Here is a 72,089-nt window from a genome sequence, read left to right on the forward strand (position 1 = left end):
TGTATATATTTAACATGGTTGTTGGCATTGGGAGTGACTACTTTGCAAGATGACAAGAATTGTGGAGACTTGGGTTAATTTGAAGAAAAATGGTTTGGGCCGTGAAGAAAATAAATGGCAGTACTGAGCAAGGCGTGCCCACACCACGATCCGTATTCGATTTCCAAAAAAATCGACAGCCTCCACCATGTTCTTGAAAAATAACACATTAAATGGATTAAATAATAATCTTGTTACTATTCATTTTATTTTCAACCTAAATTTTACTTAAAATCAAAATTAAATAAATTAAAATAAATTTGGATTGCCTCTCAAAAGGCGCTTTTGTTTAACGTCGTTAGCTCGATGACTTTAAATGTTATCCGTTTAACTCATTGAAAATTAATTTTTCCATCTCGTGCACTTGGACATTTTTGTAGAAAAGTTTTGACCTTTGCCCACTGTCCTTAAAGCACTTCCCAAATTCCCCCATCATTAGTGGATTGAGATGTCTTTGAACTTCTCCGTTCAAGTTTGAATTTTCCTCTATCAGAATCCTTATATATTCTGGAAATGGTTTGAGCTCTAATTTCGAGGCCTTCATGCGAATGACAGCTTCACGTATTGGTTTTTTATCATTGATAATTCCTTTTCCTTAACATCGAGATCTACACTCTTGCAAGGCACGGTTTGTAACTTATCCTGTAAGTATTTCAATGGTTACATTCCATTGACATTAGAGACATTTGTTATTACATCGGGATGTCTCATATCCTCATAAACATTAAACCTAACCACTTCACCGTCAAATTTCATGGTGAGTGTTCCACTCCAAACATCAATTCCCCTCGAGTAGAATATCAGAAAAATTGGCCGAGTTATCATCCTCCATGTCGATAATGTAGAAATTTGCAGGAAAAATTGACCTAGTTATCATTCTCCATGTCGATAGATGAAAGAGGCAGGGCTTGGGAAATAATTAAGCCAAAAACTGAAATGGAAACAAAATTTGGCAGAATGCCTGCACTCTTTCACACAAAATAAGAAAGAAAATAAATTGATTTCTATTCAATTGTGAGGCAAATCAATGTGTGTTTTTTCAAGTCCACCATGCCATTTATTTATACATAAACTATATGCTAAAATTAAGCTAGTCCCACCTACCCACTAATTACATGAAATAAATATCATATTTCTTTTCTATTACAAAGTCAAAATAAAAAATCTGATTATCCCCTAAATATCTCTAAATTTTTAATTCGACCCCTCTTCAATTACTCTTTCTTCAATTTAATCCTTTTTCTGCTTGTTTTCAAATTAAAGCATCCGAATTTCGTTCCTGACAAGATTTAAACATAAAATCCACCAATTAGTAGAAATTAATTTAAGAACAAGTTGATTTAAGTACGTAAAATTTTCAAAATAAATATGCTATCATTACCCAATAAAAGTTCTCACCAAGTAGCATCCATTTTGATTACTCAATTTAAGAGGAAACAAATTTTGAAATTTCTGATGTGCGAGTTTTTAACAGTTTCAAGCAGCTGACTTACGCACTAGAAATCTATCTATATGGGTTCATTTGTTTCGAATCTTACACGTTTTGCATAGTATAAAATTTTTAATTTCATTTGGTATTGATGAGGCCCCAAAGTAGGTTAGTCGAAACGGTTAACCTAGAAATTTTGGGTAGTTTATGATAATTCCTTATGTTTTAGCTTTTGGAACTTAAGATTTTTGTAATTGATTTTGACTAAAAAAATTTCTAAGTTTTATTATTGCCGAAATACCAAGTAAAATTTGAGTTTGAATGACTTCAAATAAACCAAACAACCATGATGTCCAGAATCTCAAAAATTTTAAAATTTTATTTTTAATTGTTTTTAAAAATATTTTTGGTTCGAGTATATATTATTTTGTTGAAAAAACATACTAAACAAATTCTTATCAATTTATTGAATTTTCTTAAAATATGTATGTGTTTTAATAAATTTGATTTTGCTTACTTTTGATTTAAAATGCAATTAAATTGTACAATTGTGTCTTAGCTAGAGGGATTGCCACACAACAGAAATGTCTTAGGATTATCATAGAAGGCCATGCCGTTTTAAGCCTTTGATTTTTGATTGAATTCTGATATTCAAGTTTCATTCTTAAATTTTAGGCTATTAAGAGACTTGTGAAAATCATTGCTCATTTGTTGGTTCAGTAGATCAAGTTCCATTCTTATAATCGCTGCTCCTTTGATTTGTTGATTGAATTCCTTTTGTGTTTAATTCCCAAAAAATCAACTTCAAATGTTTTATGTTATTTATGAGCTCTATGATATTTTGACCATGTTTTATGAAAATTAAGTTAAACATGTTGTATGTTTTAAATTTAAAATGTCTAATTTTGAATTATTTAAGTGTTATATTTTTCTATACTTAAATTGGATTATGTTATTATTGTTGAGAAATATATTTTAACTGTGCTTTTGGGTATATTTATGCTACTCAAATTATGTTTGTTATATATTTATATAAAACATGATTTGAGATAATATAATACTAACTTGTCTTCGTATATGTGAAGTTTGTTTTGTATATGTATTTGAGATAATGTGAGTAACCCAATTCTCTGATTTTGAACTTGCTCCTCAAATGATATGTTCCAACCTTACCAACGGGGGATAAACATTGGTCATGTCGACATGTAACTTGTGTTAGAAATCGGTTTCAACCATGCTACTAGTTTAGAATAGTGATTTTTGACCCATTGTCACTAGGGTTAATTGTGGTTTTTATTTCAACCCATTGCCACTAGGGTAAAGAGTGACTATAAAGATAAAAGGGGAGTTGATTTTTATCTGCAATCATTCTAGAAATTATTTAGTTTATCTTTATTACGGTTTTGACATAGAATATGCTTTGAATTATTTATTATGGATTACCCATAAATTCGCAATTATATATTCTACTAAATATTTGGCCTAAGTATTTTTTCACCCTTAACTTTGAATTATTTATAATGACATTGTATCGCAAAGAAAATAAAAAGAAAAAATAAAGAACACATATATTTTGATGTGGAAAACCTTTCTGGAAAAAACCACTGGCAGAGGAGAAGATAATTTACTATGTCGAATTCGAATGATTACAAGAGGAGTAGACTATATCTGTTTATAGGCTTGTAAAACCATATTCTAATAGAAGAAGTGTAGTAAGATTAAAACACCTTATTCTAATCAATATCAAATTGATGAAGTGTAATAAGGTTTAAAAACCTTATTCTAAAATAAAATAAAAGAAGTGTAGTTCTATATGGATTTTACTTTTATTTTATTTTACCACTATATTTTATTTTAATAAGGATTCAGATCACTCAATTCTAACAATCTCCACCTTGACACGATTCTCAATGAACAAATTCTTCATCGCGAACTCTCAACGAACAAGTTCTTCATCGCGAACTCTCAACGAACAAGTTTTCCACCTCTTCTATGAAACTCCTTAGAGGTTTAACTTCAACAATGAACACTAACCAAGTCTAAGCAATGCTTAAACTTGGTTATGGGAAGTGACTTAGTCATCATATATGCAGGATTTTCATTAGTACTAATTTTGCTCAGAACAATATCACCACGAGCAGTAATATCATGAACAAAATGATACCGAACATCAATGTGCTTTATTCTCTCATGAAACATTTGATATTTTGTAAGGAATATGACACTCTAACTGTGACAAAATACTGTACTAATTTGAAGGTCTTCATTAAGTTCACTAAAGAGTCATTTTAACCAAATGACTTCTTTACAAGCCTCAATAATTGCCATGTACTTAGCTTCAGTGGTAGACAAAGCGACTGTGGTTTGCAAAGTGGCTTTCCAACTGATTGCACAACCTCCGATTGTAAAGACATAACCTGTGAGAGATCTTCTTCTATCAAGGTCTCTAGAAAAATCATCATCAACATACCCAATTACTCCATCTCTAGCTCTTCCAAACTATAAGCAAACATCAGTAGTACCTCGTAAGTATCTTATAATCCACTGACTACTTTCCAGTATTCTTTATCAGGATTCGTCATGTATTCTTTATCGGGATTTTAATTTTATTTTACCACTGCATTTTATTTTAATAAGGATTCATGTCACTCAATTGTAACATAACCCAATCAAGGAAAATACCATTTACTTACTGAGTAATTAAACTCACTTTGAGCTCTTTAAATATTTTTACTTTTTGTGAACGTTGGTAATATGGGCAGTGATGATTTTATATATAATTATGATTCTTTAGTTTATAAATTTTAGAATTTCGATACTATTTTACTATTTATTTTGAAAGTTATAAATTTATAAAAGTTTTATAAAATTATGATACTATGATTTTCATATTAAAAATTTTGGTTTACTTTAATTTCTATTAGTTAATGATAATTTTGCATACTGATGATATTGAATGTGCAATGTCTGTCATGGGCAGAGGCGAATCTAGAGGGGCTAGCATGGGCCCCGGCCCCCCTTAAAATGGAAAATTAGTATTTAAGGCTTCTAATTTTTTTAAAATTTTAAATTGGTAAAGGTAAAATTGCATTGTGGCTCCCCTAACATTATAAAAATATAAACTATAAAAAATTAAAATTTCATTTGGCCGCTAAAAACTTGTTCTGGCTTCGCAGCTGGTCATGAGACGTGAAAATCTATGTAATAAGAAGTCATTGAGAAACCAAAGCATTCGAAAAATGATATTGTAGATTACAGTATTAGTAGGAGCTTTATTTTATGCAGTTGAAGTGATTTTTTGCTATTGCTGTGTGGTTTTCTATGCATGACAGCACACCAAGTCGCTGATATACATAGACTTTATACAAGTACATATGTATATATATATTTCTCTGAGGATTAAAACTCACACATTTTTATTCATGCTTTTTGAGGAGCATTGTAACTTAAATAGAAGTAGGAATACTTTCTTATCATGGTGAGCTGAAAACAATGCCTACTTAGCTTTGCCAACCTAGATTGGTCCTTCTAGCTTTTTCTTTTTAATTTAATCGTCCCGATCTTTGCAAATCAGTTAATCTTGCTCATCTTCCATTCAAAAACTGTTAGAATTAAGTAACCAGAATCCTTATTTAAATAAAATACAGTGGTAAAATAAAATAAAAATAAAATCTCTATAGAACTACACTTCTTTTATTTTATTTTAGAATAAGGTTTTTTAAACCTTATTAAACTCCATCTATTTGATATTGATTATAATGAGGTGTTTTAATCTTATTACACTCCTATTAAAATATGATTTTACAAGCCTATAAATAGACATAGTCTACTCCTCTTGTAATCATTTGTATTTGACATAGTGAATTCTTTTCTCCTTTGCCCATGATTTTTTTCCCGAAAGGGTTCCCACGTAAAATCTGTGTGCTCTTTATTTTCTTTTTTTATTTTTTCTTTACGATAAATTGTCATTACTGACATTCTATTTTTTACAAATTGGTATCCGAGCTTCCGGGTTGTTCATCTCAATCACGGTAATGGCGTCTTTGAGGTATGAAATTCCGCTATTGGATCGCAACTCCAGATTCATGTTGTGGTAGATAAAGATGCAAGCAGTTCTTCCACAGATAGACTTAGAGGAAGCCCTGCTAGGGGTACATAAGATGACTTCAACATTGATGGAGGAAGAGAAGAAGCGCAATGATCGAAATGCGTTAACACAGTTACATTTACATTTGTCTAACGAAATTTTGCAGGATGTGATGAAAGAGAAGATCGCCGCTGGATTATGGAAAAGGTTGGAACAAATATGTATGTCAAAAACTCTAACTAGTAAGCTGCATATGAAGCAGCGTATCTATGCTCATCGTTTGGAGGAAGGTGCATCTGTGAACGAACACTTAATAGTGTTTAAAGAAATTCTCTCAAACTTGTAGGCCATAGAGGTTCAGTATGATAAGGAAGATCTAGGGTTGATTCTACTTTATTCGTTACCCCTGTCTTATTCAACCTTTAGAGATACGATTTTATATGGTCGTGAGTCTCTCACAGTTGATGAGGTTTATAATTCTTTAACCTCGTATGATAAGATGAAACATCTTGTGGTTAAAATTGACTCTTAGGGAGAGGGTCTTATTGTTCGTGGAAGACAAGATTGGAATGCTGATGATGATTGTGGAACGACATAGGAATAGAATCCTCGCGATAAATCTAAGGGTAGATCGAAGTCTTCAAACAGAGGTAAAACTTGTAACTTCTGCAAGAAGAAAGGGTGCATTAAATCTAAGTGTTATAAGCTATAGAACAAGATCAAAAGGGAGGTTGCAAATCACAATGGAAAACAACCAGAAAATTCTGGTAAAGCTGATGTTATAGAAGACTACAACGATAGTGAACTTCTAGTTGCTTTTGTCAACAATTTTAAAGTGAACGAGGAGTGGATCCTTAATACGGGCTACATCTTCCACATGAGTCCCAATCGAGATTGGTTTACAACTTACGAAACAGTGTCTGAATGTGTTGTTTTGATGAGAAATAATGCTTCATGTAAAATTGCAGGTGTTGGAATAATTAAAGTTAAGATGTTTGATGGAGTTGTCAGAACACTTAGTGGCGTACGACATGTTCCAGAATTGAAGAGAAATTTAATTTCTTTGAGTACTCTTGATTCAAAAGGGTACAAATACATAGTTAAAAATAAGGTTTTAAAGATTTCCAAAGTTTCCCTCGTTGTGATGAAATGGCAGAGAAAGACTGCCAAGTTATATGTTTTGCAGGGTTCTACTGTTACTGGTGATACAGCCGTCTCATCCTCTTCCTTGTCAGATGAGGATATTACTAAACTTTGGCATATGTGCGTAGGGCATATGAGTGAGAATGGCATGGTAGAATTGAGCAAAAAAGGACTTCTTGATGGGCAAGGAATTTGCAAACTGAAGTTATGTGAGCACTGCATTTTTGGGAAGCAAAAGAGAGTTTGATTCACCAAAGGAATCCATAACACGAAGGGAACGTTGGAGTATATTCATTCTGATTTGTGGGGGGTCATCCAGAGTGCCTTCGAGAGGTGGAGCTAATTCTATGCCAACTTTTATTGATGATTTTTCCAGAAAAGCGTAGGTGTTCTTCCTAAAGCAGAAAAGCGATGTGTTTTCCGTATTTAAGTCTTAGAAAACTATGATTGAAAAACAGACGAGAAAACAAATAAAATACCTCCGCACAGACAACGGCTTAGAGTTCTATTCTGATGAGTTTAATAAACTGTGCAAGTCAGAAGGGATCGTGAGACACTTGAAAGTTCGTCATACTCCACAGCAAAACGATGTTGCAGAACGAATGAATAGAACGATCATGGAGAAGGTTCGATGTATGTTGTCAAATACCAACTTACCAAAGTCATTTTGGGTCGAAGCAGCCTCTACTGCATATTTTTTGATCAACCAATCTCCATCCGTTGCCATTGAGTCTGGTAATCCTGCTGACTATTATGATTTAAAGATCTTTGGGTGTCTTGTGTATGCTCATGTTAATAATGGAAAATTGGAACCGAGATCCATTAAATGTGTTTTTCTTGGTTATAAAGCTGGTGTAAAAGGGTATAAGTTATGGTGTCCTGAAAATAGAAAAGTTATGATTAGCAGAGATGTTGTTTTTGATGAAACTACTATGCTACCTAACTTATCTCTTAAAGGCTCTTCCAATAAAGAAAATCAAAAGCAGATGGAACATCAGATTAATCCAGAGTCTAGAACAGAATCGACTCTTCAAGCCAGTACAAAAATTCAGAATAGAGTTGATTTTTCACCACAATACTCTATCGCCAAAAATAGAACTAGAAGAGAAATTAAACCTTCAAAGAACTATGCCGAGGCTGATCTAGTTGCTTATGTTTTAAATGTGGGTGAAAATATAGATGCAAACCAAGAGCCATCCAATTATTCTGAGGCAGTTAGTTGTGAAGACTCAAAAAAGTGGATGTTTGCTATGCAGGAGGAGATGAAATCACTCCATAAAAACAAAACATGAGATCTTGTGAAACTTCCTAAAAGTAAAAAGGTTGTTTGTTGTAAATGGGTGTTTAAAAGGAAAGAGGGGACTCTAGGAGTTGAAGAACCCAGATATAAAGTAAGGCTTGTTGCAAAGGGTTACAATCAAATTCCAAGAGTGGACTTCACAGATGTGTTCTCCCTAGTTGTGAAGCATAGTTTGATTCGAGCTTTGCTTAGTATTATGGTCATGCATGATTTAGAGCTTGAGCAGTTAGATGTAAAAACTGTGTTTTTGCATGAAGAACTTGAGGAGGATATTTACATACAACAACCAGAGGGTTTTACAGTCTCAGGAAAAGAGGACTATGTTTGCTTGTTGAAAAAGTCTCTTTACGGTTTGAAACAGTCACCAAGACAGTGGTACAGGAGGTTTGATTCCTTTATGACTTCTCCTTATTTTAAAAGAAGTAGCTTTGACATTTGTGTTTACTTTAAGAAAAATAGTGATGGTTTTTTTGTGTATCTACTCTTTTATGTTGATGACATGTTGATAGCAGCGAAAGATAAATGAGAGATAAGAAAGGTCAAAGCCCAACTATGTGAAGAATTTGACATGAAAGATTTGGGACCAACAAAGAAGATACTTGGTATGGAGATTCTCAGAGATAGAAAAGCAAGTAAATTGTACCTGAGTCAGAAGGGGTACATTGAGAAAGTTCCTTGCAGATTCAATACGCAGAATGCTAAGCCTGTTAGTACTCCTTTAACAGCCCATTTCAGACTTTCGTCGGCTTTGTCTTCACAATCAGATGATGAGATTGAGTACATGTCACATGTTCCATACTCTAGTGTAGTAAGATCTCTCATGTATGCTATAGTTTGTTCACGTCCAGATTTATCATATGCAGTCAGTGTAGTTAGCAGATACATGGCGAATCCCGATAAAGAACATTGGAAAGTAGTTCAGTGGATTTTAAAATACTTATGAGGTACTACTGATGTTTGCTTACAGTTTGGAAGAACTAGAGATGGAGTCATTGGGTATGTTGGTGCTGATATTGCTAGAGACCTGGATAGAAGAAGATCTCTCATAGGTTATGTCTTTACACTCGGAGGTTGTGCAATTAGTTGGAAAGCTACTTTGCAAACTACAGTTGCTTTGTCTACCACTGAAGCTGAATACATGGCGATTACTGAGGCTTGTAAAGAAGCTATTTGATTGAAGGGACTCTTTATTGAACTCAATGAAGACCTTCAAATCAATACAGTATTTTGTGATAGTCAGAGTGTCATCTTCCTTACGAAAGATCAAATGTTTCATGAGAGAACAAAACACATTGATGTTTAGTATCATTTTATTCGTGATATTATCGCTCGTAGTGATATTGTTGTGAGCAAAATTAGTACTAATGAAAATCCTGCAAATATGATGACTAAGTCACTTCCTATAACCAAGTTTGAGCATTGCTTAGACTTAATTGGTGTTCATTGTTGAAGTTAAACCCTTAAGGGGTTTTATGGAAGAGGTAGAGAACTTGTTTGTTGAGAGTTCGCGATAAAGAACTTGTTCATTGAGAATTCGTGTCAAGGTGGAGATTGTTAGAATTAAGTGACCCGAATCCTTATTTAAATAAAATATAGTGGTAAAATAAAATAAAAGTAAAATCCCAATAGAACTACACTTCTTTTATTTTCTTTTAGAATAAGGTTTTTTAAACCTTATTAAACTTCATCTATTTGATATTGATTAGAATAAGGTATTTCAATCTTACTACACTCCTATTAGAATATGGTTTTACAAGCCTATAAATAGACATAGTCTACTCCTCTTGTAATCATTCGAATTCGACACAGTGAATTATTTTCTCCTTTGCCCATGGTTTTTTCCCAAAAAGGTTTCCACGTAAAATTTGTTTCTTCGCTTGATCTATTTTATTTGTGTTGATTTCAATTAATCTGAAATAATTGAAAGGCAAGTCTTACGATTTTATAATTCTTTCATTTCATGGGTTTGATTTTTTTGGTGCACTACACCAAAACGAGCTTTTAGCGGCATTTTTAGTGGCGTTTGGACAAAAAACGCCGCTAAAAATCGAGCATTAGCGGCGTTTTAAGGAAAGCACCGCTAAAAATGAGTATTAGCGGCGTTTTATGAAATGCGCCGCAAAAAACCTAAGCCCAACGTTTTTTTGACCTTTCGGGGCTTTAGCGGCGTTTTTGAGATAGCGCCGCTAATGCTCCTGGCTTTAGCGGCGTTTTTGAGAAAGCACCGCTAATGCTCATGGCTTTAGCGGCGTTTTTGAGAAAGCGACGCTAATACTCATGGCTTTAGCGGCGTTTTTGGAAAAGCGCCGCTAATGCTCAGGGCTTTAGCGGCGTTTTTGAAAAAGCGACGCAAAAACATTTTATCTGTCTAATTACTATTTAATTTGTTTATTTATATTAATTAAAATTCAATTTATTTTTAATTGAATATTTGTTAAAAATGGATTAATTTGAAATAATGACACATTGAAATAAATACTATTATTAAGCCATAATTTTAAAATTTTTTGGGTACATGACTGATTGATTTTTAATTTATATATTAAATAATTTCATATATAATTGTAAAAGATACGATAGTATTGATTTTAAAATATTTAATTAATTATCATTATAGCTTAGGGTTTAATATATATTGTTAGGGTATATGGTTTAGGGTATATGGTTAATTTAAGATTTAAGGCCGGTTTAGGAGTTATACAATTTTAAGGTTTATAGATTATGGAATTGGGAATTATGGATTAGGGGTTCCGGTTTAAGTGTTGTGATTTAGGGGTTAGGGGTTAGGAGGTTAGAGATTAAGAGTTAGGGTTTAGGGTTTATAGATTCAATGTCAGTTAGGGGTTTAGCGTTTAGATTAATTAGTGTGTTTTAATTTATATTAAATAAGGTTTAGGGGTTAGGGATTCGGGTTAGGGTTTAGATTAATTAGTGTTTTTTAATTTATATATTAACTAAGGTTTACGGGTTAGTAGTTATGGGTTAGGGGTTAGAGGTTAGATATTAAGAGTTAGTGATTTAGGGTTTAGAGATTCAGGGCCGGGTTAAGGTTTAATATTTAGATTAATTAGTATTTTTTAATTTATATATTAATTAAGTTCTTATGTAATTGTAAAAGAGGGGTTAGGGGTTTAGGGTTTATGTTTTATGATTAGGGTTTAGAAGATAGAGGTTAAGGGTTTAGGGTTTAAATTAATCGGTATTTTTTAATTTATATATTAAATAATTTCTTATATAATTGTAAAGAGATAATATTAATTTTAATATATTAAAATTATGATTATAGTTTAAATTATTTATAAATAAAAGTAATGATTGATATGGATAAGTAACTATCTATTTTGGATAGGACCAAATTATAACAAATAAAAATGAAATACAAAAACTAAAAATTATAATTCTATCTAATTCTTTTAAATATTACTTAAAATTTAAAAATTATTTATTTAAAATTTATATGAAAGATACAATAATTTAATTTAAAAATTGAAAAAAAAATAGAGCGTTAGCGGCGTTTATTAAAAACGCCGCAAAAGGTAGGAATTAGCAGGGTTTTTGATGAAAACGCCGCAAAAAAAGAGAAGTAGTGGCGTTTTTCTGTCAAACGCCACTAATATTTTTACAAAACGACATATTCTTTTTTTTCCCCCTTCTTTTTCCCAAAATCGATTCCCCCCATCCCCAAAAATCTCTTCTTCTTTTTCCACAATTTTATTTTTCCCAAGCCATTTCTCCCCTACCCCGACTCCCTTTATTTTTCACCCTAATTTCCCCAAATCGGCAGCCCTCTGCATCCTTGTCGACACACTTTCCCCTTCCACCCTTCCCTCCAAAACCCAAATTCCTTCAAGCAAAACCCAAACCCTCCTTCAAATTATCCTTAAGTTTTCCTTTTTTTCTCATTTTTGGTATTGCGCAAGTTCCAAATATTGTTGGTGTTTTGCCTATGAATCCCGGATAGATTTATAAATTTTAGAGGTAAATGTTTAGCGATTTTTAGCATTGAAGATGGTGGTTGTCGGGCAGCAGTTTATGTTTACATCCGTATTCCGTAAACGGTTAAAGCGTCCACTCCTTCCTCTCTTGTCTATCTTCAATTTTCTCTGAACCTAAACCAACTTTCTTATTTGGGATTTAAATTGAACATTGCCTTTTTCGCATGTATCTTAGAAGTAGGGATCTAAGGTTAGAGGGTTTGTGTTTATTCTTACAATGTGCTAAGTAGTTATATGATTGCTCAATTTTCATCTCTCTGCTGTTATTTTAGGGTTAAAGGTCGAGTTGTGCAGGTTGCTGGAAGAGAAAAAATTAGGGGTCTGATTCTTACTAGCTTCCGTTCTCCATCTGGTACACTTTTATCTCCTCTTTATTATGTTTCTTAAATTTGTGGTTGCAAGTTCTAGGTCTTACTGTTATAACTAGAGAGTTGCTCTCAAAAGTTGCTCTCTAAGATTATATTGTTTAAACCAAAACGATTCCTATATTTTCGGTCTTGCATTAAGTTCTGAAACTGTTTCTTTCTCCCATGTTTTGAGACACAGAATACGAGCTGATAGGTAGGTATCATAATTGAAAGGCTTGTTATGATTAATCTGGGTTATCAGACAGATTTAGTTGAATCTAAAATAGGTTATTAATTATCATTAATTAAAGAAAATCTTTAACTACAATAATGAATTGAGATTGAATCGTAATTACATGGTATTATTATCTTGACTATTGCATTTTCACTCTTCTTAATCATTATTCATATTTTCTTTATTTATTTTTTTCTCATTTATATCAGTAGCTTAGTAAATACTTTATTTATTTTGTTTTCTCATTTATATCAGTAGCTTAGTAAATTAGCGAGTTAAGTAATTTAATTGAAGTTATTTGTAATATTTTCTCATTATAATTGAAAGGCTTGTTATGATAGGTAGGTATCATAATTTACAAACTAACCCTGACTGCCTATGAGTCAAAATCAAAGATTATATGCTCCCTTTGCAATTCCCAACAAAGGTGCTCCCGGTTAATGGCTTTTATTAAGCTCCACCAATTTCCTTCTTTCGGGTAGCAGAAGATATTGCATCAAGTCTTTCCTGGAGAAATGCAAAGGAACCCACCACCGGATGGTTGTGAGGGTATTTGTGTCGATAGGTTTATTCAACGATGGATTTAGGATTTGTTTCAAAGCCTTCGATCTGGCTATTAATTCAAAATTGTTTAGTTATATTTTTCTCTATGCCATTCAAAAGAAAATCATCTTTCATATTATTCCGAAACTTTGTCATTTTCATGCTTGAAAATGTTTACCCTATTATTACAATAGACACTTGAAGAGGTAGCATTATGTTTTGAGACACTGAATACGAGCTGATAGGTAGGTATCATAATTGAAAGGCTTGTTATGATTAACATGATACAATTCAGAATTCCTGTTACTGAAATTATCTATTTGGAGTTTGTTATAAGTTATGTTGTTTACATTTGTTTGTTTGCAGGAATTATATCATGAGTTGCATGCCTTGGACAGATTTGAACAAGATTATTGACGTAAGCTTCAAGAAGAGGATAATTCAAATACTGCTCAAAAGGGTAACCTACTGTTTGTATCTCTATTGTAACATTCTAGCTTAAACTTATTGGTTAACTGGGTGTTTCTAATTTGTGTTTCTAGATTAAAATGGTGAATCATACTGAACACCCCGAAAAAGCAAAACTTGCTGATATGTAGAAGTAATAACTAGTTTTTATGTGTTTCTAGTCAAAACCCTCTGTGGCCAATTCCATTTTGGTTATAAGGAACTTGTAAGCTTTATCATGGCCCTTCTTAGGCATGTTAGTGCTCATTCTGATGACATTTTGTTTGCAAAGTTGCTGTGAAGTTTTCTGTGTATCCCATTGTTGTTTCCTTTGAATTTATATGTAATACAGTTGATGTCATCTAAGCCCTTCCTATTGAGATTGTTTTGATTTTGTCATGTAGGAGACAGCCTTGCAATATTGAGAGCAGAGTTAAAGAGTCAAAATAAGCATGTGAAAAATTTGAAAAAAAATCTCTTTGGTCTAGAATTTTGGAAGAGGTACTAGTAAAGCTCTATGAAATTTTCTTTTTTGTTAAATAATTTTTCATATACTTATGTTGAACTCTAAAAAAAAATGTGGTGTTCTTTTTATCTTTTGCGGTGAACTCCAAGTCTAAACGTATGCGAGCTTTTGTACGTAATGTTACAAGTGTCTTTTGCTGCTTGATTTTGAAGTTTGTTGATATATATCAGTGGAAGTTTTATGCCTTGTATTCATAGGTCATGGAGAAGCTTGTAGATATCATTCATTTCTTGCACTTGGAGATTCATGAGGCATTTGGCGCTGCTGGTAAGAATTTAAATCATCAAACTCAAATCATTTGGAAATGGAATTATTTTATCAAGGAAGTTATGAAGATAAAATTAAAATATTTATGCTACATTTGGTGGGATTATTATTTTTTATGCATGTTTTAGTATATAAGTTAGCAATAAACTAATTCAATTGGTAATATTTAACCATTCCCATGACTTATTTTAGCAAAGAGAAGGAAAAATATTTGCTTATTTTGAAGAGGTCTTACTTTTTACAGGAGTTTTATTCATCTTTCTAATTTCAAGTTTAAAATTGTACTAACTATTCTTTATGTTACGTCTAAGCATTCTTGTATTTCCCTTAGTTTAAAATTGTACTAATTTCAAGTTTAAAATTGTACTAACTATTTCCCCGAAAATTTACCTTTCAAATCCGTCAGTTAAATAAAATTATTTGTGAGATTAAATAAATAAATGTGCTATAGTCTCTGTAATTTGCCATCTAAGCATTCTTGTATTTCATCTAATTTGTATGCTGTTTATGCTAAAGAACTGTGGCCTTTTTTATCATTTATTTTGTGCAGGAATTAGTGGTGCACCTCAAGATAACAACATTATGCTTTGGAATGCTGTTATATTTGGGTATATTACGAAATAAGACTAGAGAATCTTTATGTACTTACTTTTTAGATTAAAGTTCTATTAAATTGTGCTAATGTCTTTACTTGATGGATTTGCAGACTTGATGACACCCCATGGGATGGAGGTAAAGTAAATTCTGGTGTTTTGGTTTGAAGCATAAATTTTTCTATGTTCGTTTAGTTGATTTTTTTGATTTTCTCCTTAGAAGGTTGCTATGCTCAATATATGTTGATTATTACTTTGATTATTTATGGTGCGAAAATTATAAGTATCTCAAGGTGATCTTTTCTGATTGTCGTGAAACTTCTGCATCTCAGCCGAGGTTAGTCTCAATTGATCTCAATTGTCTCCTTGTTCCACTATTAGCTAAAACAATAAGCTCGTTGATTTTCTGACTTGCTTAATAGATTAGTTGTTTCATGTTTGGAAACTTTTGATGCTCTTGGTGTAGTCATTGAAAAAAAATTGGTTCTCATTCTTCACTTAACAAGTCCAGTGGCACATACATATGTAAACTAGGAATTCATTGGTTTCATTGCTGTAATCTCTCTTATTCAATATCTAATTCATTTCCATGGTTGAGATAGCTAACTTGTCAATTTCCTCGAGTATTAATTTTTGCATTCATGTTATTTCCCATTCATATTTAACTTGTCAATATCAATTTTTGTTTTAATGCACTATAATTATTTTCCCAATTCTGCAGGGTACATGAAGATTGGATAACCAGGAATGTAGCAGATGTAGTTTGCATTGTATTTTTATTACCAAGATTTACTTGATTAAGAAAATGCATTGTATTTTTATTACCTTGCAATGTGTATAGTCATAGGCAAGTTCAACTAGTCGATCTATTTCTCATATGTATTATTTTTAGTTTTGATTCTAAATTTTATTTTTACTTTAATATTTACGATAATTTTATTAACTTTTGAATTTTAATTGTGTTATTAATTTATTATTTTAAATTCTAAAACTAAATTCATTAATTTTTATATTTAGTTTTAAAATAAAAATTTTCATAGAAAATTTAATTTAAATAATATTTTTATCCTTAAAAGTATATTTAAAGTTCAAATTTAAAAATAAAACATAATATAATATTTATCATAAAAATAAATATTATTTGATTAAATTAATTTTTTAAATGTATTTTTAGTGGCGTTTTTGTGAAAAGCGTCGCTAAAAGTTTGTTCTATAAGATATCGAGCTATAGCGGCGCTTGTGGGAAAAGCGCCACCAAAGCTCTTGAGCTATAGCGGCGTTTCTGGGAAAAGCGCCGCTAAATGTCTTGATCTATAGCGGCGTTTGTGGAAAAAGCGCCACTAAAGGTCAATGTCTTTAGCGGCGTTTGTTAGAAAAGCGCCGTTAAAGTTAGCGACGCTGTCATTAGCGGCGTTTTTTGCGGTGCTTCTCAAAGCGCCGCTAAAGGCTTAAAAAAGCGCCGCTAAAAGCCTGTTTTGGTATAGTGGTGGATACTGAGATTTCTATTAAAATAATCAAAAATAAAGGAAAAATAGAATGAAGTAGACATATATTAATTAAATTAATAAAAAAAAGAAAACCAAGTAATCTTTTTTTTGAAGATTCCAAAGAAGTGATTTGTTCAGCAACTGACAGATGATCCAAAGAGTTCTATGGTAACTTCTCTTCGTATTTTGTTTCGAAAAAAGGGTATACCCTGCCAATTTTGAATTTAACTTCATTGATCAATGATATGAAATGAGTCAATAAAACATTTCATAAAATCGGTGTGTTGTTTATTTTTTTCTCTCGTTTTTTTCTTTGCGATAAATTGTTATTATCGATGTTCTATTTTTTACAAAAACAGTTTCCAAATTTATCATTATCATCCTAAACCTGGCCTGAGCTTTATTACAAAATTTCTTGGCCCTGCAGAAGCTATCCAATAGAGGTCATTAAGGATCATCTAAGAAGGAAATAATGAAAGTTATCTATATACCATTAGTGTCTGCAATTAGCATATTACTTTGAGCCTGCTATTGTAATCCAAATATTTCGCAAGCATTTCAGTTTCATTGGTTTCTGACCCTTTTCTGTAGTTTCTTCATCCTGATTTCAATTCCAATGATGGCTAAATTTCATGCACGTGTTTAGCTCAGTGTAACATAAGATGCTGGTTTATTTTCTTGTTTGAAGCACAAAGTAGAGATGCTGCTTTTAATTTCTTTCCTTTCCCAAAGTGGAATCAATTCAGTTTCCCAGCTGGAGAATAAACAAAGCAACTCTCGACACTTTTTTCCCTAATAAGCAAGGTACGAATTACTTTAAATGGGAATATCTTCTAAGAATGAAAAGAAACGAACCTTCAATTTTCAGTATATATAGATTAGCCAGCGTTTATTGTCAACACATATTCATCTAGTTTCACATTCTCAGAAAAGAAATAAAAGAGAGATGAGTTCTTTTGAACATTTCCTCCATAAACATACATTGTCGTTCATCCAGGAGGGATATCAAATATTTATCTGTGCTGGATGCAAGAAACCCATATCCGGGCCTTTCTATTCTTGCCCGCACTGTATTTTCTATCTTCATTATGAGTGTGCTAGGCTTCAACGGCAGATTCAACATTTCTTTCACCCATGCCCTCTTTTTCTCATTCTTGATTCCGATACATGTAATGCTTGTTTCATGGAAGTGTCCGGTTTCAGCTATTGCTGCTTCACTTGCTATTTCACTATGCATGTTGAGTGTGCTTTAAAGCCCACCATTTCATCTGAAAGTGATGAAGGGCTTATTCTGCATTTCACTCATTGGCATCCTTTATCACTTATTGATCTCAACATCTTTCATGATAAACCTTGTTGTGCCATATGTGAAAAGCCCTGCTCCACTAATTCTACCTATGGCTGCTCCTCATGTAATTTCTTCCTCCATAATTCTTGCAAGGCCACCATTCCACGAAGTATTAATCATTCTTTCCATCCGTGCGCTCTCAATTTGCTCACTTATCCGAACTATACGTGCAATGGTTGCAATCGAGACTGCTCGGGCTTGACCTATAGTTGTGGGAAGTGCCGTTTCAAGCTCGATATCAGATGCGGCTTACTTCCTACTGTGGAGACCAGAGGCGCTGATATGATTCAAAATATCATGCATCCACACCCATTAGCACGCCTTGGAAACAAGAATGTTGACAATACTAGATTTGGAGTAGGACACCGATGTAGAGCTTGTGGAGAAAATGATTTGGATCATGGTTTCAGTTGTAGCATATCGTGTGACTTCTTTATACACACATCATGCGCTGAATTGCCAAAAGATATTCATCATCCTTTTCATCTCCAGCACCCTCTAAGTCTCACGTATCTTCCATTGCAGCTGCATGGTGCTGATTGTTCTTCATGCAACAAACCGCTCGATGGATTTCTGTTGGCCTACCGCTGCGACGGGTGCAATTTTAACCTTCATAAAGATTGCGCTGAGTTCAAACCCTCATTCAAGCATGGAAATTACTTACACGCTCTTACCCTTTGTGACAAAAGACCATCACTATTTCACTGCACCGTCTGTCATAAAAGAGTCAACAAAATTTTCCTTCGATGTTTTGTGTGTGGGATTGACATCCATGTGTTCTGCCTACCTTCAGCACCGAAAACAATAACACATAAATGGCACATAGATTGCTTAAGTCTTACCCAATCACCTCTTGAGTTCGAACTGAATCGATTAGAAGACGCAGATAACTCAGATGATGAATTCTATTGCGATGTATGCGAGGAAAAAAGAGAGAAGAAAGACTCGGTTTATTATTGTGCAGAATGCAAATTCATTGCGGAGGTTGGCTGTGTCATCTCTGAGGTACGTTGGTATACAATTTTACATTTCAATCTTGCTGAGATTATATCAAAACCTTGATTAATATTTGGTAAGAGAAACCAAGTTTCCTTATTCATATAAAGTACAAGCCTCTAAAAACTAGTCTACGGGTTTTTTTTGTGTAGTTGGTTCCATCCTATAATACGCCCGAGGAGCAGAATGCGGTGACCAGCCGAGCCATTTCCAAGGATGAAGACTATTCTGCAAAAGAAATCAGACTGGCAGAGCTGAATAACGAGATTATAGAGCTTAGTGCAAAGTCAAAGCCTTTAATACAAGAACGAGAGCCTTTAAACATAGAAATTATGCTTTTGAACGAAAAACATTTACAATTGCAAGGAAGGTTACAAGAAATTGAAACGGAGCTATTGCAAATAATCCGGATCACAGATAACCTTGAGGTAAAACGTTTTCTGTGCAAGCATCAACCCAAGCATCGCATAACAGAAGATATGTTTTCGACTGAAGCTTCAACTTCAGGAGGGCTGAGCCTGAGTGCTGAGCAGGCAAGACATATGGAAGACGAGTCAAAGGTGCAGAATTCTTAATTGAGTATTAGACATGAGTTTTGGAAATATTCTTCCTGCATCTTCAACTTTTTCTTCCCAAAATTTTCTTTAGAAAATCTAGATTTTTCCGTAGAACTTGTATCACAAAGGTGCCCCGTTGTTATACGCAATGGTCATAATTATTGTTTTCTTCTCTTTCAGCTGTTACCAGCATCAAATATTTCCAGAAACAAGGAGACTGCAATAGAAGTTGCAAAGCTCAAGGCAGAGGAAATGGTTTTCAAATTAGAAACTAAGAAGCATCGGTCAGAATTAGAGAAAGGTGAGGAGAAACTAGAGCGAATAAATTTGAGGCTAAAAGAACTTGAGGTTGATGGTTTTTTGAACAATGATATGGTCGGTCGCAACATGAAGAAAAATAAGTACGCAACTGAAGCTTCAACTTCACAAGAGCCGACTGCTGATCTGCCTTGAGTTTGGAATGACATGTATCAACTGTCTTGCTAAATGCTACTATTTTATAATAAGCTATATGGATTATTAATTTTTCACCTTTGTTTATTGTACAAGAATCTCCACACCGGTGCCAGATTCTTGCAGCAGTTCCATTTCTATTGAGTTGCATATATAGTATCTCTTTAGCAGTATCTCTTCCTTGTATCAAGACACATAGACACGATACGATACCGACATAGTTATACGATAATTTTTAAAAATTGACATAGGAAGTAAAATTGAGTTAGGGTTTATGTTAAAATCTTAACATCGATAATGGTAATGTAGAAAGATCGCAAAGAAAAATAAAGAAAAAATAGAATACACAAATTTTACGTAGAAACATTTTTAGGAAAAATCATGGGTGGAGGAAAAGTCATGGGTAGAGAAGAAGAAAATTCACTAATGTCGAATTCGAATTATTATACAAGAGGAGTTTCAACCACGTCTATATGAGGTTGAAAAAGCCTAATTCTAATCCATACAAAATATATTATTCTACTAAATCTGCTAGAAAAAATATATATTTTGGTTAACTTGATTTGCAAGTAATCTCTTAGATTTTGTTTAACTTGACTTGCAAGTAATATCTTAGAATTTAGGTCACACAACTCTAATAGTTTAGTTTAATTTTGTTAGTTCATGAACAGATGATGAAGCAAATTTTGTTTATTTAATTTAACTTTTGTAATTTAAAAAAAGTTAATATTTATTTATTTATGATTTTCATATATTTTATATTTAAAAAAATTGAAAATTAAATTATGACATCATGGTCTAGCTATCTAAGAAAGCTATATGTTTTGGACTTAATATCTACAAGAAAGCACCAAAATTTTAGACAGAACTTAAAAAGAAGCATAAATAATTGAAAAAAAGATAAATTTAAAAACTAAATTTATTTGATAATTTGGGGGCGGTAGGTTTAATTATATGTCGGGAGTTTGGAGCGGCAACCACTGTTACTTTATGATTTTTAGACTTTTATTTCTTATATTTTGAAGATGACATTGCGAGATAAGAAAAAGTATCTTAAATTAGGTTATTTTTGGATGCTTTAATAATGCTTTTGAACTTGAGTCGTACTTAGATATTTTAATTCATTTTGAACTAGTATAGTATAGGCTCAAATTAGAGTTCTATAACCCAAATAATAACTAAAATACTAAACTTAGATTTTGTTGAAAGTTGAATATACAAAAGCTTATTAAAAATAATTTTTTCATAAATAACATAATTAATATTTTTCATCTCATTTCAATTCCAATGATGAGTAAATTTTATGACATGTTTAGCTGAGTGTAGCATAAGAAACTTTAGCAAAGATGCTTATTTATTTTCTTGAGGGAAGCAAAAAGTAGAGATGCCTTAACCAATGTGGCAAGGTACGAATTGGGAATACCTTCAATTTTAAGTATATAATGATTATCCAGCGTTTATTGTCAACACTTACTCATCTAGTTCCATATTTTCAAAAAAGAAACAAAGAGAGATGAGTTTTGAACATTTCCTGGATGACCATACTTTGTCGTTCATCCAGGAAGGAAATCAAATGTTTATCTGTGATGGATGCGTGAAACCCATATCTGGGCCTTGCTATGGTTGCGAGGAATGTATTTTCTATCTTCATTATGAGTGCGCCAAGCTTCCAGAGTCGATTGAACATTTCCTTCACCCATGCCCTCTTTCTCTCTCGCTTTATTCATATACATGTAATGCTTGTTTCATGAAAGGGTCGGGTTTCAGCTATCGCTGCAATATTTGCCATTTCAATATGCATGTTGAATGTGTCTCAAAGCCCACCATTTCATCTGAAAATGATGAGGGGCTTATTCAGCATTTCACTCATTGGCATCCTTTATCACTTATTGATCTCAACACCTTTGATGAGAAACCTTGTTGTGCCATATGTGAAAAGCCCTGCTCCCCTAATTCTACCTATGGCTGCTCCTCTTGCAATTTCTTCCTCCATAATTCTTGCATGGCCACCATTCCACGAAGGACCTACCATTCCTTCCATCCTTGCCCTCTCATTTTGCTCCCTTATCCAGAATATGAGTGCTTTGGTTGCCAACGAGAACGCTCAGGCTTGACCTATAGCTGCGGGAAGTGCCGTTTCAAGCTCGATGTCAAATGCGGCTTACTTCCCACCGTGGAGGCCAAAGGTGCTGATGTGATTCAAAGTTTCACACATTCGCACCCTTTAGCACTCCTTGGAAACAAGGATGCCGAAAGTACCGGACTTGGTGCCCGACACCGATGTAGAGCATGTGGAGAAGATTGCCTGGATCATGGTTTTAGTTGTAGCATATCATGCGACTTCTTCATACACACATCATGCATTGAATTACCATTAGAGATTCATCATCCCCTTCATCTCCTGCACCCCCTCTATCTCATGTATCTTCCATTGCTGCTGCATGGTACTGATTGCTCTTCATGCAACCAACCCCTCGACGGATTTCTGTTGGCTTATCGCTGCGACGGGTGCAATTTCAACCTTCATAAACATTGCGCTGAGTTCAGACCCTCATTCAAGTTTGGAATTTCCTTACACGTTCTCACCCTTTGGGACAAAAGACCCTCACCATTTGATTGCTACGTTTGTGGTAAAAAAGCCAGCCAGAACTTCCTTCGATGCGTTCTGTGTAGGTTTACCATCCATTTATTTTGCCTACCTTCAGCATCGAAAACAATAACACATAAATGCCATATAGATTGCTTAAGTCTTACCCAATCACCTCTTGACTTCGAACTGAATAGGTTAGAAGACGCATATAACTTGGATGATGAATTTTATTGCGACGTTTGTGAGGAGAAAAGAGAGAAAAAAGACCCAGTTTATTATTGTGCAGAATGCAAATTCATTGCCGAGGTTGGTTGTGTCATCTCTGAGGTACGTTGGTTTATAACTTTACATTTCAATCCTGCATTGATTAATATTTGGTAAGAGAAAACAAATTTTCAAAAAAGCCTCTAAAAACTAGTCTTTGAGTTTGTTATAGTTGGTTCCATCCTATATTATGCCTGAGGAGCAAAATGGGGTGACCAGTCGAGCCATTGCCAAGGATGAAGACAATTCTACAATAGAAACCAGACTGGCAAAGCTAAATAACGAGATTGCAGAGCTTAGTGCCAAGTTAAAGCTTTTAATACAAGAACGAGAGCCTTTGAAAGAAGAAATTGAGCGTTTGAACCTAAAACGTGTTCAAATGCAAGAAAGGTTGCGAAATATTGAAACGGAGCTATGGCAAATAGCACGGAACATAGATAACCTTGAGGTAGAAAGTTTACCGGTCAAGCATCCACCGAAGCACCACATAACAGAAAATAAGTTACTGACTAAAGCTTCAACTTCAAGAGGGCTCAGTGCAGAGAAGGCAAGACATATGGAAGACGGGTCAAAGGTGCACAATTCTTAATTTGAGTATTTCATTTACTTACAAATTCTAAAACTAACAAATTCTTAATTTTCTACCTGCATATTCAACATTTTCTTCACACAACTTTACTTAGAAATAGAGATATTTCCATGAAACCTAATTTTCCCTAAAATTAAATCACAAAGCTGCACCATTGTTATATGCAATAGTCATAATTTTTTTTTTCTCTTTCAGCTATTACCAGCATTAAATATTCCCAGAGACAAGGAGAGTGCAACAGGAGCTGAGATTAAGAAAGTAAATATCGAGATTTTAAAGCTCAAGGTAAAGGAAAAGGCTTTGAAAGTACAAAATGAGAAATATCGGTCAACAATAAAGCAACTTGAGGAGAAACTAGAGCTAATAAATTTGAGACTAAAAGAACTTCAGGTTGATGGTTTTCTGCACAATGATTTGCTCAGTCGCAGCATGAAGGAAAATGTGTACGCAACTGAAGCTTCAACTTCAGAGTAGCAGACTGTTGATCTGCCTCGAGTTTGCAATGACATATGTACCAATTGTCTTGCTAAATGCTACTATTTTGTAATAAGCTATACCAACTTTTATTTTCACCTTTGTTTCTCGTACTAGAATGCCCACTCCCTGTGCCAGATTCTTGCAGTTCCATTTGTATTGAGTTCCTTAGTATCATTTTAGTGGGGCCCTATATTGATATTGCTTCCGTTCCTCTTTGCAGTGTAAGTCATGTCGAGACTTCTCCATCTACTCTTCGATAAATTTTAGATTTCGAGATAGATAATTAATAAAACTTGACAATCTATGAAAGCTGCTTGTAAGATGATTATACGTACGATAGATGCTCTTCTTATCCTATACCTGGCAAATCCTACACGTTCAACATCATTTTCATATTCTCACATATCTTCGGCAATAGTTTGGTGTTCGGATTTACTAAAGGATTAACAAATGAAAGTTACCCTCCATTTACTTTTGCTTTTGTTCTCAGTACTGGGTTTCCAGATTGCAAGATTCAACAATATAATCCCCAGTTGGTCACCAAATCACTAATGTGAAAATAAAAACACCCAAAAATTTAATATAGTTGGGTGACTATTTTATACTTTTTCATATTTTGGTGACTATTAGAGTTACTCGTAAGCCAGACTAGGTAGGGTTTGGGTCAATACCATGCAAGGTATCTAAATCAATTTTTCAAATCTAAGTTCGGCCCGAAAAATTGATTTACTTTTTGCCCAAGCCAAGCTCAATTTAAGAAAAGTAAACCCAGACTTGACCCAATGCATATTTGATTTTTTTTAGGTTAGCTTTTATTTGAAAATATTTAAAAATATATATAATACACTAAATACATTAAAAAACACTAAAATAAAAGTTTACTAACATATTAAAAAGTATTTATATTAAAAAACACTACCATAAATATAATAAATGTTTTGTTATATTAAACAACACAAATAAATATAATAAATATTTTATTATATTAAACATAATTTTTAGAATTTTATAATTTAGGTTGGGTTATCTAGTTGGGTAAGTTTTTTTTAGGTTTTGGATAATTGATTTAATTATTATTGGGTTAGTCATTTAATATAAATATGTATAATAATTATTTAACGTATATAATTAATATAATTTTTTTATAATATAATATATTTGTGGCCGGTCGAGCCAAGCTCAGGCCAAAAAAATCTTGTCAAGCCAGACTCATATAAAAAACATGCCTTAAATTTTTCTCAAGCCTATTTTTTGAGCCTTTTATTTTGTCTAAACTCTCTTATTTTTTAGGCAGGCTTTTAGGCCTAGACGAATGGTTCGGCCCATAAGCAAGTCTAGTAATTAGTAATGTAGTTCACCCCATAATTTTTCATGGTTTTATACTTTATTATATCTTATAATCATTGATAATTATTGTATTTTTTATTTTTCTAATATTTTTTATAATTTACTATTTTTACTATTTTAATAAATTTTATAGTTTTTTAACAACTTTTAATAATTTTATCTTTTTTTTTTGTTCGAGCCACATTGAGTAAACTTAGACATATAGTGGTTTAGATTCAAATAAACTTAGACTCATTTGTCTAGATTCATTCTAGATTGTATCTTTCATACTTTTTTTATAATTTTTTATGATTTTTTAATATATGTTATGTGACATGCCAAATCAACATACTTGTACATGTGGTATGCCACATGTCAACTCTTTATTTATTTCATCAGTCACATAAGTATTCATTGACACACAAATTGGTCAACAATGGTTTTCATTATCAAAAGACTTAATTGATTTTTTTGTCACTAAAAGCTCAATTGAGTGCAATTTTAAGGGCTTAATTATTTTCACTAAAATTTTTTAACTTTAAGCTTAAATATAATAAAATATTTTTTAATATTCAAATTCAATACTAAAATAAAAATTATTCAAATTTCAATTTATTAATATAATAAATAATAAAGATTTTTTTTAATTTAAAAGTTTCTTTCCAAAATTGTTCCTTATATATTTTTTAGGTAATAATTCAAGTAATCAAAATTTATATACATATCATATAACCATAAATATTATATACAAAATTCATAAGTATATCATATAATAATATTAATTATGTTTCTAAAATTCATATATTATATAATCATAAATTTCTTGATAAGTGTTAAAGGTATCATGTTTTAACCTCATTCTTAACGCGTTTTTGGGTGATTATCCGGTGCTAATTGTGGATTTTATACTCCTAATCCTTTAAATTCATGTTTTTTTTATGCTTTATAAAGCACTTGAGAGCAAAAGGAGTGAAAAACAAGAGAAAATTAGAGTGTCGGAACAAGTTGAAGGAGCCACACAGGTTAAAACATGTCACACGGCTAGACCACACGGTTGTGTGACCCACACATACGTGTGGTAGACCGTGTCAATTTCACGGGATTGTGCACTGAACTGCGAAAAATCATGATTTTTAGGTTTTTGGGCATTCTAAAACGTATATATGACAAAAATAAGAAGTTAAGAGGGAGGCATCGGAGAATACTAAAGAAAACAACTCGGAAAATACTATTGAAGCCGATTTTGAAGTAAATTTGCGTCGAGATTGAAGATCCCAAGTTGATTTCTTAGGAAGTTATCATGAGTTTGTTTTTATTTCTTTTAGTTATATTGTATCTTGGATTTTTTTTTATTTTCGAGCATGAACTATTTTTTTCTAAATACATATGGGAGATGAACCTTATGATGGATTTTGTCGTTTGATTTTTATTTTGCTCAATAAATACTTAGTCTCTTGCTCTCAATTATGTGTACTTAATTCTTGGTTTGATATTTCTAAAGTAGTAATCCATGTTCACTGTGCTTAAATCGGTGGTTGAATTGACCTTGTTTAAGATTAGATCTTGCGTAATTGAGTGGAGTTCCATGCAATCCTAGAAATAGGACAACATAAATCTACCCAATTAGAGTCAAATTTAATAGGGGAATATATAGCACAAGTTAATGCGATAGCAGGGGTTTTAATTAGAAAGAAATTTCAATTGATCAACTTAGAGTCAGTTGCTCTTATGCACGAAAGAGGTATTAGCATAATTTAGGGATTTATACGGATCAATGTGCTAAGTAAAGAAATTGCATAATTTAGATTGGTAGTGGCAGATGAAATCTGTACGGATTCTTTTCTGGATATTGTTTCGTTTCTTGGTTGTTATACGATTATTTTCGTGATTTGTTCTGTGTCGCGTTTGCTAGTTAATAAAATTAGTTAATTTTAGTTTTAATCAATCATTAGAATTATTTTTTTAAATAATAGAAAGACGGTAATTACCAGTACTTGTAGTCTTTATGGGAACGATATCTTTGCTCACCGTAATTATACTATCAATTGATAGGTGCACTTGTCTTAGTCAAATTTTTAGTTAGTTTCATGACCATCATTTCTATTAAAATAAAACACTATATAAAAATTTTGCTTTACATGAAGTGAATATATTTTGTGTAATTACTATGTAAAAGTGAAATTAATTATTACGTTTGAAATAAAAACAAATTATATTATAAACTAAGAGAATTATAGAATGAACAAAAGAGAAGAGTAGAAAAATGAAAGGACGGTCCAACTTTCACTTATATACAAAAATCTTATACTTGCCCTCTATTTATAAGGCCTCAATCACCATAGGCTACAAAATTAGAATTAAGGCACCCTATAAATTCTTTAGGGGTTACAAGAGTTGCAAGAGAATGAATTTGGAGGGCTTTGGAAGTTATATGAGCATCATGAATAAATTTACAACACTCCCCCTTGGATGTCCATTAACAAAAATATGTCTCGTTAAAATCTTATTAGAAAAAACCATGTGGGTTAAAAATCTAATGAAGGAAAAAGAGTATACAATCTCCTATTACAAGCTTCCTCATTAAAAACTTTTACTAGGAAAACTTAGTGGGAGAAAACTTTGGTTAAATGAAAAGAGTACAACGTGTTTTAGACTCTTTTAATGGCAACATCACATTCCATCTTTGAGTCGATGCATTTTAATCTTGTATACTAGTCTTTCAAACATTGTGGTTGGCAATGCCTTAGTAAAAATATCGGCCAAATTATCACTAGAACTAATTTGTTGAACTTTTATATCACATTCCTTCTCAAGATCATGAGTGAAGAATAAATTTGGTGAAATATGTTTCGTTCTGTCACATTTGATGTAATCACCCTTCAATTGAGCTACACATGTTGCATTATCTTCATATATAACAATTGACATCTTTTCTTGCAAAGGAAAATCACATATCTTCTGGATATGTTGGGTTAACAACCTTAGCCAAACACATTCTCAATCTGCCTCATGCACTGCAATTGTTTATGCATAATTTGAATAGGTAGCAGTGTCAACTAATAGAGATCTTGAATCACTTGAATAAAATAACCTCATTCCAACAGTTCTTTTGAGATATCTAAAGACATGTTTAATTCCATTCCAATACCTATGAGTTGGAGAAGAACTAAATCTTACTAACAAGTTCATAACGAATGATATATCCGGCCGTGTGTTGTTTAGGACCAACATTTACGCAAAGATGAAATGGGTCATTATTCACATCGAGTGATCTTACAACCATTGGGGTACTCAATGGATGTGCTTTATCCATATAAAATTTCTTTAAGATCTTTTCTATATAAGCTAATTGATGGACATGAATTATATCCTTCAAACGATCGATGTACAGGCCAAGACGGAACTTTGTTTTTCTAAGATCTTTCACCTCAAAATTTTTCTTTAAATAGTTTGTTGAATTTTGAAGCTCTTCAGGAATTCCAATAATATTTAAATTGTCAATATAAATAACAATTATAAAAAAAAATTTTGATCCAGACCTTTTCATAAAAACATATAGACAAATTGGATCATTTTAATAACATTTTTTCAACAAATATTTGTTAAGAAGATTGTGCCACATATGTCCAAATTGTTTAAATCCATATAAGGATTTCTTTAATCTGATTAAGCAATTTTCCCAAGAAACATTAAATCTTTTTGGGATTTTTATATAAATTTCACTATCATGTAAGCCATATTCTCATTTTGTTTTCGCACAAACACCCATTTATATCTTACTGACTTTACATCTTTAAGTGATTCGACTACAGGTCCAAAAACCTTATGTTTAGCAAGTAAATTCAATTCTACTTGAATTGTATTTTTCTAGTTTGGCCAACCCTTTCTATTTCTACATTCCTCAACTAATTTAAGCTCGGGATCCTCATTTTCTTTTTCTATTTCAATAGCAACATTATAAGCAATAACGTTGTTGACAACTTTTTCATTTGCATACCATGTTTTCTCGTTTTCATTTATTGAAATCTCTTTACTTTCATCATTCTCATTTTCATTTTCACTTCCAGGTACCTGAATCTCTTCTTCAGTTCTATAATTACTTATGTCTCAGATCTCTTTAGGAGCACCTCTCTCCACTATATGACAATCTTGAATGGTTTGCTTATCTCTTTTTATGATGACTTTTATCTTTGAAACTAATCAATCTACCATGCTATAGGCATGCATTGCTTTCATTTATTTTTAATCAATTGTCCTATTGGAATTTCAACTAAAATCACAAAATTATTTGGTATATAACACTTCGTTATTCTAATCAAATCAATAAATGCATCTGGCAATTAACTTATAGTAAAGTGAATTATCTTATAAACTTCTAGTTCACATTGTTTTGTATAAGGATCGTAGATAATGATAATTCATTCTAAGTATTTGTTCATCCAACTTATTTATTCTCTCCCCCCTAATGTTGGAAAAACTATCTTATAATAATCGACAACTCAAGTTGTAACTAAATCCCCAATTAATAACAAAAAATATTTAATAATATAAGGAGACTCATATCAATGTACATTCTCAACCTCCTATGATGATCTATCTTTGTACATTGTGGTTGTCACATCCCAAAAATCAGGTTAATAGAATCGGGTTAGTAACTCGGGGGTTAGTGAACCGAAAATCGTAATTAGGTTAGGTAATTAAATTAAATAGGAATAAATAAAATATTAAAACAATTAGAATTAAAATTTTAGGTTAAGAAAAAAACTTAAGTGTTTGGAAATTAATTGGGTTAAAACGAATTTTTAAAACGAAGTCAGATTTGAAAATAATTCAGAAAATGGGTTTAATTGAAAAACAAGGGCCAAATTGGAGAAGGGAGGAAACTGTAGGTGGTCAAAAGGGAAAATACCCAATTTTTAAAATTTTGTTGGTTGTTGAAACCACCTATCGTCTCCTTCCCTCCTATTCAACTCCTCTTTCAAAAATTTGCAAAATACCAAATTAAAGCTTTTTCTTCCAAAATTAGTTCATCCTTTTTTTTTTTTTTTCAAGCTCTCCAAACACAAAAATACTTTTCAATTTTAACGAATGCTCACGTTTTTATCCTTAAATTCTCAAAAGATCCTCACACATTTTAGCTCGAATTAGCTCCATAGCTTGTTGATTTTGTCAATTTTAGGTGAGATTCTGACTTTTCATGATTAAACCAAGTGAGTTGCTATTTCAATTCAAGTTTTAATTGATTTAATCAAGATTTCAACAGATCCATTGATTTTAAATTAATTTTTAGCTTAAAATGGTAGATCTCGTATTACTAATCTAAACTTCTATTTTAAAGTGATTTCTAACCCATTTTGATCTAATTAAAAGGTTTTAATACTTTAATTTAATGAGTCTTTAAGGAATTTAAAGGATTTGGACGTTTTCCCCTCTTTAAAGTTCATTAAGTTTGATTTTTCTGGAAAAATGAGATTCGTGTAATTGGACAAAATTAAGGTTTAGATCTATAATTAAATGATATTTAAGATAAATGAAATTGAAACTAAGGCTTAGAAACGAGATTTGAGTTGTTAAACACCTATTTCGACAAAACTAGCTAAGTTTTCAATATATAGGATAATACGCTTTGATATGTGATTTTAGAATTATTCAAGTGTGTTTGCTTTTCTTTGTAATGCCTTTGTAAAGTGAAAAATCTTTAGGAGCCTCCACAAGGAAGGACAAAGGTAAACAAAAGCTTACTTGAGCTTTGCCATTGAAGTAAGTTGCTAAGGTGAGTGACCTATTGTGCTATAAGTAATGCACAAGCAAGTTGCAAAATACACTAAAAGCTTCATGCTTGCTCTTTTCCCTCTCCTTGACCTTATTTCTTTCTTAAATGGCTAATTCTTTGGGCCTTAGTAGACAAAGCTACAAAGTCTCTAATCTTGAGGGCAGACAATAGTACCCTCAATTCTTCATGCAAACCTCCTTCAAACCTAACGCACAGACCCTCCTCATCTGGCACCAAATCCTTAGCGTACTTTTTTAGCCTGATAAACGCCTTCTCATACTCAAACACTATCATTTTCCCATGTTTGAGTTTTAGAAAATCCGTCATCTGTTTAATAAAGAGTCGATTGATAAAATTTTCCTTGAACTTCTTTAGAAAAGCATGCCAATTCACCTGATCTCTTGGGACCATGCTAGATACTGTGGTCCAACATTCATATGCCTCGTCCTTAAGCAGAGAGATCACGTATCTCCAACTCTCAATTGGAGAACACCGCAGCTCTTCGACTATTCGACAAACCCTGGAAAGCTGCTGTAACTAGATCATTCTCTTTATTGCATCGAAACTCTTTGGCACCCCGTTTACGGATGGTCTTTATTGGGTCCTATTTAGACACTGCTACAGTTTCAGCTAGAGGTTTAGGATACACTTGCTGTGCAACATCTATTGTCCTTACCATCTCCTCTTCTCTCACCGGTTCGTCATGGCATCTATGAGACGAGGTTGGGACATCTCCTATGTAACGGTCAAACCATTGACCGATAACGTGCCTCACCATTTCCATTAAGGCATCCCAAGCCTCAATTCCTAATACTTTCCTACTCAGAGATGGTGTAGAGCTGCTCACATATAGAAGAGCATTATTTTGTATTTTGTCACCATCGTCTTCCCTAGCATTCACTGTCATATTTTTTTCTTCACTACATTATGCACCAATTTAATTAGCATTACTATGGGAAATCCAACCATATTTAGGTAACATAATTTGCGAGGTTTCTAACTAAAATTGGTTTCTGAAAATCGATTAAACTGAAGCTCTTATACCAACTAAACTTGTAACACCCCACACCAACCTGATCATCAGATTTGGGTATGGAGCGTCACAGGTTGACCCGATTAGAAAACACACATTACTACTTTTCTTTAAAGAAAAGACCATTATCTATTTTGGCAAATACCTCTTTACCAGAGCGGTATTGCTTTAGTTTAAGACCACTTTTACTTGGAAGTATGATTTATTATAATAACCCATCGCATTTAAAATTTCAAAGATGTTCAGGTTAACCTTTGGTGACTAATTAATTAACATAAATGAGTCATAAATAACATTATGCCAATGAGACTTCCATTCAACATTCGGAGTGTTTAAAAAATAGCATTCAATACAAATTAAAAAAATTCAAAATAGAGGTATCTAACAGTTGACTTAACACCCCCAAAAAATAAATGTTAACCATGTAAATAAGAAGGCTCACAAATGGCTACAGATCTGGCTGTATCCTTTTAATCACCACGATTAACCTAAAAAATTGAAAGGAAGAAGAAACTGGGTATGTTCATGAGAACTTAGTGAGTTCCTAGGAAGAACAATCCTACCATTATTACTATCAGACATTAAGAAAAATGGACTCGACTAGGGTCAATATCGCAATCAAACTCAACCTATTGGAGAATAAAACTGGTTTCTAAACTCATCTATGACAGTTGTGGGCACATCTACTTCGCAAATACGCCACTTGCGTGGACTACCATTTATGACTGACAGGCTTACTGTTTATGTTTTCATGCAATGTCACTACCACATGCACCCTTTTTCCACTTACTCCCTTCCTTGTGCTAGCTTTTAATCACGGTCCCCAAAGAACCAATTTTTCCTGTATCTTCATATTTTTTTCATAAGATCTATTTAACAACATCACCTCTGTATCCTCCTACCTCCCCTCCTTGCATGAACACATAGGTGTCCCCCGTAAGGTCGGGTTTTCACCACTCACAGTTTGCATCAAAGTGACATATTAGAGGCAAATTGTATTATCATGTGTCTTCTTTATCATTATATATAACATCCCTTCATTACCTCCTTACACCCATCTGGATACAGAGCTTGTGCACTAAGGAAGGAGTACACATAGTAAATATATACTAGGTTTTTCGAGTCTGTTTAATCATATTTAATCATGCATGCATTGACTCTTTGAATGAGTTTTCTTAGACATGAACATCAGACACAAATGACAAAGCCACCTACCTAGCTGTACAATATTTAGAAGTAAACAAATTAACACAGATATCAGACACAAGGTACAGAGGAACTCACCAGAATACTTTACTTAGAGCTTTGTCTACTCTACTAGTTCTTTCCTTTTATTACTGGGATCTTCTCTCATTTCTTTGGCTAAAACAATAAAACTACTTATTTAATCATCGAAAATGACTAAAACTTTACGATTTATGAAGAATCTATAGACATGGAAGCAATTTATGGATAGAAGATTTCGTCTTACCAAGTATTCGAAGAAATCTTATCAATCCTTTCTCAAGTCAGTTTCTACCTATCTGGTAAAGCTTAAAAGAAGGTTTAAGAATTTACCAACAGACAACTAGCACAAAAGCTCTTCTAAGCTTTTACAGTTAACATCCTTGTTAGCAAAGAATAACACTCCTGGTTTATTCAATGATAGCAAAGTCTAGTGGAGAAGATGAATCAAAAATCTTCTCTCCACTATCAAACTATCCTATATATAGATAACCAACATCCACTAATTAAATACAGTGATATCAAAGTCTTGTAAAATACTCGTTCTCGCATGCTTCCACTAATTAATCATTACTCATTCTCGCACGCTTCCACTAATTAATATGAACATCAGAGACAAATGACAAGCTTATAATTATTACCCGTTTTCGCACGTTTCCACTAATTAATTACATCTTACAAAGCTTTACAAGTGTCTTAATTACTGGCACGTTGCCTCCAATAAGATGCCAGGTGACTTAAACGTATTCTACAAGCAGTCATACTTACTTTAGTATCGACACTAAAAGATGGGTGGCGGTCTTAGTAGCGGGAAAGTCCACCTAATAAGCTCATTACCCTAACTACAATCTCACTATCTCTCGGACTAGTACTCCGCAGTATCAGTGAAATTCTTCGTAGCACTCTACCTCGAAGTTATCATCCTTATCCGGTCTAAGTCTCGCAACTTAGGCGGTCTTTGCCGATGTAGTCTCCCTAACCGATCCAATTCGCCAAACCAGAGTGTCACAATACAAATGCAAACTTCTGGCTTACCATTGCATGTGATTTAACTATACTAATATATGCATAATATGAACAAAAGGAAAAAAAAACAATAGTTTTCCGATACAAAATTCTTTCCCAATATAATAGATTTAATATATAAGCTATTTTGGATCTTCAAATTAATTTTATGTTGTAAAATATTACATTGATATTGACTTTTTTTTACCACATTTATAACATAAGTTATCTCTAATTTTCAAAAGTTATCTTTAGAACCATTTTTTGTTTTATACTTTTCCAATTGTGGTGGTGATAAAAGTAATACAACTATCCTTATGGTAGTTATTATTATGCCACCAATTTGCATTCACTTTAGGGAATAAAACAAATCCTGTCAGATAGACTTATATCCTTGCAAATAAATCACAAATCCTGTCACACAAAAACTTGAGTTTGAGTAACATTAATTAATATGCCATCAAAAATCCAAACTTCAAAATATATCAAATAAAAGGATGCAACTCATATTTTGATAAATTTTATCACGAAAGCTTTGCATAATCAGTTAACTATCAAGACTATTTAGCTAGGTCATGTATAGAAACATACCGAATTAAATGTATGAATAAAAGTCACATCTCAAACATTAAAATATGACATAATGCAAGAACTAGCCATTTTTCATAACCACCATCACAAACATGCATAAAATTCAACTTAAATTCCAACCATTTATATTCATAGAACTTTTATTTACAATTGCTCATGTCATTTCTCTAAATAATTAATAAATGGAATAATATAAAATATACAAATCACTTCCTTTAATAGTTCTACAAAAGTAACAAGTATCTTAAGGATGTATAGTAAGAAAAATATAAGGTATTTGCAAAATCAAATCACACAAGTTTTTTTATGCTTCTTATCAAACAACAATTGGTTAATAAAACGAAGTTCGTAGAAATACCAATGGCCAAATTAATATAGTAATTAAAAATGACGGCAATTAATATAGTAATATTTGTAAGCTTTTGCCCCACTGAGTCTTCAAGGTAAATTTTTTTTAACGAGGCAACTTATAATAGGAGATTGTGTACTTTTTTTCCTTCATTGAGTTTTTATCCCACAAGATTTTTCCTAATAAGGTTTTAAGAATGTACATTTTCATTAATGGACATTCAAGGGAGTGTGTTGTAAATCCGTTAATAAATGGATGTCCATATAACTCCCAACCCCCCCCCCCCAAATTCATTCTCTTATAACTCTTGTAACCCCTAAAGAATTTATAGGATGTCTTAATTCTCTTTTCATAACCTATGGTTATTGCGGCCCTATAAAGAGGAAGCAAGTATAAATTTTTTGTATTCAAGTGAAAGTTGAATCATCCTTTTTGTTTTTTCTACTTTTTTCTCTTTTATTTATTTTATAATTCTCTTAGTTTATAATAATTTATAATTTATAAAACATCAAAAATTATTTAAATTTACCTAAACTTATCCAATTCAAATGGACACGAGTCCAAAAAAATCCCAACATGAGAATATTTGAGGTTGAAACCCACCGCTTACCGCCTCTACTATGAAATGAGTGCAGCAGCTCCAAAGGAAACTGGGTTTTGGAATATTGAAGCCTATGCAATAATGTTTAATGGAAAAGTAGGCCTAATTGACCCAAATTCGTTTTAACTCAACCACAATAAGCGAATAACACTTGTGTGGCTTCTCTTAATTGGAACTTGAAGACCCACCCAATTGTAATATCCCCTAAGAGGACCTTTGCATGCTTCAAATTCATTGAACTTCATATTACTAAACAATTTCTTGAAGTTGGATTCATACCCCAGACGATACCTTGTTGTTTAAGATAGATGCAAGAACCAGCGGAATTAAACATCATCAGGTTCAACATTGTATAAGGTGTAATGTAACAAATAGGAATATGGGATCTTATAAAGTCTACTTGAGGAAGACAGACCCTTCTGCAAATGACAATTGAGGTCTACTACAACTGCAGCAACACAATGGTTGTTTCCTGCCCACGGATAATGAAATACAAGAGTGTGTAGAGTACGCAAATTCCTAGGGCCATCAATATGTGTTCGGCCTGCCATATTTTATCAAACAAAAAATTCTTTCAACTTCAAATTTTCACATTCCAATGGGAACCTAAATCCCTAGTAATTGGAATATTGGTAGTACCTAAAGATTTTTTTTTTTTTTAAAGACAATCGGTTGTATAAATATTTGCAGATTTTATACTGTTGCTCATGATTTGAAGAATATATTATATATTAAATTAAATTATATTATATTATATAATTTCAATGTTGCTGAATTCTTAGAAAAGGAAGATAGATGGCTTGACTTAAACTGTCATTTCCTCCACATTTACTCTCCAATCCAAGATTCCTTTTTCCCATTGGCTATTATGACAAACTTGCTAAAGGAGTCCCCACCCAAAATGCAGGGTTTCCTTTGTTGTTCTAATACCCTGCAAGTATAAAAGTCAAAATATATACTTGATAAAATTTACTTTTCTTTTCATAAAACTAACTATTCAACCGTAATTTCTCATCAATGACTAACGACTATATTTTCATAATTTACCCCCCTTTTTTTTCTTTAAATCCATAAATATGAAATTATATCACCAATATTATATTTACTCAAATCCCTATCACTTGCTTTGTGGGTGAGAAACATTTTTTCCGGTTTTCATTATCATAATTATATTTAAAAGAAAAACAACTTAAAAATTAGTTAGTTAATTAATTACTTTAAGTGAAAGATAAATTGTGATTATAGTTATTATTATAGATAAAAAATAATATATATTTATGTGTTGGTTTTTAAAGAGTAGGTAGTTATATTAGTGTGGGTAAAAATTTTATTTAATAATTTTTTAGAACAAAATTGATATAACAAGTAAATGTAGATTGGGTTGAAATGATAATGTTGGGAGATTAAAAGTCATAATGTTTTAGACCGAGTTAGTATATGATACACCGACAATGTATTTTTTATTTTACATGTAGTATTAAAATTTGCCATGTATCTCTTTTTTTATTTTTAATACTTTATTGTACTCAGATAGAACACTTGTCAATGCCCTTGATCTTGCTTGTAAAATCTAAAAACTCAATTGGTAGTTTTACTTTAGGTTCAAATTCCATCATGTGTGAACATTTTTCTAGATTTTATATAAAAAACAAAATTGCCCTCAAAATAATATGTGTGTATATATACGAGAGATATATATACCTTTATAAATATAAGAAGTTTTAATAAATCCTCATTGAGTTAGGACCCGATTGAAGGATGCACTAGTCTAATAAAAATTTAAATATACATATAGGTAGATATATAGGCTTGTCATTTCAAAAAAAGAAATTAACTTTGTACTTTAAAAAAAAGCAAAAAGGTAAGTTATACTATTAGTCACTAAGTTATAGGTAAGCTTTCATTTGGTCACTTAATTAAAAAAAGTTACAATATGTTCACTAGACTATTCAAAAGTTTTCATTTAAGTCACTGGGTTATTAAAATCTATGTTATATGACTTTCTTTGTTCGCACTACTTACACCAATCAAAAATCCTCTTTCCCCTTCTCTTCTACAGTTCGGGTTTTTTTTTCATGAAACAATTTTGGACGTCAAGAATCTACGAACCAAAATTCAAATAATTCTTTTTCTACAACTGTCAACAATGATTGTCAGATTGACTTGTGTTCTACTTGTCAATGTGTACTAATTTACTGTATCGGTCGTTGAATTGTCACTTAGAGCTCACTGACGGAACTTTAAAAAAAAAATTAACGGCCTAGTGATTTAAATAAAAACTTTTGAATAGTTCAGTGACTTCAATGAGAACTTTTGAATAGTTCACTAATCAAATTGTATTTTTTTTTGTTAAGTGATTTAAATAAAAACTTGTCCATAATTTAGTGACTAATAGTGTAATTTACCTAAAGTAAAAAAAAAATTAGGAAAATCTTTCATTATTGATTTTTAAAATGAGAATTGAATTATTTATTTAATAAAATAAATTACAGACCGTAATAACATTGTTTGGTAGGAGCTTATGATGATTTCCATTTTTAAGGGCAAAGTTTTGGGTGATTGCAAAAGACTTGAGTTAAAAGAAAAGGGTTTGGGTCTTGTTCATACTCACAGTTTGCAAAATATTTTCTCTTGGAAATTAAAATATAACAGGGAAGAAATACAAGTCAAGACACCTCATCTACTAAATCAAATTATTAAAGTTTTAATTTTGTCAAATACCAAGTTCAAAATGCTTGGGAAAGACAATGACCCCTAAAATTAGGACCATACTCACAATTAATTACATAAACCCTTACTCAAATACGGGTGTAATTGTCCCCCACACAATCCCAATACTCTATAATATAAAAGAAATTATTTTTTTATTTTTTTGTTAAGAAAATAAACATAGATTACATTAACTTAAGAAACTAAAAATCTCTCTAGGATCCTCAAATATTACCAAGCCCTCTACCCTATCAAATGCCATCTTAGCTATACAATCAACATCCTTATTATTTTGTCTAGTAATATACTATAAAAACCAATTACCAGCCTCCTTCAACTTTTGATGTATTCGCCTAATCAGTGTAGAATTCGAGGAAAACATGAAACAGTCATGAATCACCTTTGCTACTTTCGTACTATCAGTTTGAATCAAAATATTCTCAAAGTTTCTACTCAACATAATGTTCAAGCCATCTAGAATTCCCCATAGTTTTGCATCCAAGACTGAGCATTCCCCAGACATCTATTATAACAACGATCCACTTACCCTCCCGATCGCGCAAGACACCACCTGAAACAACTTTACCAGAATCTACCTTAACAGCACCATTAGAATTTAACTGAATCAAATTATTCAACCAAGGAGTTGTTCTTTTAACCTGTTACCACCTTACTGAACCTTCCTTGTGATAAGAAACATATTGTTTGGCCCAACTATATGAAATATTAATGATCTCACTAGCATTCCATTGTATGCCCTGAAAGATAAAAAGATTCTTGTTCTTCTAGATACTCCATGCAATCAGCCTGAAAAGGCTAGTCCACTCCATACCACTCAAATCCATTCTAAGATAGTTCTGCAAATTGACTTCGAGCCATTCTTTCAGATTTCTAGAGAAAAACCAGCTCCTCCTATTCACCGAGATTATCTAATTCCAAACCTCATTTGCCCTAGAATAATCTCTAATGGCGTGAATAATGTCTTCCGAGTCATGTCCACAAATTGTGCACGAACTATCTATCTCAATCCCACGCCTTACTCGTTTCATGTTGTTGAGGAGTATTTGTTTAAAGACAAGCCAAAGAAAGAACCTAACTCTTTGGGGTCTTTTGTACTTCTACAAGATATTTCAAGAAGTGTCCATTGGATCCCATGACAGCTTGGTAACTTTTCAATAAGCACTCTTAACAGAAAAGGATCCAGTTGAGGTACCTATCCAGGCAATTTTATCAGGATCCGCCAAGGACTACGGAGGAGGTATATTAACAATATGATAAATAATCTCTTCTGGGATCCATACTCGAAACATGCCAAGGCTACCATGTGAAGGAATTTGATTCACCAAAGGTCCAACACTCGAAATCCAAATATTACTCCAACATTTAATATTATTCCCATCTCTTACAGACCAAAAACTATTTTCACACAGTAGAGGCCATATTTTAGAGCCCTCCATAAAAAGGAACGCCTACGCCTATCCATAGAAACAGGAGCATCTTCCTGTAACATGCCAAACCAGACCCTATAATAGGATCCAAGTATGATGTGTCACTACTGAAAATCAAACAAATTTATAGCAAAACAATTTGGCAGAAGCTTTATAAAATTATTTCAAAGTTATAAATATTAAACATATATTGGTTGTTACTATACTAAAGTTTGAATATAATCATCAATAATTTTAAAAATAGTGTTGAAAGCAACTGGAAGTTCAAATATAATAACTCCATTAGACAGAATATAATAAGTCAAAACCAAACATTGAAATTTAATATGGTTTCATAAAACATCATATTGTCAAAGTAGTAGTTCTTTATACAAATCATTTTCAAAATACATTTACACGTCACCCCCAAAGTCATGCATGATATAGAACAACACAAATAGCTCACAATAGCAACAACACTCTAGCGTAGTCCTTCTAACAAACGTCTTCCTTCAGTCAGCAAGCCTGAGAAGGAAAAGATAACGAAGTAAGTTCATACGAACTTAGTGAATTCCAACGAGAAAAATCATACATATCATTACTTACAACACAACTGAACCTTTAAGAAGCACTTACACATGATAGTCATAGTACCCCCAATGGTGTATACAAAACTGAGATAGACTTAGTATGCCAACTTACTTAACACATGGGTGTATACTATATGCCAACTTAACACAACTCAAAAAATCCATATTCATGTCAGCCACGTACCCATAAATCAGAATCAAAAGCATATAATACAATCTCAGTCACATATATACTCCCCCTTAACTCCTCATCTCATTTCCATTCAGAATAGCATGTTTTATCGTGATCTACCAGTCTAATTTGCAATATAATTGCCTTATCGGAGGCTACACAAACATATCTCATCTTCTCTATCATCATATATCATATCATATCATATCATATCATATCATACATATCAAAAGTAGATGGTAGTGGTTTAAGCATGAAGGATGCCACTTACTTAATATCACAAACAAACTATACCTAAATTGATGACATTAGATAACAATTATCCAAACATACACCTTTCAACCATTACAGAGGAAGATTACTTACCTTACACGAATTATATATTAATAAAATTTACAAGACATGGAAGTAAAAAGGAACTCACTAGAAATTCTAACACAAGTCTACAAAGCAAGTCATTTGCCTTTATCACTTGGACCCTCGTTAGCTTCTTGAGCTGAAAGAAAGATAATTATACATATCAAACCATCAATCTATAAAATCTAAACATGCATGCAAGAATCAACAATATTTAATTTAGAAATAGGATGTTTCCTTCCTCACACACCATCTTGACATCTATACATGCAGAACGAAAGACACGTAAATGACTTCAATGATAACCTAAGGGTTCATCAGTAATTACTAGTGAGTTGGTACTAACGTATAAGTTAGTTAAATAATGTGAACCTTCACTTTGAAGTTCTCTAAACTTAGGTTTTTTAGAAAGTTTTCAAGGAAAGCAAAAAAATAAAAAGATGTAAAGGTGTTCAGAAATACCATCGCTATCCTTATATACTTAAGCACAGAAAAAAATATTAGTGGAAAAATTAGAAAATTCCATTAACTCTCTTGATTCTCGTGATTAAGTACGCTTAAAAAAATTTAGGTCTTGTTATCTACAGTAGTCTAGTTCTGTTCTAACTAAATCTGAACTTGACTAACCAAATCATCATACTAAAATAATAAAGAAATATAAACAACTTCGAACTTAACGAGTTCACCCAAAGCATCTAGGTTAGTCAGATACTTAACAGAAGAGTCTACTAAACCTTAAAGCTCACCAAACTAGAAGTTCACCAAATGGCGAATTACACAAAATGTTATACTTAGCCAGGACAAATACTTTACTTACTCATATCTATCCTTATTTTACCATCTAAATGCCAAACAATAAACAAATACGGAGACTCCACCAGGCGAGTTGTTACACTTCTTTTAATTCATATTTAGTCCTTAGAACCTTGACCCATAGAGTAGGTGAATTGGCTGCAAAATTAAAAGCTAGTTTGAGCAATAAAGAGATATTATGAGCCCTCATTTGTCTTAACTCAATACTACCACAAGATCTAGGTTGACAAACTGATTTCCAACTCACTCGAGCCATCTTTTTCCCCTTAGTCGAATTCCCCTAAATAAATTTCCTCACCATGCATTCAATTTCTTCACAAATCCCTTGCGAAATCAACATAGATTGCATAAAGTAGCTAGGAATCAAAAGCAAGACTAACTGAGCAAGTGTAACTCTTTCGGCCATTAGTAACTTTTTAACATCCTAACTTTGTAACTTGGCACGGACCTATTCAACCACAAACCTCAAGGAAATGTTTGTTACCTTCTCATGGAAAAGTGGCACTACTAGGTAGATTTCAAGATTTGCCACTCTTTGAAATCCAATAACGTTGTTAATAGAATCTCTTAGCTCCTCCATTCCCCTACCTGAAAAGAAAACATTTTTCTTCCTCACATTGATTTTATAACTTAAAAGAGTATAATATTGCTCCAAGATACTTTTAATTTTCCTGGCCTGTTCAACCTTTGCCTGTCCAAAAATAATCAAGTCGTCTGCAAAAAATAAATGAAAAAAGTTGGACCTGACTTGGATAATCTGATGGAACGCCAAAACCAAAAATTAACTGCTGAGTGGATACTATGTCCAAGTCATTCCATACAAAGCACAAACAAATATGGAAACAAGGGACACCCTTGACGAATGCCTCATATCGACCTGAATTTTTATGTTGGGACCCCATTCCACAAAACCTGCATGCACAAACTCGTAATAGCAGACATGATAACCTTACATAAAAATTTGAGAATACCTATTGCATTTAACGAGACTTTAATAAACTCCCAGCTAACTCTATCGTAAGCCTTCTCGAGGTCAATTTTGATAGCCATCCATTTATTGCTCTTTTCTTTACTCCTCATAGAGTGGATCACTTCTTGGGTAATAATAACATTACTAGTAATGTTTTTTTTCTCGCAATGAACCCCATCTGCTCAAAAGCAATAATTTTTGGAAAAAAAACTATAAATCGATTGGATATCACATAGTTTAGGCTCCTAAGATATGGCGCCCTTAGAGCTTTCTATTTGATTGTATCGAAAATCCTAATGAATTGGGATTTCCTTATTGGGTCAGGTCATTTCGGGGCAAGCGAATCATTTATGATAAAAAGGATGAGCTTCAAGAGAATGATTCGGCGTTCTTGCAAAGTGGAACCATACAGTACCATGCATGTGATAGATCTTCCAAAGAACAAGGCTTTTTTCGAATAAGCCAATTCATTTAGGATCCTGCGGATCCACTCTTTTTCCTATTCAAATATCATCCCTTTGTCTTTATGTTTTCACACCGAGAATTCTTCGCAGATGAAGAAATGTCAAAGGGGCTTCTTACTTCCCAAACAGATCCTCTTACATCTATATATAAACGTTGGTTTATCAAGAATACGTAATTAGGAGAAAATGACCAACACTCTCCGGATTAAAAATATTTGGTATAAGGACTAACAGAGTGTTATTCAAATCCGAATCAATATTCTGACCAACAAAAACCTTCTAGAACCACTCGTAAATCGCCTCTCAAACCACATCCCATTGACTCTAAAAAAAATAGACATGAAAGTCATCACTACCTGGTGCTTTCAACGGGGTCATATAAAAAGAAGCAGACTTAATTTCGTCCACCGTGACCTTACAAAGGAAAAGAATATCCTATGGTCAAGTCTCAGAAACATACTAGCTTGTAAGTCCCTAATTTTATCAAGTTTCTCTCCATACAATCTCTGAAAGAATCTTATTGCCTCTTGTTGCAACTTAGTTTCTTCAAAGATCCATTTCCTTTCCCCATTTTTAAGGACAAAGATACGATTAGATTTCATTCTCTACAACGTTCACTTATGGAAGAATATGGTATTTCAATCACCCAAATACAACCAATCACATCTAGATTTATGTTTCCATAGTAATTTTTCATGATGGAGAACCTCTTTTAACTCTTCCCGCACTTGTATTTCCCTTTGAGCCAAAGTATCACCACCTGGAAACTCAAAAGCCCTTTGTACACCAAACAATTCGTGTATTAAATGTTTTTTTATGTACACTAATATGACCATAAACGAACTTATTCCAACACTTAACATTAACAGTGAAATAATCCAGGAACTCAGCCATACTCCCATTAATTTTCTAGTTATCTTTCACAAACTCAGCGAAACTCGGATGTTCAACCTAGCCTGCCAAAAATTTAAATGAACGCCTTCTAACAAAGAAAATAGTAAGGAAGAGAGGCCTATGATCCGATTTTAGCCTCCAAAGATGAGCCATCGTAGTATTAAGAAAGAACCTTACCCATGCATCATTACCAATAGCCCTATTAAGACATTAAAACACCCCTTCTCTATGACAAGTAAAAAATGGACCCTTCAAACCTAAGTCTTGAAGCTCAGCACACTCCATAAAATTCCCAAATAACAGGCATCATTTTCCTCTCGTTCGAACCCCTTTTTTATCATTAGAAGAAAGCAATGCATTGAAATCCCCAATAGCAAGCCAAGAAATTATTCTAGATTGGATAATTGATTTTAACCCTTCTCGAAGTTTCTTCCTTTTCTGCCTGCCTGGGCTACCATAAGTGAAAACAACATAAATAGGATAAGCATACACCTTATCAAGAATCCGAATAAGGATAAACTGTGGATGATTACAAATTATTTCTATATGGATCGACTCTTTCCACCTGACCCAAATGCCACCAGAAAACCCATCTGCCTCAACCCGGTGAGAATATTAGAGACCCAACTTAATAATAATTTTGTCAACTTTACCACTACTAACTCTAGTTTCAAGAAAACTCATAATGTCTAGCTTGAATTTCACTTTATACTCTCGAAAAATGCAAGGAAACTTGACACTGGCACAACCTTGAAAATTCAAGAGAAAATCGACAGATTCATAACTAAAAATAGTAAATTAAGAGAACTAAACATTTTTCTATCTTGAGCTACCCGTCTCCTCAACATGTGTCTTATTCGTACCTGGCCTAACGACATCAAAATCCTCCTCTATTTGAGAATTAATTAATTCTACCATAGAGTTCATTGTATTAGGCAGTGGAACTCAAGCAAATCCAGCTAACTTGAACCTCTCTCTTATTCCAAATAGCCCTAATTTCCTTTCATTCTGGCCAAGCTCATATTTTCCTCATGAAGTACGTATTTTGGATCACTATTGTAGTTTAATCCCACCTGTAACAACACCTCTTATTTTATTATTGTGATTTTGATGACCATCGGTTTTTAAAAAAAGTAATTGTCGAATGTTTTCCTAACGTCAAAACTCCAGGACTTAAAGCCACAATATTTCTTGATGTTTCAACAAATATGGGATTAAAGTGGGAGTTTGAACCTTCAGGGACACTAGCACTCATTCAACCTCAATTAGGAATTAAATTATAAGGCAAATTAGATTCGGCTTCCCCTAATCGAAAAACACCAGCGCCTAAATAGTTGGGTTGTGTAACAGCCTGATTTTAGTTAAATCGGAATAGTGATTTTGGAACCACAAATTCGAGGTCATAAATTTATTTTAATACTATTTTTGGTATTTACAGCATGTGATTATATATGTGTGAAAGTTTCGTAAAGAAATTTTACTGTTTGAATGCTTAATTCGATAAAAAGGACTAAATCGTGTAAAGCATAAAAGTTGTGTTCTATAAGATAAAGGTGTCTAATAGCTATAGAACATTAAAGTAAAGGTTCTTAAGTGGTAAATAGGCCATTTGTGAGTTATTGGATGATAGTGAAATGGCTTTTGGTGTAATTACTAATGTTTCTAATGGTAAAATAGTAAATAAGTAAATTAATGATAAAATAAATAAAATCAAAGCTAAAATTTTGTCCATCATTTCTTTCTTGGCCGAATATTGAAGAAGAAAGACACCATTAATGAACACTTAGGGTTTGGCACACACATATCTTGATTAAGGTACGATTTGAGCTCAATTTTTGATAATTTTTACGTTTTTGAGATCATTGCCTCCTGTTCTAGCTAGCCCATGCCCAAAATTTTGAATTGGCTGATGAATTTGTGAGTTGTCATTGATGATAGCTTGATTTTTTTTAATGTTTATGATGGAAAATGAATTATTGTTGATAGATTAATGTGTTTTGTAAAGTGATTTTTGACAAAAATGTCAAATAGGGATTAAATTGTGAAATATGCAAATTGAGTGGTTGAAATGTGAAATAAATGAAAGTTTTGGGTTGCTAGGGGCACTATAGTAATTCGGCTAAGCTTGGGTTACATTGAATTGTATGAATTTTGTGTATTTGTGAAATATGGACTAAATTAAACAAATGTGAAACTTTAGGTGCTAAAGTGCAAAAATGTCCAAATAGGTATTTTTTGGATGAAATTGAATGAATAGGTGATTAAATGAGTTAAATTTAAATTCTTATAGATCAAGAAAGAAAGAAATTAGATTTAGATCGAGGGAAATCGAAAGTTGACGAGTAGTTAATCCGATCCGTTCGTTTCCGTACAAGGTAAGTTTATAAGTAAATAAATGTGTTTGAATTCAAATGTATATGTTTTATATATTGCTGAATTGATTTGTATATGGATATATATATTACCGAATTAATTTATATATAGATATATATAGCCGAATTGATTTGTATATGGATATACATTGTCAATTGATTTGTATATGGATATACATTCTGAATTGATTTGTATATGGATATACATTGCTAAATTGATTTGTATATGGATATACATTGCCGAATTGATTTGTATATGTATATATATTATCGAAATGATTTGTATATGTATACATATATATTACCAAATTGATTTGAGCATTAGATGACTATTTTCGTGCATGAATGGATTTAATTACGAAGTCGAAAGCTCCGAATGAACCTTAGGAAATGTATAGGATATTGATGTCATGATATTAAGACTTTCGAGGTGTGATTTCATGTAAGACAATGTCTGGGACATTGGCATCGAAGTGAGAAAACGTGTAAGACCATGTCTAGGACATTGGCATCGTATATGATTCGTATAAAACCCTGTCTGGGACAGTGGCATCAATATGTGTTAATATGTAAGACCATATCCGGGATATGGCATTGTACGAGCTTTATATGATTTATGTGTGTTCTTAACAATTCTGAATGTGAATTTGAGCTAAATGGTTCAGGTATGTGTGAAGTTATATGTTCATGAAATATTAAGGTAAGTTTAGTACTTAATGTGATAATATGAATTTATATGAGTTAGTTAAATGTATATGTGTCTGAGATTTATTTGAATTCAACCTAGTTGAATTGAATTATAAATATCATTGAGATGATTTATTTGCTTATGGCTTACTAAGCTTCCAAAGCTTACTTTGTGCATCCTTCCATTGTTTTATAGATATATAAATCTAGCTTGAGCTCGGGGATCGTCAAGGATTATCGTCACACTAACAATCGCCATTTCGGTATTTTGAAAGCTTAATATTATGACATATGGCATGTATAGACTATGACTAATTTTGAATTGTATAAAAGTTGCCATGCGAAATGGCATGTTAGAGATACTAATTTTTATGTATATTCGGTCATGTTATAAGCTCTTTTGGGAAGTATGTTTCGAGGCATATATGTATGATAATGTTTGGTTATAAGATTCGGCTTGAGTAATGATTTACTTGGTGGATGTGTTTTGTTATAATGTAATATGATTCGATGTATGTTAGTTGGTTCAAAATTTGAATAGTAGAATGATTAAGACTTGGTTAAATTTCAGTGTATGAATTGTATTGTGAAATTGGTTTGGACGGAAAAGAAGTATGGTTTGTATATGAGATATGATTAGTAGACATGAATTGTGATAAATGACTGTGTTAGACTGTGTTGTGTTAGGTAATACCTTGTAACCCTAATCCGGCGACGGATACAGTTTAGGGGTGTTACAGGTTGATTCAATAGTTCCATTTTATTGGCCACCTCTTATTCATTCAGCCTAGCTGGAATTACTGCCTTTTCCCCTACCCATTTATTACTTTTCTCACGGTCCAATGCATTTGATCCACTTCTAGTCATATTGGACTCGATCATTGGTCCATCAAGCCCAAAGCCCACTTCCTTTCCAGTTCTGCTATTAATTAAAACATTTGCCCCTTCCTTATCTTTAAACTTTCTTTCTCGATTCTGCTCCAAAGATAACCTAGAATTTTCCCCTTTATTAGTCGATAAATCAAACCTAAGATCTTTCTTGCCGCCCTCGCCATCAATTAAATCATTTAGTACCGAAAATATTGACACCGAACTTGCCTTGCCCGGATTTTTTGCCTTCTAATTTTGTCTATCCCTATTGTTACGCCTATTTTTCCTCTCCACTTGCATCCAGGGCCCGAACACTTCTTCTTCGGAAACTTCCATTGTGGTGGCTCCGGCGCCTAAAGGGATCTTCGATGATCCCCTCTCTTCCCTGTGAAATCAATTCTCAACCGTCTTAGTACAAACCTCTTTGGCATGCCCATATCTCGCACATGTAAAGCAGATCGTGGGTAAGGATTCGTAAAACACTTTTGAGTTTCCCTATTGATCTAAATCTGAGACACTAGAGGTTTATCTAAATTGACATAAACGAACATTCAAGCAAACCTACCTCTTGTTCTGTTGATTGTGTTTAGATTCAGTTTTGCTACCCTACCAACCAGACCCCCAATTTCACCTAGGATTTTCCTATTGTACAGATGTCCTGGGAGACCCAATAGTCTAATCCAAGTCAAAACAATACTAAATAATGTTTGGATCAGATTAAAATCCACCATCTATGGTTGAACGGTCAAATATTGACCAAATATAATTCACGATCCCTAGGTTAAGACTCTGTCAAAATCCTCACTGGACTGGAATTTCACGAAAAAGTAATCATTTCCAATGTCCATAATATGAAATGGGTTTCCACAAGATACTAATCCTGTTATATAGAACAACATATCCAATATTTCGACCCAACAGTTTGATTACCAAAGTCAACTCCATTTCCTTAACCAAAATTTGTTTGATACGATTTGAAAAATTAATCGACAGTATCCCATTGAGAGTAGATTTCATAACATCTCCCTCAAGAAAATCTAGATCTTTGTCCTCTGAACCCATCACGCCAAGTTCCTTCTCTGAATAACCAGAACCTATCCCTAATACCTTGTCCCTCCACGACACATTCAAATCCAGAACCTGATCCACCGCCATATTCGAGACTTCATCACCGCCCATATCCTTGAAGTTTCCATCTTCAAAAGAAAGACTCACAGCTTGGCCCAAATTCTCCCCTTTTATTTGTTTTTTAAGGCACCTTGTAACTTGAATTGGAATTTGGAACACAAGATTAGCTTTCAAGTTCAGTCAAATTTAATAATTAAACATACCGAGGAAGATGTAATTTAATTAGGCATCATTGATTAACATTAAAAAAAATAAACTAATTGAATATGTCAACATTAAACAGGGATTAGATTTAGGTGGGCCCAATAATACAAAACATGATGTCCCACCAAAATCACATTCTAACCACCATATCTTAGAACATGGGATTGGTACGATGCTCTAAACAACACTAGATATTCTCCGTACTCAATTTGTGATGCTTTTTTTTTTTCATTTGACAAAAACGCCCTTGAGCATCGGTTGAATAATTACGATTGAGGCCGAAGAGCATCGAACGGTCCATGAGGGATTGGGGCAGCAGCCGGAGCCCAAGGGTTGATGGGGATGGCCCTGTGGTGGGTTTGGGGTAGTTGATGATGGGATCTTGGATCAACGGTGGATGATGCACCCACTCTCTCACACGATGGGCACATGGTGAGGGTGGTAGGTGGGGTCATTTGCATGTAGAACTGAGGGGAAAGTTTCAGTGCTCTCAGCTCCTGAACTTCCTTCTGCAACCGCCTGTTTTCCTCCGTCAGATTCTCACAGCATCTCTTTAGGAACTCACAGTCAACCTCAGTTTGCTTCAGCTTGGTCCTGCAAAAAGAATTTTAAGAAGTCCAGTATTTAGTAAATAAGGTTACACCAGAAGGACATAACAGTAAATTTACTAACAAGGCAAATAGTTCTACCTCGCCCTTCTGTTTTGGAACCAAACTTCAACTTGTCTGGGTCGCAATCCCAGCTGCTTAGCCAAAGCCATCTTTTGTTTCTGTAAAGATACAAAACAGCCATCGTTTTATTAGCTTATTTACCATAAAAACCACTCCAAATATGTTCTGTTTGGTTACTAAGAAAACAGTTATAATATAACATCAAAGCTTGTGTTGGAATTACTTACTGGGTTCAGAGTGTTGTGTTCTTTAAAGCTTTCTTCAAGAATAGCAGACTGATCCTTCGAAAGTCTAAGTTTTTTTCTCGAAGCGTCACCATCTTCCTCGTCACTGATGCCACGAGAACAAGCTCTTTCAATATCAAGCTCATCTCCATTAGTGCCTTCCCTTTCGCTCCTTTTCCCACTCACACTCGATATCGTGCTGTTCGGAGATGAAACTCCAGCTTCTTCTTCGCAGTCGACCGTAGATGGCAATCTGTTCACGTCGATTCCTCTAAGAAATGATCTAGTCTCGCCTCGGAAAGATTCTGCGTTAGGATCTGCATGCAAATACCGTACTTTTTCAGATAAAAAAATGGAAACTTTATCTGATTGTTGAAGAAAAGAAAAAGAATTTTCAGGCTTAGATCTAGAGAAAAGTAGCAGATTTTAGGGTGGGGGTCTGCATGTGAACATGAGAAAACGATTGTCAAAAAAGCTACTTCAAGCATGAGGAAAAAATTTTGGTTGGGTGACAGTAGAGCATTGAAGGACGAAAAGAAATTGATTTCTTTAAGGTTTATTTGGTTCTCGGGAAACCAAAGGGGGGAAAAAAGAAGAGAGTTAAGAAACAAACCTGAAGGAGCAGAAACATCGTTCCACGACGATTTGTGAAAGGCTGTAAACCCAGAAGGGACCGAAGAGCAAGAATCAACGGAGGAAGGAAGCAAAGAAGGCCTTAGATTCAGCTGCAAGGAGTGGTGATTCTGAGGAAAACCCAAACTAAGACTCAAACCCAGATCTTCTTTTCCCACCATCATTTTATATTATTTTCTCTTTTGCCAAACAAAGCTTCGTTCTTCTTTTCCCTGTATGAAAAAGGGTGAGAAACAGAGGGAGAAAAAGGAAAGGAAAAGACTTGGGCTTTGTTAAGGGAGAGAGAGAGAGAGAGAGGGGAGGGGGGAGAGGTGATGATGGGTTGGGGATGTGAGAAAGGGGGGTATTATATAGAAAGGAAAAGAATGGAGTGCAAGTGAAAGTTCGATGATGACTTGCTGTCATTCAGGAGGCCAATTATCTGAATCATGGCAATTTGCTCCCCAAAATAATACCTACCCCTTCCCCCTATGCTCCTTTGTCTCACTTTTAACCTTTTTTAACCATTTACCTTACTAAATGCTCTTTATTATATAAACGTTATGCATTTATGTATTATCTCATTAATAAGTAAATGAGATTTTATGAGAATCATCATTCTTAATGTTTGCTTTTATATATTGTCTAATCTTTGACTTGTTAATTAATTATCTTCTTACCTAATTAACTTTCCATTTCGTTTCTAACGGGGGTGGCATTTACCACGCTTTGGTGGCCAATTAAAATCTTGACCAATAAATGCATTAATGAGTCTTATAAATGTAGTAATCTCCTTTTAATTCAATACAAAAATCTCATTATAGATTCTATCTTTATATTTTACAAATGTTTACGTTAAATTAATTTTGATTTTGTTAATTCCAAGTGTATAAACTACTAAGCTTCTCACTTTCTTTATAAAGTAGAGGATTCAATGAAGGTTCATGTATTAAGAGATAAATTGCATTTTATCTCATCTATTAAAAAAGGTAAATTAGAATTTTACATTAAAATTAAATTGGTCATTTTGTTAAAAATTTATTCAATTTTCTTATTAACCCGTTAGCATAAGATACAGATGACACTTTTTAATTACTCAGGTTAATTTTTAATAGTAAAATGAATTACTTTATTTATTTTTTAATTTAATATCTAAGGACTAATTTATGTAAAAATAAAAATGGATAAAGTTTTGTAAATGGGAAAAGAAAATTTTAATGGCGAAATGTTTTGGCAGCACCAAACAAACCAACCAACTAAAAAAATTTAAATGCAAGCAGATTTTAGTCTAATTATTTGTGTTTCCGAATCCCAACCAAAAAGACCAGACCAGCAAATATTATGATATCATCCCTGTGGGCCATATCTCCCCCCTGAACACCCCTCTCAACCAACGGCCCTGATCCCACCTTCCATCTTCATCAATCACCCCCTCTGATGCTGTTTTTGACAACCATCAAATCATGAGTGGACGGTGATGATTGGAGCCAGACAGATCAATTTGATTCATTTTTTACAAATTTTATCAAAGTAGGGCCCCGCATTCCCCCAAAAACAAAAAAAAAAATCTAACATCTACCACGAGAGATGGAAGACAATGGTGTCGCTTTCTCAACCTTTTGTATTAAAACAAAAACTCTTTCTTGTTTGACGCGCATCGTGCTGCGTATGTGTCACGCTCGCTTGCGTGATGGTGACGCGCGTGGGATGGTGGTCCTTAATCTTTGTTGGTGACTGTCATATGAAATGGGCTTCGTGATATTAATTATTGATTTTGGCATATTCTCTCCATGGATCATTAGCGAGTTGAAATAGAGATGTTTTATGGTGCATTTCGAAAATTGTTTGTTTTTGTGCAAAGATGGGAATTTCTAAATTTCAAGATGTCCAATGTATTTTCCACACATCTTCCTATTAATAAATCAGGTGGTGGATATGTCCTTGATTCTACAATTTTAACTTGTTACCATTATATCTAAGTATCTCGCTTCATAACCTTATTATGCCAATCACTTATGTATTTTCCTACTCAAGCCTCGTAAAATTTTCTATCATTTACAAGAATAACTTCAATCCTCATCCAATCACCCATGCAGTATGGCACTTTTAACAAATGTTCGTGCTAAACTCATTTATATAAATCACTTTCTGTCACCACAAAAAAAAAATCAAGTCCCAAACCTCCATAACCTCCTATAATAGTTCTACGAAGTGCTTTAACTTAATAAACAATGTTTTTAGAATCAAATTAGTGGCCAATCTAATTGGTTCAATTAAAAATTTAAAAAGCAAAATCATTTTAATCATCAATTCAAATAATTTATTAGAAAAATTCAATCAAATCATATTTATTTTCAATCTAGTCCAATTCAATTTCTCCAAACATTGTATTAACAATGATAGAGTAGAGGACTTGGATTTTAAAGGGATGGTGGAGTGTAGTTGGCAGGAGTGGAAATGGAAGGGGGAGGTTGTCTTATTACTGAAAATTGGCAGGTATTCCAAATCATCATTTTGGCACATTAGCTGAGTTATATTAGCCAAGTCAATATCAAAGAGTGTAAGAAGGCATGTGAAAAAGGAAGGGAGACAAGGGAGAGTGGAGATCACGTGGTGGGAGAAGGAAAATGATGGAAATAAAAAGAAGCGTGGAAGAGAAAACCTCTCTTAACTCACGTGGACCAACATGTCTTGCATGGGGACACGTGCTCATGTGGACCCCTATTCCAATGTATTTTAATATTTACCCACACGGTCGTGCGTGTCACTGTGTCCCTTCACGCCCCGACAACTCGCTCCTCACAATCATTTGAACCTCCCTCTCCCCTCCACGCGCCCTCAATCGCTTATGCATTCTACGCTCCCCCCCCCCCCCCGCCCCCCAAACTAACCATTTTTAACCTCTGTAGCCAGCTTCACGCGGCGTCACTTGGGCTTCCATTTCCTCCTTTCAGCTGCAACCGTTACTATTGAGACTGTCTCCAACTCCTTTTCATCTCGCTTGACTTGAAAATTACTTGATTGCCATTTCATAATAGATTGACCAAAATGTTCCTCCTGTAATGATCTAATCACTAGGGTTTATTAATTCCAAAATATCATTCGATAATGCCTAAAAACGATATCTAGACTTTTTTTCTCTAAATTTAAACAAATAAATATTAGAGTGATTTTTAATTGGATTATCTCACAATACTAATAAAAAAAGTAAATGTACTTGATAGATCCTTTTATTATAAAGATTTGATTAAATTAATTTTTTAACATTAAATTAATCAATTTAATTTCAATACTATTAAAAAAACAAATAAAGTCAAATTCCAACATATTTAACATTTACTGTTTAAAAAATGTCATTTGTTGTTTAATCTAATTATAATATGAAAGCTTTTTATAGTTCTACCAATATTTTACTAAAAGTTGAACTACAAATGAAATATGTATATAATTCGTTTCATTTTTAAACCGTAAATGTTAATTTTGTGCGGCTCCAACAGGTTCAGCTCTGTTGGTGTTATTTGGTTTGGAAGGCATCCGCACAACATTCATTTATAATATTTTATTGATTTTTTTTGTGATAAATTTATCAATTATTATATGATAATTTTTTGGAGAGATTTTAATATTATTTTTTGGCTCCAATCTATTTTTGGTAAAAATTATTTTGGGATATTTTCTCTCTCCATATCTCGAGGAGAAACTTGTCTTAGGGCCAGTTCTTCATTGCTTTAAAAAAGCACTTCTGACTCCAAAAGCACTCAGAACAAGCTACTTTAGACTGAAATTTTTAGCTTTTCAAAAATGCTTTTCAAAAGTACTTTTAAAAAGAATAAGTTAAAAATTTTAGCTTTTCCTCTCCCAAAAACACTTTTGGTGCTTAATTACTTTTTCACCCCTCCAATAACATAATACTTTCCTTTTTTTTCTTGGTGCTTAATTACAAATGTGTTAAAATCATTAATTAAAAATAAAAAAATTTAAAATAATAATTACAAATATTTAATAGTTATATTTAAATATTTAAAATATAGCTTATATATTCTAAATAAATTTTATAAATAATTAATATTTATTGCTTAAAAATATTTAAAATTTATATTTCATATATTAAAATATTAACAACAAGTTATAATAATTTTTTTATATTCTTACTAAAATATAATAATATTAACTAATTTAAATATTATTTAAATGCATATTTGTTACTTGATAATAACATATCTAAAATTGACATTTTATTTCTCAAAATCACTTTTTGACAGCAATGCTAAACACTCAAATTTTAAACTAAACTTTTCAAAAGCACTTCTCAAAAGTACTTTTCCACAGCACTTTTCCACACCACTTTTCAAAAGCAATAAAGAACTGGCCATTAATGGGTAGTTGCAATTATCCTGCCTTTTGTAAATACTCTTTCATATCAAGGTTGATCTTTACTGTTGCATTCCCAATTCAAGCCAATAATGTTTGTTTGCTACTTAAGTTCTTTGCCTATTCAAACTTGATCTGGCATAATTTGTTGTGGCAAATTAGGCTCTTTTCATCACTTAATGAGTTTATATTCAAGTGATTTTATATATTTTGTTTTGTTTTTAGAAGTAGTTAGTTTTAAATTTAAGTTTAACAAAATGAGCTTTTAGTATTGTTTTATGACTTGCTAGGCCCATTCAAGCCTAAAGAGAAACTAACATGTTCATTAAGTATGCAAGAAAATATTTTTGGCTGATGAGTCAGTGGACTGCCCTAGATGTTACAACATTCAAAGGGAATGTTGCAACAACGAAGTAAGCTTCAAGATTTAGTAGAATTTCAAACACAACTCCAAGAGGTGAGCTATTAGAGGCAGTGTCACGACATCCACAAGCCAAAGTCGTGACATCCAACTTTGAGTCCAAAGGGAGAGTAGACTACCATCAAAGTCGCAACACCATCTATAGGGTGTCGCGACACCAGTCTAATGAGGCCCATTTGAATGTCACGATTATTTTCGTCCGCACAATCATAATTAACCTGTTACACAACTTGTAATTGATCTAGTTGGGTCATCTAACTCAAACATTATAAATATTAGATCTTAAAACCTAATTAAAGGGGTTTAGTTCAACATTTAAACTTTAGATTTTTGTTCTTAGTTAAGGTTTAGTTTTATTTTTTATTTCTTTTCAATTGTAAACGTTTATTTTCAAATTCAATACCAGTTCGGTTTTTTTTTCTACATTACGTTTTTCTTATTTTCGCTTTCACTAAAATCAACAATCAATTGAGGGTTCAAGATCCAAGTTACAAATCAAGATCTTCATGTTTTGAGCAATCTTTCCTCTCCTCTTTTTATCTTTGCATCCATTCGCATGTTTAATAATTTGATAGGAGAGTTTGCATCTAGAATGACTCGGAACTAAACCCTAGGAAGGTTGGTGATCTGAAGTGGGATTGATTAGCTTGGGTTAAGGGTTTCACATCCAGATAGTTGGATTAGGTTAAGAGGATTGAACCATAAAATTGAAGACCCTAGGAAGTCACTTAGGTAGATAAGACCGAAATGATAGTATGCTTGACATTAACTTAATCTAACCCGGTTTAATTTATCAGGTCTAAAGATAAGTAAATTAAGTCAATCAGTTAATCTCGTTATAGGACGAAAGGTATTAATTAGGTTAGTTGTTAGCTAATTAGTGAAAGGCAAGTACACTTATAAAGCAATAGTATAGCTATGGTGAGTAGGGAATATCATATCCACGAGGACTAAAAGCACTAGTAACTACCGTCTTCTTATTATCTAGCCGACAAATTAGGGTGATGTGTTTTAATCTAAAATTACTAAAGTAATTTAACTAAGAACGCAACAGAGAATGAATTGAGGAAATAATAGAATATTAACCAATGAGATAGACAATACCTAAGAAAGAATCCACCTAGACTTCACCTTTTATTATGAATCTGAATTAAACGATTTATTCACTTGTGTCTTGATCCGTAGAAATCCCTACTTTATGTTAATATCTCGTTCAAGAGTAAGAACAACTGACTCTAGGTTGATTAATTGAAATCTCTTTCTAATTAAACCCCCTATCGTCGCATTAACACGATCTATGGATTCCCTATTAGATTTGACTTTAATCCGGTAGATTTATATCGTCCTATTTCTAGGATTGCATGCAACTCCACTCAATTATGCTAGATTTACTCTTAAATAGGGACTTTTGCTCCACTGAAATAAGTACATTAAACATGAATTAACATCCCGAAAATATTAAAACAAGAAATAAGCATACATAATTGAGAATAAGAATCAAGTATTTATCGCGTAAAAATAGAAATCAAATAAGAGGATCCATCATAGGTTTCATCCTCCTTAAGTATCTAGGGAATTTAGTTCATAATCCTGAATAGAAACATTTCAACGTCAAAATAACCATAAGACATAAGAAAACTTAATAAAACTTTGAAAGAAATTAAACTGAGATCTTCAATCTTGATGAAGATCCGCTTCCGAGTTGATTCTGATGGTGTTCTTCGAGTGTTTTCTTCAATCTTCTCTGATTTTCCCCTTATGTCTTCTTCTAATGGGTATTTATAGAGTTTAGAATGCTCATAAACCCTAAAAATTAGGTTTTTCTGCGTATTTGGGAAGTAGGCTGCAAAATCGACATGGGTTGGCACATGGGCGTGTAGCTCTTGAAAACAGCTCTATTTGTCCTATTTTAGCTCGTTTTTCGCTCCTTTCGCTCTCAAATGCTCTCCTAAGTATAGAAACATGAAATTTAAAGGATTAGGAGCATCAAATTCACTAATTTTCATAATTAATTGTCTAAAAACGCATTAATAATGAGATTAAAATATATTACTTTTATAGCTTATAAAATATCCTCACACTTACGCGTTTGCTTGTCTTCAAGTAAAATCCTCAACTATCATTAAAAATATTAATCTTTTTCAACTAATAATTCTCATTAATAATGTTTCAAAATAATTTACAAATAATCATACATTGACAATTCAACTAAAAGGGCACTAAAGTCTCAAACAATTCAAGTCAAAAAATTTTAAAGCACGAAAACATAGGTATTTCTCCTTATCTAAGTAATTACCTTTAATTCAAAATCGACAAGAATTGACATCCTCACTAAAGATTCACTCAAATTACTCAAAGTGTTTAAGGTTCAAGAATAAGCATTCAATGGTCAAACAAGAAAATTCATTACCATAGGCTTGCATGAAAATCGAACCTCCACCACTATAAAATGATATAATACACAAATCAAAAGGTTTTTAAAAAGCTGTAATGGGGCTTAGGTTAAGGGTGTGGAGAGAGGCCGGAAAAGTTGGTTATAATCGAGATCAAATTGATAAATTACCAAACTAGAAAAATTAAACAAATGCTAAATTAAAAACAAGCATAAATCAAGAATTATTCAAGATAAAAATGAGCTTCTTCTCAAAATATAAATTTAACTGTTCAAGCTCAATCAACATAGAACTAAATAATAATCAATATTTTTTTAAAATTTTTTTGTTTCTCTTTTTTTTTCTAGAACAATCAGCAATAATTCAGCAAATCAAACAAAAGAGCATAGTTAGACAACTAACCAAATCAAATCTCGACAAAAAGGGAGCTAATAAAAAGGGAAAAATTTTCAATGAACAAAAAATGAGTTATGGGTTAACATAAATAGGTAAATCAAGAGATGGTGTGTTAGGTTCAATGGGGTTCACCAATGGTTATTTATATAGGTAGGCTTTTTATGAGATAAGTGGGTTAAAACCTAAGTGTCTTTATCATCTCAGTATATCAAATCAAAGGTGTGGTCTCGACATGTATAATCGAAGCAAGTTCTAGAATAAGAAATCAAATTGACACACTTATAACCAATAATAAAATGAGTAAAAAAATGTATGCTCTAAAGGCTCAAAATCTCACAAAAAATCATGATTTTTGATGTCAAACTTGCAAATTTAAAACTTCAAGATAATACCTCAATTCAGGGAAACAACCTAAAATTTTTAATTCTGAAAATAAACTTATCATGATTGATTCTCTAATGTCTTAAAATTTAAATCAATCAATGCACAAATATCTACAAATTAATCCAAAACACATCAACAAAAATTCCAAATTGACAAAATTCATTCTAATGGAAGTAGGAGAAAACTACTTAAGCACAAGAATAATTCAGAGATTTTCTAATAGTCATATAAATAACCTCCCCACACTTAAGATGTACATTGTCCTTAATGTACAAACATATATAATCACAGTGTATGCAGAATATCATAAGATAGGGAGAAAACTGAAATTGCCCTGAATATTGGATGAAATAGCCAGACTGGTGAAAAGCAGAATTGTAGGAAATTGAAAGTGAAGTGCAGGACTTTATGCAAGCTAAGAAGAAAATAAACACAAATAATGAAGAAGATTAAGAGGTTACAATTCAATTAAAAATAACCATAAAAATAAAAATAAAACATAGTTCAAAAGATAATAAATGAAATAGCTCTAAGAAAATAAAAATAAAGCAACTAAAAAAATAAAGATAAAGATAAAATTAAAATATAATAAAATAAAAAGAAATAAACTCAAATATACCAATAAACTTAAAGGTAATAATAAAAAAATAGTAAAAAATACTAAAAATAATAGAAATAGCATGAATAAATTAAAATTAAATTAAAATCTAAGTATAAGAAAAATAAAAAAAAGAAAAAAAGAAAACAGATAAAATAAATAAATAATAAACAAATAAATAAAATAAAGAAAAGGGTAAAATGGGAAGATCGATGGAAGACGGTGGCCGGAGTTACGACAACGGGTCATGCGTGGGAGGCGGTTTCGTGCATGGGTAGGGGCAGGGTTGGTTAACTATAGGGAAAAGGGAGAAGAGGTGGGTGATGGGGGCAAAAGGGGGTGGCTTGTTTGGGGAAAAAGAAAAAGACATTGAGAATGAAATTTTAGGGTTTGGGTCACACGACCGTGTGGAGTATTTTTAGCCTGTGTGCAATTAAAAATTAAGCCCAGTCTTCACACGGCCTCAGACACGCCTGTGTGCCCAGGCCGTGTGTATTTTCTTTCGCTTCTCCCACGCCCATGTGAGATCCCACATGCCAATGTGGCTTAGCCGTGTGTGATCTCCTTCTCTTCTTTCATGCCCATGTGAGATCTTAGACGCCCGTGTGGCTTGGCCGTGTCTCCTGGCCGTGTAACTCTCTGACTTGATTTAAAATTAAAAAAAATTAGCTCTAGGGTTTAAGTGTCCTAGGCCGTGTGGACCAATTTAGGTCGTGTAACCTTCGAATTTTTAAAAAATTAAGTCCCAAGACTCACACGGCCAATGACACGCCCATGTGTCCAAGCTATGTGGGTCACATGGCCATGTCGCCAGGCCATGCAACTCACTACCAATTGCTCCTTTATGCACACGGTGTGGGACACGCCCCTGTGTCCAGGATGTGTGGGTCAAAAACATATTTTTTTAAGATTTTAAATTAGCATGCAATGGAATTAAAAGAATTAGAAAAAGTTAAACATTCGGGTTGCCACTCGAGAAGTGCTTATTTAAAGTCTAAGCTCGACTTACCTTATGCACGCGTGGTCATGGTGGTTCGCGGAGCCAAAAATCTTCTTTCTCGTTATCAATTCTATTATCAAAATAAGGTTTAAGTCGAGTACTATTTACCTTAAATGTGCCAAATTCAAAATGAGTTCCTCGACTGTACCGTATGGGAAGACGTTTAGTACTGTAAAAGGGTTTGATCCGTTTGCATCAAGCTCTGAAGTGGCAATTCGTGGATCTGTTTTCTCTAACAATACCTTGTCCCCAACCTTAAATTGGTTCGTTCCATTCATAGGCTCCTCATGGCGTCATTTCGGCTCTTCATCAAACTTAACTTTTGGGTTGTGTTGACATTGTGGAGTGTATCTAGTCCATCAATGAATATCATATTACTTGAGAAAACATATTTGGAGAATCGGATCAGGTCTTGCCTATCTAATCCCTTAGATCAAGGATATTAGAACGTTGATATCTTAGTTGCCAAGAGTCCTTGTTTACTTTGTTTATTATTTTTCTATTGTATGCAACTTGGTTAGTTGTTGTTTTATAGGGACTGATATAGATCTTCGTTATGTTAGCAAGTCTTGAAAAACACTATATAATTGAGAGACTTGTATAGGTTATTGTACAAAGATTTGAGAGCACTTAATTTGTTCAAGTAAGGAACATTATTTGTGAGAGTGCATTTGATTGTAAAACTTGTGTTGTGGTTTTACATGCTAAGTTTACAATAGTAAATTTAGTGGTGAGAGTATGAGTCTTCTAGAAGACAAAAGTAAAGAAATTGTCACGAGGTATGTTAGATTTAGGTTCACTTGTTATAAGTATTGAAAATAATAGATATTTCTATCTGAGCTAGACTCTATAGACATAAGTAAACCGAATTACATAAACAAACTTTGATATCTCCTATTTTTATTATTTGTTTCGCAGTAGCTTGTATTTGTAATGGCTTTCAGGCCAATAGATCTAATAAGAAACAACTTTACAAAGGTGTGAGTTGAGAGTAATTTGTTAATCCTCGTAATTTAAAAGCAATGGTGTATTATGTTTTTGAGTTAGAAAAATAATTTTGTCTTCGGTTCAGTCCCACGAATCACAGGCCATCGGTGGTTGCATCGTGGGATGAAATGGAAAAGGCAGAATGATGTAAATCATTGGTTAGAAATATGTCATTCAATTGATTGGTCCAATCAATCTCCTCAGCTTGATCATTGACCGTCGAAGGGGCTTAATTTTCTAAAATACTACTTCATAAGCATATAGAAATATAGACATCAATCATTTCAACCTTTTCCCAACCATATAAATGTAAGCTACCTAAGAGAGACACCCACTTATGAAATTCATGATGATTCCACCTTTAAGAATGGAAAAAGAAAATGTTGAACTATTTTCTTTAAAAATATAATTAATCTTAAGAATTTTAATTGTTGTCTACCGACGCCGTTTAATTTAATCTATAACCTATGCTTGATCGGTGATGGGAAAGAAAGTCCATGGTATGATGGGGGTCATCATTTGTTTTGACATTCTTTTTCATTTTGGCTCACAAATTAACCTACATGTTGTAGGGACCTAAGCGAATCAACTCATTTTGTCTTTGCAATCAATGGCATTGCTTAATTTCTAAAAGAAAAACTCAACCCCCTTATCACTCTTATTCTATGCATGTGCATGTTACATAATTATTGTCTCACACTTCCTACATTCTTGCCTACCCATACTATACTCATTGAGTGCCTTCTATATCATTCTTTTCCTTGCATCCAGGGCCGCACCAGGAGAGGCAGAGGTTTCGCCCTCTCAATAAATAGTAAACTATAATTTTGATTTTTTAAAAATTTATAATTAATTTAACACAATTAAAATGTTTTAGAGAAAAGAATGTAATCCGAAATTTTGAGAATGACAACACTTGGTTTTAACCATATGCTCCTTGTTGGCAAAACAATGAATTATTGGTGAGTTTGGGAGAAACAAGCATGTAACTAATGGCTAAGGTCGCTATTGTTTGAAGGAAAAACTGGCATTGGTTTTCAACTTTTTGGATTAACCCCCCCAAAAAGAACAGAAAATAAAAAATCCAAAGATCACGCGCCGCAACATCACACAATCTAAACCCTCCATCAGATGTTGTGAATGAATCAGACGGATGAGAAGAAAAGAGTACGTGGGGTGATTAAAAAATAATTGAAAGAGGGGCCCGACATGATGTCGGGTGATGATTGAAGGTGTCCCCACGTCATCTTCTCCTTCTTTCATTTTAATTTGCCCCCGCCAGTTGCGGGTACGAGGCTCTTTCTTCCACGTGAATTTGGTCCCTCTTTCTTCCTTTCCTTTTTGTCTTTTCACATTATAAGGCTTCCACAAAGAAATTGTTTTTTTATTTCAGTCAATACGTCCTATAATCACAAGTAATGATGTCTGGTAGGAACGAAATTAAATGGTATGTTTTTATTATCATTATTACTTTATGAAAAAATTTAAATAAAAAATTTCCTATTTTAAGAAATTCGGGCCGCCAACCAACCTGGCTTTGCCACTTGTATACAATTTCTTCTACTTAAAATTTATTTCTTGCTTTCTGTTACTTTACCAATAAAAGAAAATTTTTCTATAATTTATATATCATTAAAAATGTATACAAGAGTAGTGTTATTTAGGTTGGGAGTGGACGTAATAAAACTATGGAAGAAGTTAAGTTTCACTCCATTCAATCACTTGATATTATTTAAAAAACTTGTGAAATATCCATAAAATCTAAATTAGGCCAAATTACCATTAATAAATGGTATTATCATTATCCAGCAATCAGATATGGATGGGGTACCCTTTTCTTTCAATTTGTCCCATGTGATTCTCACGTGAACAAGCCCCCCAAGTTGAGTTGAGACTAGACTTGCCATTGTCCCCTTTAATGCCATCGTTAATTGTTCAATGATTTGTTGCTGGTGAATATATGGTTGGAATTTCAGCTCCCAACTTTATCACAACTCTTTTGATAGACTCTTTATACATATCGAATCATGTTTTTATTAATTTGGATGGTTGCTGAAGATCCAATATTGAAAAACTTTCACCTTCACCGACTATATATCCAAATAAAACACTACGTCCTTATCAAATAGAATCTAATACACTTTCCATCTTTTAGTTACCAACTTGATAGGCCATCAATGCCCTCTCCACATCTAATATCAATCACAATGCAAGGCTCTCATTCTTTTGCGGGGGAGGAGGCGGGTCACCCTTTTTACTCATATCACAATTGCTTTCCAGTTTGATTAGTCAGATAACTAAATTGATAAAAAAAAATTGTAAATATTAAGGACTAAAAAAATTATTTTACCTTTTAGCTTTAACTATAAAATTAAACTAAACCAAATTTTTTAAATAAAAAAAAGAGAGAGTATAGAATCTCAATGTTACAAAATTAAAATTCAACAAAAAAAATAGTTCTATTATTTGGTTGTGCGTAGAGATAAAAAAGCAAAACTAATTTCTGCTTCTATTGATTATATGCATTGTCATGTATAATTTCATTACCAACCCATCATCGCATGATTGTGAATATCTTATAAATTGATTTTGCTGTTGTAATATATAGAAATAAATTCCACAGGCTAGCCCAGGCTTATGAAGTTGAATCCTCTGGTCAAACCTCAAATATTTTCAAAAATAAAACCCTAATATATTTTAGTTGGTCCCTCGTGCAAATGGGTTTGAATAATATTTGTAGACGAATCTGGAAATCTTCCTCATTATTATATATAACTGCCCATCATTAGGTTCAAAAACCTTAATAGAGATTGATCTCATTCTCTTGTACTTACATTTTCTATTTAACTCCAAATTGCTTGTGAACTGCGACCACTTGCACAGCAACAAGCAAATTGCAATTCCTACTTTATTTATTTAAGGAGTTAAAACTAGAACTATATATTTGATTTTTCCTGTTTTACTCTCATGACATTAATGGGAAATTCTAAGTTGGAAACAGCTTGCATTATTGAACTTAAAGTCATAGAATGATGCATCTTTCTAACTAACAATGATTGTAGAGTTAAAGGTATATATATATTAATTTCATTTTAGAAGCTTCATTCATAACATAATTGAACAAGATTGGGTATACTTTTGAAAGAATATGTATAATCACTAACCCTAACTTATATGCAAAAGTTAGATGCTGATTCAACGTTAAGATGCTTAAATCGATTAAATTATTAATTGAGTTAGTATCAATTTTTCTTAGCATTTAAATAATTAATCATTAGCAACTAATTATGCATTAACCTAGGTTCGGGCAAGTTGCGTCTCAATTATTACCACTCATGTGGGATTTTACGTGGCGCACGAATTTTCATGCAACCGACGGACAGCAAAGACACGTGGATCTGGTTTACTCACACGTGCACTTTTGGACAAAGTTACCTTGCATTTGCTGGATCCTAGTCAACGGTCAAACCCAAATCAGTATTTGCCTTGCTACTAATTTGAACTGTATGTACCGTTTCCTCCCACCTTCAATACCGGTTCCCTCGGTGACCATACGTACAAACATCTCCCACCCGTTGGATGATCAAAAAAGATTGAATCCCGGCCGTAGATCATGTGTTCCCTCACACGTGCATGTGAAAACCCTAATTTCTCTCCACTAGAAAGTGGTTTAAGCTTTAAAACTGTAAAGCCAGCTTCTTCCCGCTTTGCTTTTCAGTATTCTGGTTTGCAGTGGGTCCTGCATGTCGTCCAACCTGACCGGATGAGCTGGTCACCATGTGATTTAACTGCTAATCAAATTATATTTCTTGTTTTAGTCGGTTTTTCAGTTAAACTCCGAGTTGTAATGCATGTGTTAGATGTAGGGATCAAGTATATTGACATGTCTATCCTTGTTCAACCAGGACTGACTACTTATTATAATGATTATTATTATTTTTTTAAAAAAGAAGAAGAATCCGAATAGTTTAGAGGATTTTATGTGGGAAGCATGTTTGGTTGGTGGAGTTGCAATATAATTGGGAATGACAAAGGAATATGATGGCACATGATGATTTAATCATTTAAAATAAACATTAGTATATAGGAAGGTTATTATTAGCTTCAACTTACCTAATCATGTGATTAACTTCCAATGATGAAAATGGGTTTCCATCCATAGTATCATTAGATGAATCCACTTGAAGAATATTAAAACATTAAACCCCACAAATCCATGCAAAACCCTTCCTTTATTAAATAAGCTAAACCCATGATTTGTAGTAACCAAAATATTTGCTTGGTTGTAAACGACCCTTTGGGATTGATATTTAAAAAAAGAAAAAAGACTGGATTTGGGGGAAGGACATGGCCTACTTGTAGTATTAAAATTGGAGGAGACAGTGTTAAGCTGGCATGAAGCTTTTCTGTTCAAGCTTTATTTGGAGAGATTGATAGTTAGGGTTCCCAAAATTGAATGGTATTTAAAAAAAGAAAAAACCTTTATTCATATATTGTTTAACTTTTCACTCCTTTTCTTGTATTTTAATATACCATTCTTTATTTAAGAATATGGGAATTTGTATGAACTAGATACTGATTTAATTAAGAATATATTAAAATGTCATTCTATATTCTATAAATAGAGGAACTCCTTTTAACTTTATCATCTCATCAACCCTAGTATATTGAGATGGATGTTGGTTCCAACTTCCAATATGTTTAATTTTTTAAATCATATGTCTTCCATGAACAAAAATAATAATAATGAACATTTTAAGTGTACGTATGTGACAATTTTAGAAAAAAAAAAGGTAAAATTCCTATCTATATTCCAATGTCAATGGACCTAATTCAGTTAGATAAAGGTGTATAAAAGGAACCACGTGCACTGCAGAAAATGTCCTTGTCTCAACCTACAGTTTTATTTTTTATTTTTAAACCATAAAATAGAAGCTTTAGAAATAACTAGCATGCATTTCACTACTTTGCATCACTTTTAACACTAACTGCAATGCTTGCTCTGCCCTTTTGTTGATATAAAAAGCTGAAATGCACACAGAGATTTGGAGAAAGAATTAAGTCGCAGAGAAAGGACGTAGGCACCGGTTCTTCTAAATCATATCGTGATATTCGGTTCTTCTATTTTTTTGAACTCAGTAGATATAAGACACCGGTTATTAGGTTATTATCCAATCATACTAAATCAGTTCGGTTCAAGTTTTGGGTTTTGAAATTTTGAACTTTATTTAGATAAAATCGTCTTTGAATTTCTACTTTCTACTTTTTTAATGTTTCTCACAGTTTTAATTTTTTCCAATTATACATAAGATCTCAATTAATATATTTATTTAAAAATATTTTGTAAAGTATATAATTATAAATGTTTATTAAAAATCTAATTAAACCTTGATCGAATCACTTTCAATTTTCACTAAATATAATCAAATGGAAAATTATTTATATTTTATAACTCTTACTATGTAATGATAATAAAAAGCACCCAAATTGAAAATGTTAATTAGCCAAAATTTTAAAAGTTTTAACTACAATAATAATAGAAAAATTAACACAATATGTAAATAAGGAGCGAATCTCAATTCTTGAAAGTTTTAACGATAATAATAAATAGGCAATAAATTTGAGAGACTGATATTGAAATTAGATTTAGGTTTTATTTTTTTATTTAATTATAAAGTATGTAAAAGCATAAGAAAAGCTATATTTAGAAGCAATGGGTTTTGTTTGGGTTTTAATGAGTTTATATATTGGGCTTTTTATGTACAAAAAAATATTGGGCTTTTATGTTCAATGGAATAAATCGAAACTGAACCGAATTGATGTGATTCAATGACATCATTTAACTGAAACTGAACTAAATTATAAAAAAAACCCTAACAGAATCGAATTTCCGATTCGATTTCTCGGTTTGGCTAGCTTTTTCTTAGCCGTAGCCAAAATCAATGTGACCATCTCCATGGTTTCTCTCCTACCCCTAAGGCCTTTATGTAGGATACATGTGTGACTATTACTACCTTTTTCTAACATTTTTACCTTTGAAAAACCATACCTCTTATGCTTATGTTTAAATGGATTATTCAATATAAATAGTTTTAAAAGAATGAAAAATTCAAAAATTGTTTTGTCTAAGTAAATATAATTGGGATTAGAGAATGGATTTAAAACAATGGATCAGAGAAGTTAAAAAGAGGCCCAACCCTGAACATTTTATTAGAACTTAAAAGCCTATGAGTAGGCTTTCAACCCAGCCCAATGCTAAATCCAAATAGAAACTGACTATTCATGAAGTCCAAGTGCCTATGCCTATTCTTAGCTTTACGTACTCCCAAAGCTGTTTTTGACGGCAAATCCATTTACTATCAAATTTATTACAGTTTTGACTTTTTTTTTCCTCCTTTTTGTTTTACTTGAGAGTTTATTAATTGATTAAAGTGATACTTACCTACTATATTTATTTATATATTATTGCTATAACAGTGAAGTTGGATTTGGATGATTATTATTGTTATTGAAGGAAGACTAGGTTCGAAGTACATTTAAACACATTATTCTACTATTTATAGATAGTTCTAAGTATTTTTATGTCAAAAAAAACATATATATGAAATAAAAAACAATACCCTAAACATCGACTTTGATAATTACTCCAACAATATATTAATATGCTTTTCCTTTTATGGGTCCTTTATTCCAAAGTTATATTTGAGTGGAGTTAACACCATTTTCTATTCAAATTTAAAGTTTGATATTCATTTTGAATTTGACTCAATTAAATTATTTTATCGATTTTTATACTTAAACTCATTCGTATTTAAACTTTTTTTATATAATAAAGATACAAAATATATTTTTATAATATAAAATATATCAAAATGAAAAGCTTGATTAGGCTCACGAGCTATTTGAATAAAGTATTATGATATTCAAATTGGCTTGACCGATAGCTTAAGCTGCTCGAGCTTGACTCGATAATTACTGAATTAATTTTTAATTTCTTTTAAAGTTGAATTCAAATAACTTGTAAGTAAAAAACATCTCATTTATACCCCTAAGATTATACAATAAACAAAACAAGTTAGAAATGTTTTTTTTTCCCTACCATGGCTATTTTTACCTATAACCTCTTTTCAACCTTTAAAATTTGAGGAAAAGTGTGTTTATGCACATTTAAATTCATGTCTTTGTATTTACTATAATAATAACCGTGCCAAGTAAATTAAGGCTCAATTCATTAAGTTGAAAAGCTATTAATTACAAGATTATTTGTGATGGGTTAGGATCCCAGTTAAAACTCAAGCTTCTACAAGTTTTATCTCGTATTGTATTACAGCAATAAACGCAAAAATATGGTGTATAGCCTATAGGTGAACTAAACTGAGCCTTTTGAACACTTACCAAATGTGAGAAGCTAGTATCTATCTTTTTGGAGGGTATGAGTTTATTATGGATTTCAACTTTGATCTTGAGCCTTCACCATCAATATAGAGTTTCTTTACCATCTATTCTATTGGATTATTGGATATGAAATTTTTTTTTATAAGGATTAGTATTTGATTTATTTTTACTAATCGGTTTCAAGCATCTTCATGTGTCATTTTATTATTATTACTTAGATTTTCTAAACACTCCCTAATGGTAGGGTGAAACCAAAAACTTTTCCTTGTAACATTTGAGTGAACCGCCCCAGATGCAGTAGTTTTCTTTGCATAACTGACCATAGCCTCACCATGCCAATATGGCATGTGCCAATAACACTTTTGAAGGGTTGCCTGCGGTTTGTGAAGGAAAAGAGGACAGCATTTATGGGTTCCAAAGTCATTCCTAGCATAAATGTGTGGACTGTGGTTATAATGATGGCTGTGATTCTTAATCAATCTTACAACTGACCCATAAGAAAAATCCATTCAAAATCATCCCTAAGTAATAATTGTAATGCACTTACACCATAATATTTAAATTCTCAAATTTATTATATGGTGATTAACATTAATGATTTGTTATATTTTGGTCTCTCAATCCTTAATTGTAGTTAACGGTGTAACAGGAAGTCACTTTATATTGTAATTTTAAACAATTTTAGGTTAAATTATGTAGCTAGTCCCTATATCTTTTAGGAAATTAATTCCTTTTCTTTTATTTTCTTTGGTTTAAATACACGTTTGGTCCCTGAATTTAACGCATTCTTTCAAGTTAGTACTTATGGTTTAGAAAATTTTAAAATATATAAAATTTCTAATAAAATATAAAATTTCAAAAGAAAATATATAACTCAAAAGAAAATCAACCTCAAGAACATCTAAAGGCTAAAGGGTAAAAAAACTATTAATAAAAATTAAAAATTATGTAATTTCTTAAAGCTTCCATATAAGATTGTAAAAATATATATAAAAATTTCTATGATGAAATCACTGAAGATTTGGGTAATTGCTTAAAGCTTTAGTATTTGGATCTTAGAAATAATCTTTTCACTAGTTCATTCGATTATACATTAATATTCAATTTATGTGTTGTCCGATATAGTGGAAAGAAAATTAAAAGATTGGAAAAATTGATGGAGTAGAAAAATAGATTGATAGGAAAGATGTTTTTTTCATAATTTATACTTATAGTCATTTAATTATTAAAAATTTTATTTTAGGCATTCAAAATAAAAGGTTTACAATTTAAACATGCATGTTACGTAGTTCGACCATTTTAATCACCTCCATTAAAATTACAAGCGGTAAGCTGACGTGGTAGTTAAAAAAATCGGTATAATAATAAATTTAGCCCTCAACTTTTACATATTATATTGATTTAGTCATAATTTTAAAAATTAACCCTCAAAATTTACAAATATTTCAATTTGATCCTAACTCTAAAAAATTCAAAAATATATATAATACATAAATATTTTCAAAAAAACAATAAATTTAAAATTGTTATTAATGTTAAATAAAAGTAACTATATTGACATTAAAAAAAACGAAAAAAAGGCCCTCTCCCTCTCCGTATCCCTAATTCTAAAAAATTTCAAAGAAGGTCCCTCTCCCTCTCCCTAAGATGCAACATTCCATCTCCACTCAAAACTACAGTATAAATGTGTATAAACTGCAGGAGTTTATTCACACAATTGTGTTGCCAACTAAAATAACACTGGTTTGAGCAAAAACCAGTTTGATTAATGCACAAACCTCCACTTGTTGTAGAGTGTAGACCTCTGAAAATGCTCAAATTATGCTTTTAAAGACACGGCGGAGTACATCTTTATGCATCTAAATTAGGTGTCAAATTTGGGGTACTCTAGTTTCTTCAAAACTTATACTCAATCATAATGAGTTTAGTAACAAGACCACCCAATATGAATCATCTACTTGTACTTTATCATTTCTGCAGTTTTAAAAAATACCTGTATTTTCAACCTACCTAAGGAGCCTCAAATGTTTCATCCTAGATATCCCCACTTCCATTTGATGCATGCTCAACATCTTCTTCCATAGAAAGCCTTTCTCTATAGAGGGAGAGGTTTTTTATTTATTTAATATTAATATAAACTTTAAAATTGTTATTATATACTTTTTTTTTAATATTTATGTATTTGTATACATTTCTTTGAATTTTTTAGAACTAGGATCAAATTGAGAATATTTATAAATTTTGAGGGTTAATTTTAAAATTATGATTAAATCAATATAATATATAAAAGTTGGGGCTAAATTTTTATTATATTAATTTTTAACTGCCATGTCAACTTGTTGCACTGAATTATGTAATGTAGGTTCTTAAATTATAATCTTTTTATTTTGGGTGCCTAAAATGAAATTTTTGATAATTAGGTGACTATCTATATAGTTTACCCTTTTCTTTTCTATAATATGTTTGGTGGAAACGGAAAGAAAATATAAATTTGTTTCCATTGAAAAATAACTAAAACTTTTGAAACTGAAACAACTGCTTATATCGGTAGTATAACCAAGTATCATCTATCTAGATAATGGATTTTCAGTGTGGAAATCCTTCAACGCATGCAAAATAATTGATGAAATATGTGCTTACCTCAAACTAGTTCTCCAACCACATCGTATGCATCGACAGTTTCCAATTCCATAATGGTACTAGCACTACATTAACCCATCTCAACAACTCAACATCAGATTCTTCCCACTCCCCAAATAATTCCCTCATAGCCTTTGTGATATGATATAAACCTAAGATCTCAACGATCAGGATTGGGACTCCAACCATCCAACACTTTTGGACCAACAGATTATGCACTTGCATATTATGTCCAAGTCTAATTTTATCTCATCCATTCAACAATATATATTGCGAGGACTCTCAAATCTACTTCTTCAAAAATAAGGTACCAATTTTTAATTATACTCTTTGTTAAACTAAATGAACGTGTCAACATTAATCTATTTCTTAATTTTGTATCTGTAATTAGAATCTTGAAAAGTTAAAACTGTCATCTGACACGACGTCATCAATTTTTGTAACTTTTACAGAGACAACGTGTCATATTCCTGCTAAACCTGTCATTCGACACGGTAGTTTCAAGATTCCCTTTTAATTTTTTGTTCAACCAATGTCACCATGTGTTTACCATTGGCTAAATCTATCATATGATGCGATAAGTTCAAAGGTTTTTCAAAAAATAAATTGTAAAACATAATTTTCCAAATTCATATTTGACCCCATGTCATTAGGGGTGAGCAAAACTCAATTTGGTTTGAAAAAATTAATTTTTTTTTCAAATTTTGAGTTAATTGAATAAGTAAT

General features: G+C 32.6%; 4 protein-coding genes across 9 annotated transcripts; 3 read left to right on the forward strand and 1 right to left on the reverse strand.

Moving 5' to 3' along the window:
• The first annotated feature begins 11,641 nt into the window (after positions 1–11,641).
• Positions 11,642–15,908, forward strand: LOC105792040 (uncharacterized). 5 transcript variants are annotated; one of them, XR_008198891.1, is made up of 7 exons: positions 11,642–11,976; positions 12,266–12,345; positions 13,485–13,578; positions 13,970–14,066; positions 14,289–14,358; positions 14,909–14,966; positions 15,065–15,908. XR_008198891.1 is itself a non-coding variant. In XM_052635324.1 (7 exons), exons 3-7 carry the CDS (start codon positions 13,495–13,497, stop codon positions 15,690–15,692), a joined length of 258 nt encoding a protein of 85 aa, XP_052491284.1. In that variant the 5' UTR covers positions 11,642–11,976; positions 12,266–12,345; positions 13,485–13,494; the 3' UTR covers positions 15,693–15,908. The 5 variants fall into 5 exon arrangements, 3 of the variants coding, with proteins under 3 accessions (XP_052491284.1, XP_052491283.1, XP_052491282.1); XR_008198892.1 differs by lacking the exon at positions 13,970–14,066 and having other exon boundaries at positions 15,065–15,288; positions 15,673–15,908; XM_052635324.1 differs by lacking the exon at positions 13,970–14,066 and having other exon boundaries at positions 15,065–15,090; positions 15,673–15,908.
• A 1,459-nt stretch (positions 15,909–17,367) lies between these two features.
• LOC105792041 (uncharacterized) lies at positions 17,368–19,965 on the forward strand. The gene is made up of 3 exons (XM_052634393.1): positions 17,368–18,791; positions 18,935–19,342; positions 19,520–19,965. Exons 1-3 carry the CDS (start codon positions 17,385–17,387, stop codon positions 19,790–19,792), a joined length of 2,088 nt encoding a protein of 695 aa, XP_052490353.1. The 5' UTR covers positions 17,368–17,384; the 3' UTR covers positions 19,793–19,965.
• A 1,323-nt stretch (positions 19,966–21,288) lies between these two features.
• LOC105792042 (uncharacterized) lies at positions 21,289–24,021 on the forward strand. 2 transcript variants are annotated; one of them, XM_052634395.1, is made up of 4 exons: positions 22,334–22,461; positions 22,577–22,709; positions 22,819–23,220; positions 23,431–24,021. In XM_052634395.1, exons 1-4 carry the CDS (start codon positions 22,451–22,453, stop codon positions 23,707–23,709), a joined length of 825 nt encoding a protein of 274 aa, XP_052490355.1. In that variant the 5' UTR covers positions 22,334–22,450; the 3' UTR covers positions 23,710–24,021. The 2 variants fall into 2 exon arrangements, with proteins under 2 accessions (XP_052490354.1, XP_052490355.1); XM_052634394.1 differs by having other exon boundaries at positions 21,289–22,709.
• A 25,260-nt stretch (positions 24,022–49,281) lies between these two features.
• LOC105792043 (homeobox-leucine zipper protein HAT4) lies at positions 49,282–51,129 on the reverse strand. The gene is made up of 4 exons (XM_012620409.2): positions 50,780–51,129; positions 50,170–50,483; positions 49,961–50,040; positions 49,282–49,865 (listed from the first exon to the last, which is right to left on the reverse strand). Exons 1-4 carry the CDS (start codon positions 50,961–50,963, stop codon positions 49,538–49,540), a joined length of 906 nt encoding a protein of 301 aa, XP_012475863.1. The 5' UTR covers positions 50,964–51,129; the 3' UTR covers positions 49,282–49,537.
• Between the last annotated feature and the right edge of the window lie 20,960 nt (positions 51,130–72,089).

Source organism: Gossypium raimondii, chromosome 8, assembly GCF_025698545.1.
Source record: "Gossypium raimondii isolate GPD5lz chromosome 8, ASM2569854v1, whole genome shotgun sequence".
Lineage (NCBI taxonomy): Eukaryota > Viridiplantae > Streptophyta > Magnoliopsida > Malvales > Malvaceae > Gossypium > Gossypium raimondii.

Bases quoted from the DNA above. Each gene is read 5' to 3' on its own strand.
- LOC105792040 (XM_052635323.1), top strand. From the start codon at position 13,495: ATGAGTTGCATGCCTTGGACAGATTTGAACAAGATTATTGACGTAAGC. The intron at 13,579-14,288 runs GTAACCTACTGT...TTGTATTCATAG, and splicing joins TTCAAATACTGCTCAAAAGG to GTCATGGAGAAGCTTGTAGA. The intron at 14,359-14,908 runs GTAAGAATTTAA...TATTTTGTGCAG, and splicing joins TGAGGCATTTGGCGCTGCTG to GAATTAGTGGTGCACCTCAA.
- LOC105792041 (XM_052634393.1), top strand. From the start codon at position 17,385: ATGAGTTCTTTTGAACATTTCCTCCATAAACATACATTGTCGTTCATC. The intron at 18,792-18,934 runs GTACGTTGGTAT...TTTTTTGTGTAG, and splicing joins TTGGCTGTGTCATCTCTGAG to TTGGTTCCATCCTATAATAC. The intron at 19,343-19,519 runs GTGCAGAATTCT...CTTCTCTTTCAG, and splicing joins ATATGGAAGACGAGTCAAAG to CTGTTACCAGCATCAAATAT.
- LOC105792042 (XM_052634394.1), top strand. From the start codon at position 21,306: ATGAGTTTTGAACATTTCCTGGATGACCATACTTTGTCGTTCATCCAG. The intron at 22,710-22,818 runs GTACGTTGGTTT...AGTTTGTTATAG, and splicing joins TTGGTTGTGTCATCTCTGAG to TTGGTTCCATCCTATATTAT. The intron at 23,221-23,430 runs GTGCACAATTCT...TTTCTCTTTCAG, and splicing joins ATATGGAAGACGGGTCAAAG to CTATTACCAGCATTAAATAT.
- LOC105792043 (XM_012620409.2), bottom strand. From the start codon at position 50,963: ATGATGGTGGGAAAAGAAGATCTGGGTTTGAGTCTTAGTTTGGGTTTT. The intron at 50,484-50,779 runs GTTTGTTTCTTA...ATTTGCATGCAG, and splicing joins CGATGTTTCTGCTCCTTCAG to ATCCTAACGCAGAATCTTTC. The intron at 50,041-50,169 runs GTAAGTAATTCC...GTATCTTTACAG, and splicing joins AACACAACACTCTGAACCCA to AAACAAAAGATGGCTTTGGC.